Genomic DNA, 72,089 nt, shown 5'->3' with positions numbered 1-72,089 from the left:
GAGCAGGATGGACATGCGTGGGAGGAATTAAGCTGACTGCAGCACTGAAGTATCCCCCCCTTCTCATTGAAGTGCAGGCACAGAAGTTTCTCACTCAAACCCCCACCCACCTCTGCTGGGCACCGAGCTGCGCGTGCCTGCCCTCCCCTACAACACCATGCCCTGGCTTATGCCAGGTACAAAGCGGAGAAAAAATACTTAGAGTGGGCTTTGGTTTCCTTAGTCTGTAGCTTCTGGATTGGGTGAGCTTTTCTGCTTGCAGTTGAGCTGACTTTCACAGCAAATAGCATAGATTAAGCTCTGTGCTCTGAGCAGGGATTTCTCATTTCATACATCATTTATAACTTTCTGCAGTGATTCCATAAAGTCAGTATCTCTCCATAACACAAAGATGAGAAGGATGGAAAATATAGCTGAAAAAGTGACAAACCTGCAAATTGCATTTATGTAGAGTTCCAGTGCCACAAAGCTTCTACAGCAATTTTATGGAAACCTAGCAAATTCAGTATAAATAAATTTGCAGTTTAGGAAAGTTATGCATTTATGGATTTCAGCACAGTGCCATATTACAGCTTAGCAAAGATGCTAAATGTCTCTCACACAAAATGGAAATTAAATCTGCTCTTCTATTTTGTCAGATCAGGTCTTTGCCTATGGCACGCTGGGCACAGATTTCACCACTTTTCCCTCACAGAAGTTGCAGTAGCAGTGAAAAATCACACAAACAAAACCCACTTTTGCAAAAGTTGCAAACACTAAGTACATCAGATTGCTCTATAACTGGCAAGAGATGTCTTTTTTCATTTTCTGTTTCTCTGTGATACTCCATCAATCACTGGTTACAAGAAAGCATACCGAGCTTACTATGGAAGAACCTCAGCACATTTTGATGACATCCTGATTCCAGTGAAGCAAAAAATAAATAAAAAATAAAAAAAAAATAAATCCCACAGTTTTTATCAGAGCCACAAACTGCTCCTTTGCACTGAGTTCTTGTTTTCACAGTCAGAACTAGCTGCCAAAATGCTGGTCCTGATCATGCTTTCATAGCTGGATAATCAGGCTTTACTATGATCTGAACTAACAAAGTCAGAATGGTGCAAATGAGAGGAGAACTGGGGCAATCTGCTGTGAATTTCCAGACACCAAATAGGAACTGAAGAAGTGAGAGATTTTCTTTCCAGCCTTCAATTTCTAATGGGCAAATATTTACAAAGAAGTATCCTATCATGCCTGTCACACATAATAATACCCATAAATATGGGTACATTTAACTGTATTTTAAGTCAATCAGAAATAACACCAGTAGTATGCACACACTCACAAATACACATATGAAAACATAAAATTGAATTCAGGTTGAAATGCCTTTCATTTCAGCACAGTGTATTGCCATCAGATAAAGAAAAAATATATATTATTCTCTGTCTAGTTCTTCCAAAGGAAATAATACCAAAGGTTTAAGAACACGCATTGGCTTCCTTCCTGATAGGATTTAAAATGTTCTTTTCCAATGTAAGTGCAAAACCAAACATTAAGTTTGAAAATCAAGCACACCAGTCACGCACATTCAAAACTGACGTGAAAAATCTGGACCTGCTGAAGCCAGTGGCACAACTCCCATTGACTGCAGTGGGGCCAAGATTCCACCCAGTGCTCCTATGAGAACATTAAATTGGCCCCATCGTGTATCTCACTTGATGGACTACAGCAACGTACATGATTTATTAAGATCTATATTCAACAGGGAAATCAATTGAATTGTGGAGAGTATTTATATGAGTGTATCTGTAACAACAGGACCTCTAAGTTAAGGTAGTATTCAAAATCTTATTTTTGGTGCTGCCTGACTTCTTGCTTTCCAAAGACGTACTGCAGTAAGGGAATTTTAAACTCCATTTCCCACTTTATCTACACTAGAACAGTACAGGTATTACCTAACATCGGAGTTTTATCAAAAGCCTCCTTAAAATAAACAAATAAATAAGCCTTCAAATCTGAACGTATTACAGCACAAAATGTACAGAGACGTGAGTAAATGACTCTGTTCTTATTTTTCTCAAACCAATTCCCTGTTTATTTTTAACCCAATTACAAGTGTACTGGCTGCCAGTAAAATTTGGATCCAGATCTTTCTGCTAACTAAATGAAAATGTTTGAATAGTAAAATCAGAATTTCTAACATCTCAATCATGTTGCTTTCTGACTTTTTTAATAACAAAAGTAATTGGGTACATTAAAACTGCAATTCTTCATAGTCTAAGGCAAACATTGTGATAAAATGCCTGTTTCTTTAGGGAAAACTCCAGTATAGGAGGATGAAACCAATAGGATTTTATTGAAATTATTTCAAAAACCTACAGCAGTTAACAGATTAATCTACTTTCTATAAGTTCTTTGGCATTTTAAGTAATTTTATAGAAGAACTGGAGTTCTGTATTCCATTACGCAGTTGCTATACCTCTAATAAGGTTATAACTTTCTTGTCACTTCAAAGAGTTGTGGCCAATGCAGACAAAGCAGATCTTTTAATTTGCTTTCCTATGTCAAAAAGCTGTAGCATTTTACTTATTGTGCTTTTCCCCATACCTTCAGTCACCCTCAAGTGTCTCACTAAGGGGGAGACAGCTGTTGTGCCCCATTGGGGTGGCCTCATTCTCCTGCAACCCTGCAAGGGCAGCGTATGACTGGCAAAGGGTGGGCAGAAGATACCAGCACCCTTCGTATTATCAATGGTGGGAGAAAACAGCCGAACCACAACACAAATCTGCAGATATCCCCTTGGGTGTCCTTCCGAGGTCCCAATCCATGACTGTGCATCACCAGGAGGTGCAGGAGACCACCAGTGGCCATGAGGAGCTGGGATCAGCAGCCAGGGCCGCCTGCACTTCTGAGGCTTCCCTTCCCTAGAAGGGAGCATGGAAACCCTCCTAGCATGGGATAAGGCTGCTCCAAGGTGGCTCCAGGCATGTGCCACGCTCAGGTCTGGGGGTGATGCTTCAGGGTGCACCCAGGATCTCGTACAGGAGGGGACCAGCCATGACCAGCAAAGCATGGTGCATGAAGAGCCACAGTGGTGCACCACAACTCTCCGGAAGGCAGGACCTCCTTTCTGCCCCCCAAAGTGGCCGTCAGGCAGAGACAGAGTGTGTGGAAAGAATGCACAAAGCAAACACTGAGAAGGATTTCAACTTCTGAGAGCAAATACTTCTCTCTCCCACCCAGCCCCAAAACAGAATATTTCCAGGCAAATAGCTGCAGAAAGGGAATAAACTCTGACCACTGCAGGCAACTGTCAGAAATTCTAAGTAATGAGATTTGGTTATAGGCATTTCTTAATGTAGAACAGCAGTAGCAATGAATATGCTGGGACAATGCAGAGTTTTTTATTCTCTTTCTATGGAAGAAAATAAATGGGGAACTTCATATATTCACCAGCTCCAAAGCCAAGAAAAAATAATCATAACCACCCAGCACAACCCCTTGCACAAGCAAGTTGTATAACTTCTTCTGAGTGCTTGATTAAATATTCTTCTAAAAGATGTGCTTTACTTTTGCCATAAACACATCAAGAGATGCTGAATTTACCACATTCCTTGATAAATTATTCCTTTTCTCCCTGCTAAGAAACTGCATCTTCTTTCAGGATTCATTTTATCTAACTTCAATTTGCAGCCATCTTGTTATGCCTTTCTCAGCAAGATTGAAAAATCCCCAGCAAGACTCTTGCTGAAGAGCCGAGCTGCGGTTTTGTTATGCATTAAGCACCCCTACTCCAAGCCATCGCTCAACTTTCCCTTTGATAAGGATTTCAATTTGTTCGCAGCTCCTCACATCATGGCGCTTCACATTCGTGCCACGGCATCTTCTTTGCTGCCCCTCTTCACTGCCTAGCCCTTTCTGTCCTGCCCTTTAAACAATATTCCTGTTTTGCCTAGCGTGCGCTCCCTCGTTTGTGCTGCCGTCCTCCCAAACACCCCATCAGTATAATTTCTCAAGCAAAACTCACATGAAAACTCAGCTGTTAGCTGCTGAAATATGACCTTCTTCTGCGTCTTCCCTGCCTTCAGTAATGGCATTACAGCAATAAACTTTTATAGCAATTTCAGTACTGAGGCCTATTTTAAAAAGCATCAACTTGTTTTAAATCTCACTGATGACTACGCTGTGCACTGGATCACCCCTTGAGGTACCACAGGAAATGCAGACCATCGCCATAATCACTTAGATTCCTATTCCCTTCCCCTCTCCTCGCTGTTACTTTTCCCAGCCGTGGCACCTTCCCACCAGTAAAGGGAAAGTTTTATCCATGGGGTGAACAAGTGCTGCCCTCCCTTCCTCACCCACTTTCTCCCACCTCCATCCGCCTCACCTGGCGACAAATATTTAATGTGATGCCTCGCTCTGTAATATTTTTTCACCTGTGATTTTTTTTTCCGCAGTGGAAAGAAAATAAAGTTTACTAGTTGGATCCTGTGCGTTTTTCTCAACATTACTAGAAGAAGCCAATATTTTACTGACTAAAGGAAATTTATAAACAGCCAATTTCTAAATGAAGCAGATGGCTTATTAAAAATGAGCAGTCATTTCCTTGGCACACAACAACAGTTTTAACTTTTTGTATTATAATATTACTGGCTTTGTGTACGTTACGAGTGAGAAGAGTGACAGTTATCATAGACCCACCATGCTAAGCAACAAAGAGAAAATATCAGTTCTATGGTTCTGTTACAAAATGCAAAGATCCTATTACCCTCACATGCATGCATGTTACAGAAATAAGAAAAAGTTCAAGCTAGTATTGAATTCACAAACAAAAGTGGTTTCAATTACTGCCATACATTTGCAAAACTGGCCCAGACCTTCTGGACAGGAAAATCACACCCCTGGACTTCTAAAAGCATCTGCTGCAGCCCCGGTGCCCCTTCTTCAGCTAACTCAGGGTGAGAACCCTCACCCGGGATGTGGGAAACCTGACTTAGCCTGGGACACAGAAACTTTTTTTATGACTATAATTATGGCTTAGCAAGTGAACAAAAACCTCAGTAATTCTGACAGCCGAAACATGCAGCCTAAACATGCAATCACGAATGAGACAGTCTTAACTTCATAATTGCAAAAATGAATAAAGACACATTTTCTTTTGTGAGGGACAAAAATCTGGAGGACTTTCTTTCACTTTTCATCAAAATGTTCCAAGAAAAGCCTTTTTTCTTCTCCTCGCAAATGTATACATACATATATATTTTTACATATACAGTTTAGAATGCTGTAGATATGACATCAGAATACAGCTTTCATTTCTAAAAGGGTGGGAGATTTGGTTTCTCTCCATTTATCACAACATCTTATCAAAATAATGGAAATGACACTGTAGTCTGTGTCAAAACTTCGCATGGCCAATATTTCCGATGAGATTAAAACAAATTAGAAAACAAGCTTGCCTATTACTCATCCAAGGACCGTAGCTGTTTGTTTAAACCAAACTCCTTTGCTCAATCCTGAAACTTTTGAGATTTTCTTTTCTTCATCAGTGCACAGTATGAAACAAGCAGCTTTGAATACATTTGTTTTAAACTGCCACATAGAGAATATTAATACATCTATATCTAGATTAAAGGTATGATAATTCATCATCTGTAATCACTATTTGGATCTTCACAATTACAGAACAAGCAAGCATTAGCCTCTAGAAGTACATTTGGCAACAAGGTGATCATTGCAAAAACTACATGCACGCCAGCAAGCTAGCAGTGTTTTATGGCCAAGTATTTCCGTGTTTGTTGATTATCTAGCATTTAAAGCTTCCAGAGACTTTAATCAGCAACTTGCCACGGCAGAGGAAAGAAGTATCACCTTAGTCACAAATCTATTTCTGTAATGGATAGCATACCCAATCTTCTCAGGTCATCCTACACCATACTTTTCTAGAACTACATTGCTGACACTATCATAAGATACTGGTATATTTAAGCTAAATCTGAGGATTTCAAAAGACTTGCAGAGAAAGAAACCCCAGGACTTTCTACAACTGGGTCTCTGCCTTGACACTATGAATAATGAATTTGCAGTAATTTCATTTAGAGAGAAACAGAGAAAAAGGTCACTTCAAACATGGGAAATTAGGCTACGTGATTCTATGAGAAATTGTGTTGAAAGGATTTGTTTCTTCAAAAAATAAAATAAAAGAGCAGCCAAAATATTAATCTTGTTCCACAGATGTTTGATAAAGCAGAAGACATGAAAGGAGCAGCCGGCCTGTAATAGATACACTGCCACATCCAGCCCGTGATTCAGCTAGACAAAGACAACACATACACGCAGACTGCACTTTTCTTCAGCTGTTGCCTCCCTTCCGCAGGACGTTTCAGGCTGGCAAACACTGCAGCTCTCCAGTGCCACACCAAAGGAAACAGTGTGGGCTCCCACTGCTGTCAGATTGTGCCAAAAATAGCTGAAGACACTGTGGCATTAAATTGCCATGTTTTCCAGCAGAACAGCACGGGGCAACAGAGTACCAGGAGCTCCTGACACATCACACATACCGGGATTTTATTTTTGGAGTGCCTTTAGCCAGCAGGACAGCACCTAAGGACATTTCTAACATCCACATTTTCCCAGATCATCCTCTTTAACCAACAGTATTTTTAGAGGCTGATTTGTGCCTGCACATCCTTTAGTAGCTAGCCTCTCCTGTGATAAAACATCATATTTTCTGTCTGCTAGCTACTCTCCGCTCTAAATGTTGTGCATTGAACATGCTGGACAACATTTGTCCACAGTAACAGCTATTGTCTTAAAATATTAGCAATGTAGCAAGCACCTAATTGCTGTACTTGGTCTAAAAGCAGAAATAATATCCCATCTGAGCTGAATTAGATGGCAGACAGTGACAAAACCAAGAGGGTCGGTGTGTGTGACAGTGCACTTGATTTATTGCCTCAGATTGTACTCAGTAAAAGGCAGTGTCAGTATTCATTTTCAGGTGACAAAACGTATAAAGAGGTTATTATAAGGACTCCAACAAGCTTCTACATGCCTGATCTGTGAGAAGATAGCACTGTGAGGTGTCACATAGGAGCAGGGCAGACACACAGGAGATGGAGAATAACTGCCCACTGAGGAGCTTCCCAGCATGCAGCTGAGAGCTGCATCCCCCGAGAGCTGTGTACACCCAAAACGCAGACTTTCAAAGCTATTATCTAGTCCTGAGGCACTTCAACTGTTGAGAATGAAGTCCCCAAGGCATGCAATATTTCGCTTCTAGGCAAAAAAAAATAAAATAAAATAAAATAAAACCATGTTCAGAAATGAAGAGCTCAGCACTGAGCAGATGCCTGATTCCCATCAGGACCAGCACGTTGCGCTCCCTTGTCTCCCCCTGTGAAGCCTGACAAGGTCACGCACGCCCCAAGCACAGCACAACGTGTACCGATCAGTTCATTCACGCGGGCTGTCAAGGAAAGCACGCTCAGATCCCTGCCACTTACAGCAGCCATTGCTCAGAGCACGATCCCCAGCATCCCACTCCAGGATCCTCAGAGGTGAGCCACGAGCAATAAAAGTCAACGGCAAAATCTCAGCAGAGTCACAGAGCTTCACATTTGTCTCTTTTATTCTCTCGGTGGGCCACTAAAAAAACACAGTTAGTCAGTGAGGTTGGGTTTCACCCTGCCTAATTTCATCTGCCTGAAGGTTAAGCACCTGTTCAAGGGGATGCTGTCAACACAAGGAGAGAGGTGCTTCCAGGGGATGACTTATCCCATGCAGGCAGCATCAGACAACTCATCGTCTCCTTCTCTGAGTGATTTGGGCTATGTCTGTACTGCAGGACAGCCCCTGGGAAGTGCTGAGGCACCTGAGGCTCCCTCCTAGCCCACGGGCTCAGGTCGTCCTGCAGAAGCAGCCAGGGCACACAGAGGGACAGCAAAAAGCCCGGCTTCACCCGGAGATGCACTTGGGTTGCAGCTGGTGGAGACGTGAGGATCGGGACCGCAGAGTGTACTGCACTGTTGTATATTGTAACATAAACACAGACTGGATTAATAGCTTGCACGAGGACCCTTTCAGACAGATAATTAGGGGACATGAATCCAGAATTTAATGATACATAACTTCATGATACTTTTAATGGCAATTATGAAACAATACCCCCAAATTGCACCTGAATAAACCTTGAGCAAATCTATCCTCATCTTTCAGACTGAACTCATGCTAATGACAAAGAAATGTTTGATTATGATGACATGTATACTTACTTTGCCTTTTAATTTAGTATACTACAATAGCTTCTACACAAATATAGCACTTAAAATAGCTATGTTACAAAGTTAAAAATAAAGATATACAGGAGTGTGTGAAAGTGTGACTACTACTGTAAATATTTCCCAGCTTCCAAATTGTTCCTCAGATTTCACCATATTTCTTGTTACAAGATATTTATCTTTTTTAATTCAAGGTCCTAATTCATCTTCACTGAAATTTTTCTTAATGGGAACTTAACATAAATAAGAAGAAAGCTAGTCATAGTTGTCTTTTTTTTTTTTAATCTAGATTTGGCCAAATTAGAGATGAAAAGAAGCAAAGAAGCTTCCTTACCATTCTGTTTTACTCTCTTTTCTAAAACTTTGGTCTTAAATGTCATTACTTTTCAGAACTGCTATATGAAACTATGTCAGAACTAGGAGCAAGCAAACGTTGCCTTCAGATTCATAGCATGAAAATAGTGGCATTTAATGTTACAGCGTTGAGTTACCTTTGTTAGTGCTTTGTTGCCAGGATTAGGTCTTTAACACTATGCCACCCTAACATTTTGAGAACTCTTCACAAAATGAATGGTATTTTGCATATTACAGACTTTACTGAGGATCACAAAGAGGTCTTGCTGTTTCTGCACTTGTCTCAAGTTTCTTATTTATGAGGTTAAGCATGGAGCTATCTGCATGATGTAAGGTAGGTTAGAGAGGAGATGTGCACCATCAAAAAGTGTATATTCAGTTGTAAATACTTGCTAAAGAAAAGACTTCAGATTGTACTAGAATAGCTACTCTATCGTAAAATGGGAATTTAACTAATGTGCTTTGTTTTATAAAAACACAAGATAAACCTAATAGATGTCTAACATACAACAAACAATGAAATATGGGCTGAAAACCAACTATTCTAAGCAAATACAAAATATTCTCCCAGAGCTCTCTTCTGTAATGCCAGTTTAGCTAACCAATTTATCTTAGTAAAGAGTGTTGGGACCTTCATGGCCTCTGAGAGAACAAAAGTATTTGTTCAGCTCCCTCATCCACCCCATTTACCAGGTACAGCCCTGTCACTGAGCTCCTGGTCCCAGATAACCCATGTCTGTACCACTGAAACGCTGTCCTAACAGTCTTACCTAACCCTTTCCTGATATGAAACTCCTACAGGAGTGAGCCAAGAGAAATAGTGAGTTTCAAGATTCTTCTCTTACTACCAAAGTTTGCCTTTTGAGGAAAGTTGGGCAGCAACGGGAGACTCTTCCCTTTATTTCTGCCCATCCCTTGCTTATTTGGAGGCTGGATGACTCCTTGATGAGCCTCTTCTCCAGGTCAGGTCCATTTCAGAGCTGTCAGTCTGGTGGCACCTTTGGACTGTATGGTCTCCTCCTCCCCAGAGATGCCTGCTCCCCAATAAATAGGACGGCCTTGGCAGAAAAAAGATAGTTTGACAAAGTGCCTGACCAGTTCTGTCAGTAGTGGCAGTGGTGGCTAATCCTGAACAAGTGCAAATTTCTGGTACATGGATTGACTCCACAGAAAGGTAACACTCTTTGGCTTTGTTGCTTATGTCCACTGTCTTCACCACATTGAACTTGATGAACAAGTGCTATACATACCTGGATTACGGTATTGCTGTCCTCAGCACATCAGCAGATGTAAAAATCTCTCTCATTTGCTACTATCACTGTGTGTGTGCTGCATCACACATACACACATGCTCTTGCCCAGAAGAAAAGCAGAAGCCCAACTGCTGTGGAGCTGAGCCCCTTATAAAACTTTGCCTATGAAACAATCCAAGTAGGAAGGCAATCGGTTCTAGCACCTAGGGAAATAAGGAAAATAGCTGCATATATTGCCTTTATAGCTTGAAGAGGATGTTTCCTCTTTGGGGGATGTAACCAGTACGGAGCCATGCAGGGCTGCCCCTGGACTGGACCCACTATCAGTTAATCTCTTTGAACCTTTGTCTAGCAGATGCTGTATGAAAAAAAAAAAAAATCTACCTACAGCATGTACCATCTTGGGTTCACTGGAGTGGTGCTGATTTACTGTGTCTGGCCAGTGAATGGTACATGGAGCCAGGCAAGCTTTTGCAGCCACGCAAGAAGCAGGACAGACAGGAACCCGGTGAGGCAGATCACTCTCAACAATAGCCTCTAATGCAGAATGAAGTGGCAGAAACAGTACATTATGGATATTATTGTCATTATCTCTTGCTACCTCTAATAGGTTTTTATATCATTTTGCTCATTTTTATGGCTTGCTGGCTCAGAACAGAAATTCTTCGTAATTCACTGGAAGAAATGCTTGGTTTCAGCTCCCCTTGTTCTAACCGTCCCCTGAATGGATGAAACAGGGCTGTGACCGCTGGGGTAGAACAACACTTCCTTGCATGGGTCACACTAAGACATTTCTAAAGCATGATATTTTTTATACACATAGGTATAAAGGAAGCTTCTTTTTACATTTCTTTTGGGCTACATTTTTTTTTCATTTCTTTATGCTGATAAAAAAAAATACAGGAAGGCATAAACTGGGCAAAGCCTGCTCCTCATGAAGCTGCAAGGAGAGATTCAGCAGTGAAAAATCTCAAAAGACTGTGTAAAATGGTTACACAAACCCCTGGACCAATACCTGTAGGGTTTTCCCAGAAGAGAGTTGATAATATGCCTCTTGCAAACTGCCTCGGGAAGTGGAACAGAATGGTACCTCATTATAGAAATATTATAAATTGTTCCAGCATTTTTTATCATCTGAAAGTGAATCTTCTTCTATGCAAAGGCTCACAACAGGTTAGCAATCTGCATTATGATAGAAAACCCACTGTAAATAGAAAATAATTTAGCTATCAGCGAAATCACCACTGCACTGGGGGGTGTGCCAGGAGCTGCATAGGGGCAGCTCCAAGGAGCAAGTAATGTGTGCTGCTTTCTAACATTTCCCTCGGTAGTTTATTGTTCTTCTCATGTATTTGCTGATACAAGCAATGTCCTGTGTTCCTGTGTGCTCTGCTGAGACACACACCCTGAGAAGGGTGCACAGAGTCGGGGGAAAAGTAAGAGGGCTCCACTCTAGGGATGCAGAAGGCCAAAGGGAGCGTATCCTGGGCTGCACCAAAAGCTGTGTGGCCAGCAGGTCAAGAGGTGATTCTACCCCTCTGCTCTGCTCTCAAGAGAGCCCACCTGAGTGCCGTGTTCAGCTTTAGGGTCCCCAGCACAAGGACATGGAAATATTAGAACAGGTCCAGAAGAGGACCATGAGGATGACCAAGGGGCTGGAGCACCTCTCCTATGAAGACAGCCTGAGGGAGTTGGGGTTGTTCAGCCTGGAGAAAAGAAGGCTCTGGGGAGACCTGGGAGGGAGGTCTGAGATGAGAGGGAAGCAGCCTGCCACAGGTACGGGAGAGAGCAGGATTACAGCTGCCAGCATGTTAATGGACACCTGTAGTGCGGGACACTAATGAATATTGCTTGCTAAATAAAATAAAATTTAGCTATTGAGTGCCATAACAGAAAGAGACAATTCCAGGTGCCACACCAACTGCTGTTTCAAACTGTTAAGTCCTTGTTAACCTGCCCACACATTTGTCTTGCCTACCCCACTCATACCTTTATTTCTCAGTATTCTGCTGGCCCTGTTTTTATTACATCCAATAAGTATTTTTCAAAATGGTGTGTGTTTTGTTTGTTGTGGGAAGGAAACAAGAATCACTGGGGAATGCAGGTGAATTTTCCACATCACCTGCTCTGGGTTCTTTTCTAGATCATTCATTATTTTCCTAATGTCTTTTCTTAATTTTTAAGATAAGTACAGTCAATTCCTCACAATCTCTCTCCTTTAGAGATTTGTTTTATGCCGTCTATTACTCACATTGTCCCTTGCTAACCCCTGTAGTCCCGCTTCCAGCTGGGCTGGGCTGGGATCGCTCCAGATGTTCCTGATGAGGTCCAAGCAGAAGTGTCCTGGGTGACTTGACAGACGGCAGTCACACACCGTTTGCTCTCTCACTCCATCCCCTAAAGGACCGTATACGTGGACATGTGTATGTGTTCAGTGTTAAGCTTTTCTAGGAGTTTATACATCATCTCTAAATGTTATTATGCCACTTAGACAAGTACAAAGGCTTGTACTCGAGAAGGAAGATAGTAGGCTTGGGATTATCCTCATTTCCTGTGGGTGTTCAGTCTAATCTTAGACAGGCTGTCAAGAAATCTCTATTTCCAACACAGTCAAACGTAACCTTTTTCTGTAGGAAGTTCTGTTATGCCAGAGACACAGAATCCTTGAGCACAGCCTTTATCACGAAGCCTTAGCTAACACCATGTACAGGATGAATCCCAGCCATCGGAAGCCTGGAGGTCCAAAGCCTTGAATTTTATTTGGATTTCTACAGATTGGTTTGTGGAAAAGAAAAGCTATAGGTCATGCAGGTTCGTGTTGCTGTGGCAGACCGCTGTTTTCTGTGCTTGCTGGGGCATCCAGAGTGCCAAGCCTTCCCACGCAGGTTTACTCATGTCACTGCCTGCATGAAAACTGATTCACAGGGAATGGGTTTTGAGGCAGAGGCAGCATCCTCGGGATAACTGGAGATGGTAGAAAGCATTATATACTGCTTTGCTGCTATGCAAGAGCTTGTTTGAAGTATCTATTATCTGTTGTCTAACCAGCCTCAATGGCTGCAAATGTAAGTTAAATAAGGCAGAAAAGAGAATTGATCCTTCAGGGACTCTACAAGGGTGCCATGGGGAACACTGGCAGCTCCTTGATATACTCCTCAGGGCTTATGCTGTTAAATACTGCACACAATACAGGCTCACACTCTGCTGCTTTTTAAGGAGGACCAAAAGGTACACAGTTTGTTATCCCTCTTTGGCAATTGGTGTCACTATAATGCTTCCTACCCATTTCTCAGAGACAACATCCTGCTACACAGCGCTGCATTTATTCTGGACTGACTGTACGTAAGTGAAACCATCAGCACCAAAGAAGTAACAGATATATCAGTCAAATGCTGTTTTCTTCTCCGAGTTCTAGAAATTTGGTGGGCATATACCTATACGATTATTACTTTGGGATCTTTTATTTATTTCAAGAACTGTAAGCTTATGTGAGAGTTTGTTTCTCAGATCCATATTTGAATGTTTTGCTTTTTGTGTTGTTGTTGTTGTTGTTTTTCTATATATATTCATGTTTTGCAAAAAGAGATAGTGAAGAACCTCATTTTTTTTCTTTCACGCTCCCCCTACCAGAGTGGATGCTGAAAGTTTGATTTCATCTGTTGAGACTGCTATTAACAATACATCAAGGCCACACACCACTGGTAGCTTGCTCATGAATACCACAAAAACAGTAGAAGCACATTTTTAGACTGTTGGTTTCTCATACCACTGTTTTTCTCTTCTAAAACTGAGACTAAATTCTGATGAAAGGGATGTACATATGTAATTGCTAGACAACAGCTCACACGTACAAAGCAATGGATCTGTGCCCATAGATTTCTTCCAAATGTCAGTAAATGTACCAGCCTATGTGCATCTTTCTTAGACTTAGTGCTATAGTATTTTTCAGAAGTGAAAATACCCGTCAATGCTGTTCATAAATCAACCAGCTATAATTTTCAGCCTCAACAGTGGTACAGAGTGATAGATACAATACGTTGCCAATCTAGTTTCTTGATCACAGTTGACTGTCTTGGACAATGCTGTGAGTACTAAGAAAACAAAGCATTTCCGTTTCATAGTAATGCCATGGTACTTTAATGACAGTGAGGGTTGTTGCTGAGAATCCTGCTTATAAAACTGACTTCATACAGTTTCATCCTAGGATACATTTTTCACATTATAATTATCTAATCATACATTCATTCAACATGAACTTTGCCTTCACATGAAAAGATACAATATTATACGGTTTAAAATAAAGGGTGGAACTGCAACCATATATATTATTTTTGCTTGCAATACTAGAATACATACAGTCATGCCAGCTTTTGAGAGGAAGCAAGAATTAAAAATGTGTGTTATGAAATGCATTTCATGTGAATAAATGTCAGAACGGCATACAATTTCACCCCTTGACTAAGCTAAAGAACTCATTTAATACAGTAAAATGAAGCTATATATATTACAATAGGGAAAATATTAGGAAAGTATCAAATTCTGATTATTATTACCTGCTATCCTACAGAGACTGTCTAAAAATGAAGGCTTCCATTTTCTTGTTTTCCTATTTCAACCAACTATCCATTCAGTTCACTTTTAGAAATCATATAGTTTGAGAAAGCTATACTGGGGTGGCAGATATAGCTCACGGATGCCTATGGGTGAGCTTGTAATGCAGAGTTGTTAAATCAAGAGAGCAGATTTTAGGAGCAACACTGCGCATTACAACCTCTGCATCACACAGCCCCGTGCCGTGACTGCAGAGATACTGCAGGGTGAGAGCATACCAAAGGTACAGCCCTGTTTACAAGCCCTTCACAGTACTTTGCTAGTAAAAATTATGGCTAGATGGCAAGGAAAATATATATATATATATTATGTTGTACCATATTAACAAAATTTCCTGCAGCAGTGTATTTTTCCAAGGATTAGCAGACTCTGAAATCTGCTGTGCATTTTAAAGGTAAGGAGAATAAGCTAAGGCATCTGAAGATGTACAGCAGGTAGCTAATTTGGGGGTCCTTTCCCTGCGTATATCTGGGAAAGCCAAACATAAGTGCTCACAGTAGAAGCCCCATTTTGGAAGCTTTTTTCCACCAAAAGGAGGCATGTGACAAGACTATCTATGGACACTAAATGCATTTATGAGATGTGAAGAAGCTAGAGAAAATCGTTTGATTAGATAGGAAAGCACTCTGAGTTTAGCTGTTCCCTGCATGACCCTGAATCCTGTTAAATCTGCTAGGTAAGAGCACAAAGAGTTAAATAATCTCATTTACTGAAGCCTCAGGTGCTCAACTTGCTCAAGGGTGATACAAGAGAGACTACCTAGCCAACGGCTATTTATGCCTTCCTCCTCATCCACTTGCACTGAAATGTTTTTTCCCCACTGCTGAAGGCAGTTAGGCATGATTTTCCCTGCACCTGCTTTGGGGACTTGCACAGCTCTGTCACCAGTCCAGCTGCACAGGGGGAACGCTTTAAGAAACTTGGGTTTCATTGTTTAAATATTTTAAAGTGTTCATTGGGGTAGGTGAGATCAGATCTCGTCCTCAGAGCGAGTGAGACCAAACAATGGCTGATAAAAGATATGAGCGTGTAGGAAGGAATGGACTTCTTCCTTACAAAGAGGAAACAATATAGACAGACACCGCTTTCTGCTGGAAAGAAAAAAAAAAAAAGCGCCACATATGCAAAATTGGAAGATGCCTAGGGGAAAAGACAAAGTTGATATCAGTGCGAGTGGCATCTTGGGGAAAACCCCAGCTGACAGAAGGAGGCTGCATAGAGGGACAAGCGCTGGGAACTACTAGACAACTGACTGGCACATATGTGGTTTCTGGTGATTAAAATGAGCCATTTAAAAACAGACCTGCTTGAAAAGCAAAAAAAAAAAAAAAGTAAATGACATTGTACTGGATGGAACAGCTACCAGATGGTCCAGTTACCAGCAGCCACTAGATTTTGTTTTTGTCTTTTTAAATACACACATACACTCACATGAGCAAACGCTCATGGGCCAAACCGGACTGTAAAAGCCATCTGGCACTGCCTGTGCAAGTTTACTACACTGCAAAACCTCATTCTCTCTGGCATTATTTGTGGTTAGAGGACTAATTCTAGTTTCAGCCAGGCAACTAGGCTGCAGTCTGGAACAGGAGAATCAGAGGGCATGGAAAAAAAGCAGGGAGCCATGCTCATCTGTGAAGAGGCAACTTCCAAAAGGAAAATGAACTTTACTTTCTCTGTTCCTAAAGTCAGCAATGGGATGGTAAAAAGAATATTCCCCTTATTCTTCACTTCAATTTAAGACCCATAAAAGCTCCCACCTTCTATATAAGGCAGAGCTCCACGATCCTTTTCCAGATAGGATTTTTTTTTTCAGTTACCCACTACTATCTTCTGTCTTCTCCAACTCCTATCCATTAGGACAGACATCACAGCACTTAATGAGTTTCTATTCTCCAGTCACTCATCTACCCCTAATTCAATTCCACTTCCCTGCTCTGGCACCTTAAGCAATGTGTGAGCATCTTCTGGTATACCCTAAAACAAAGGAGACAGTATCTGCCACCCTGCAAAAATAGCATTTGATCCATCATCACAAAGCATTAATAAAACATGCTTTTACTACAACATTTCCTCTATATCTTTTTTCTCTGATTTTTAAGGAAGATGTTTAATGATGTGCATTTCTAAAGGAGCTCTTTCTGGTAGTAACTGGGCATAATTTTTATAAAACAATCAAAGTGGTAAAAAAGATGTTGAAAATCTTGTACATATCGTTGTACTAGAGAACATATCTTTGCCATGGGGTCTAATCAGGCAAATGACTCAACATTGTCAGAATTCCATTTCATGAAATAATTTCCTTAGCTGCAATGCAGAATTCTGGTATGGGCAGGTGTTGTTTTTTTTGGTGGTGGTGATGGGGTTTTTTTGGTGGGTGGTTGTTTGTTTGGTTTTTTTTTTGATTTTGGAGTAAATAAAAAAAAAGAAAAAAAAAAGAAAAAAAAGAAAAAAAACAAGCAAACAACAAACTTCAAGTCTATAAGTGTGCATCAACAATCAGTAGAGAACTAGTTTTCCATCATGCTGTATGTCTGCATGATGTTAGGTGCCTCTTCCCTCACAGATGAGACCTGTATCTGAGGATGCAATAACTGTGCTCCAACACTGTTGCTAGAGCAATGCCCTGGGCTCAAATCGAGGCTTAACACACAGTACAAACACAGCCCAAAATAAATGCTTGGCCCACTTTACCTTACAGTCCCAGAAATTCACTGGCGAAGCTTTGAACTGCATGAGCATGATATAGGTCTGAGGTACAGAGTGTACTGACAAAGCCTGGAGTACTGCAATCAATGTCTAAGGTACTGACGTTGCCATACAACCCACTTGTGAGGGCAGAGAGCCTCGGTTTTATTGAATTTATCTATATAGACTTGCCCTTCCTGTACTTCAAGAAATCTGAAGTCACTTAAAACTGTGGCTGAGGCCGTTTACACAGGGGCTGCATGTGGTTCAGTTTGTTTTCAATATTCTGAGGTGGCAATGTAGAACTCTGAATTAGGAGGTTATAAAATTTATGAGTCTTCAATATAAGAAGAAAAAACTCGTGAAGTAGATAGTGGAAGCTGCAAATTCCCTTTTAAAAGGCTGCTAACAATTTGTAACCAATTCAACCCAAAATGTTCCTGGGAGAATACCACATCAGGTGAAGTGTTATGGAGGACCACTTATTGCTACATAAACCATTGTAAAATTAATTCAGGTTACAAAAAAAACCACAGAAATGCTCTGATCACAAAAGATGACACCTGTAATGTATTTTAGCCATTTTCCCCACAAAAACACTCAGGAAAAGTAAACAAAGCTTATATGCTAAACTACTCTAAGCTTTTATTATGATAATTCTTTGGGATTTGCAGAGACAGATCCATCTCCAAAGGTCTGGGTATCACTTCACCAAATTTTAGAGCAAAGCTACGAATTCTACAGGACGATCTGAAACCCACAAAGCCTTCACACTTATTTACAATGCCTTTGATGGAATTTCACTCATGGAAGATAGCTCTTCAAAACTTCTTGCTATAAGACTAGAGGATGACAAATGTATTTCTCTGCCTTAGTTCCCAAGAAGCTGCACACAAAAACGTTCATGAGTCAGACTGGAATTTTTCAGCCCTTTCACAACACAATTGCAATCAAAAAGCGGGCTGGACATCTCAGTTCTTGAACTTGTAATAACCATTCTGCTTAAAAACAGTACCACTAAAAATACACCTTGTATCAGATTTGATGTATTTTAATGATTTCTGGTTCACTGGGACTCAAACAGATGGAAAACACAAATTTGCTGACAGTACTGTTGCATATAGCTGGTCATAAGAATTAACAGACACTCCTTTTGATTTGTAAATTTTGGACAAAACTATCCATTGGGGTGTATTGTTAGACACCCCAATTATTAGCAAGCCCTACCAAAAATATGAAGTCTCTCTTCCTAAGGAGGATACAGTCAGACACACCATAGCACTGCATGTGTTCTTTTGCTCCTGAATTTCAGGTTACCCCATATGCCACCTCCCACTAAAGCACCAAGTAGTGCTCCCCCTAAAAAACAAAAATAAATAAATAAAAGACATTCATATCCACAGTAACCCCCACAGTTCTGCAGTCATCTGTCTTGCCTTTTCTGCTTACAGTGATGGGGCATTTTGTGGAGAGGGAGGAAAGGGTTAAAAGAAAAACTACCTAATCTTCACTCACACATTTGTCACCTTCCCCAAAATAGCTGTAGAATTTGAGCATAGTATGCCATTTGCTTCCCTGACAGGTTAATCCATTTATTATTCATCCGTTCAATGAAAATACTGAGTCTCCATGCTAAGAACAAAACAAAACCTCCAACAACACTGGTTCTCTTTAAATCATATTCATAATCTTGCACAATTTGTCTTCAAATTCAGGTTTATTTTTGAAACCTAAGTCAGAAGCAGGACACCTATTTCTTCAGATTTCGCATTGTTGCCTCTAGCCACATTTATGGAATGTTTTCTGGGTTTTGCAAAATTATTAGCATTTCATTACCTGCTTCTGCAACAGCGACGTATCTACTGTGAAAAGGTCACCCAAAAGTTAATGAACCTGATGCTTAGCCAAACTGCTTCTCTCCTGTGGGACAAGAATTTTCACAAAAGTCTGCAAGGCTCATCTTGAAATGTTTCCTGAGCATGCTCCAAAACAAGAATGGATAGTAAGTCACCGAGCAAATCTGTTTCCTTTTCCCAGGCAACTGGCTCTGCTGAGCCTTCTGCAAAAACATGGAGCTCAATTCTCAATGGCAGCATTTCTAAAGGAAAACCACAGCAGTGTTTCAAACCAGCCACAGAAGTATTATGACCACACAGCTATTCAGAACAGTTACATTCCCTTCCTGTCTTCATTTCTTCTGGAGAATTCACTGTCTACATTAGAAACACCTCTCTTGATGCACAACATATTCTTTTCCTCACATATTCATCATGTTAGAAGACTGGATTCATGATCCATTCCGGTAGTACGCCTAGATCTTTCTCTTCCTCGGGCATTTCCCAATGATAACAACCTTAGGTACAGGAGAATTGTACAATATCACAGTTGGAACTATTGAATTTCATCCCGTTCCTCTTATTCAGTCATCATTTCCATATTATATCCCAGCCTTTTTCTCTGTGAATGGCGTCTCCCAACTCTGGCTTATTAACAGAAAGTATTAATGAAGGCATGAAATGGGAAACGCTCCATGAATAATATTTGATTCTCTCTCCTGATACTTCCTTTACCAGCACTGATGACTGTTGCCATGTTTACAGTATTGCAGGTCCCTCGGGTAGCCTCTACTCCACTGCTTTGCACTTTGGTACCATGCTGAATGTTTGCTTTTATCAAGGGATGACATCAGAGAAGACCAGAAGAATCTACTGTTAGTGAGCCTTTTTGTGTTATACCACACTTGGCCATTCTTAGGTCCAAATATCAGAGAAAAATTTGTGGCCATTTATTGCACAGTTAGTTGTAGCTCACAATAACCTTTGTGGAACCTGACAGTGACTCAAATGTAAAACACTGCAGGTAGATTGTGAATCTGATATACTACCAAGACAGAATAACTGCATCAACAAAATGGTGGAGAAGGGTCACTAGATGATTGGTTTTTGTTTGTTTGTTTGTTTTCTTTTTTGTTGGTTGTTTGGTTGTCTTTTAACAATTTGTTGTTGCACAAAGGAATACATTCAAAAGGAAAGAAAAAAGCACGTGAAAGATGAGGGCAGTTGTTTGGGTGTTGTTCGGCTTTGCATTATAGGAAAATCACTCCAACTAGAAAAGGGGTGTTTTGTCTTTTACTCTTAGAGGAAGTGATTACAGCATTAAATGTCTGTAGGCTAGAAACTAGAAATAGTGCAAGAGACTTGAGTTTAAGGGATGTTAATTCAACTGAATGCAAAATCTGCTAGACTGTGGTGTCTGGATTTCATTTACTGATAACCAGTTGCTAGTTCAAGTGAGCTGTGATTCCCATCTACATCAGGCACTCAGTTCAAACAACGTCATTCTTAAAAGAGAGACTATGTTCTCTGATGCTCTCACCTCATGATTAGGAGTTGATGTTGCCCATGTAAATGAGGTATGGAATTTAATAAAAGGTATTTTTCTGACAAAAAGCCAGATTAACAACAAGGGAAAATTGTAATGGGACTATTGTTTTGCGGGGAAGAAACCCAAACAAGTTTGTAGGAACATCTGGTCACCACCAGGAGAAGACTAGGCAGCTCCAGAAAACCCCAAAGTCAAAAGATCTGTGGTGTGCCTTACTGGTCCAGAGATGTTAGTCTTGTCTCTTATATACTCCACAACTGTCCTTCCAAGTTGGTTATTGGTTATTTGGGGCTCAGGAAAAAGTCTTTCTCTTTCCTTTGAAACATCCTGGTACCAACACAGGCCAATATAGGAAAGGAAATTGGGGTGGTAAAAAGCTTCCTCCATCTGCATTACCAAATCCTGATCTCTGCCCTCGTAGAGGCCTACCTGGGCCTACCTACAGCTGGGGTAATCTTTTCCATGGTTTCCACAACATCAGTATGGGATAACAGCTCACAGAACTGCTGAAGGTTAATTGGTGTTTGAAATGCACCTTGGAAATGTATTATATTTGTGGAGGTGTTGCTTTTAGGGCCAGGAATTGCAGAGGCCCTACAGGGCTTGATCAGGTTCAAGCCTTGAGGGACTGCATGGGCAACAGTCAATTTGTAGGATCACAACTATTCAGGCTCCTCCAGAGTGCTGTGATCCAACCTCTTCATCAAAGCAGGGTCAGCTGTGAGATCAGACCAGGTTGCTCAGGGTCTTATTTTCTTGGGTCCTGAAAACCTCTGAGGATGGAGGCTGCACAAGATGTCTGGCCAAAATGAGTGTTTTAAAACATCTGTTGTCTTGCCACAGAAGAGCAGTTTTCCTAGGCCTGAATATCGCACTGTTTTTAAGTCAGCAGGCATTCCTACTTATCTGTCTTGACAGAAGTCATCACCATGGCATCCAAGCACCTGGAACAATTACCTAAGGGACAATATGGAAATTGCAAGGCAGCTCCCAGCACAGCTGAGAGGATTCAAGGGCAATGTAATGCCCAGTGCATCTGCAGGCTTGCAGGGCGTCCCTGGCTAGCAGCATGCTATTATTTCACCGTGAGTCAGGGTGATGCCACTGTGGTGTGAAACCTCCAGCTGTCCACCTGCCGTGCATGCAGACTGCACTTCCCAAGCTACACTTTTCTCTGTATCCGTCACTATAACTACACCAACTCCACAAGACCCTTACTGGACTTCCTTACCTGAGCAAAATTAATGTTTCATATTCTGCTTTCAACCAATAGGCGTAATGAATCTATGCAGGTTCATTTATCCTGGTGGACTGCATGCCCTTAGCGTAATTGTTTAACTTAGCTGTAACTTAACTTAATTTCCTAATAATCCTCATCAAATTTCCTCAAGCTGTCAGAAAATGGACCATACTTAAACAGCAGATTCTAGGTATTAATACTCCAGAGCAAATGGCAGTTAAACAATGAAAAAAATATATTATTTTCTTGCCACTGCCAACAGACAAGCAAGAAATGAGGTATTTTAGCTTCTTTGTGTCCCTCAGACTGCAAGGCTAAAATCTAAATACCTGTTGGGAGAAGACTTACTTACGTCTCTCACAATTTCAAAGAGAAATTCAAATTTCCCACAGAGCTTAGGCACAAGAATTCATTCATTTCATATGAAACCATGCTCTGCTGTACATTTTGGTATGCAAAAGAGGTCTCAGAATGGGGCAGGAGAAGGCGATGTTGATACTGAAATAATTTAGACAGAGCTGCTTTGCAAGACTGGCACTTACACAGCAGAGAGCTCAAGGACTTACTGACCTTGGGTATGTTGTTGGCCAATTGTTCCACAAGGAAGGGACATTAGATTGCTTGGACATAACAAGCGAGGCAGAGACTTAACCACAGGCATGCAAATACCTGTATTTTTTCTTGTTCGTATCATCTGTTTACAAGATTCATTTGAAATGTTAATGTCACATTCACTCCGGGTGCTAGAGCACAGAAATTTATGAGGTCTGAGCACTGGCATATTAAGTAACGTGTAAGGTTCACAATAAAAAAAACTAATATACAGAACTCAAATCACGTTTTGATTTTGAGGCTTGGGAGTTCCTGCATGTAATTGAGAGCTAGGGATGAGAAAGGAACAACGATGGCTTGTGGAGCGATAGACTTCCTAAGCTGTGCTCTTAAAAATACTTTGATGACTAAGGAAGCACTTAAATGTTAGGGGAGATTTGGAAGGAGATCTTACCTAGCTCCCACTCAGAACACCCGACGCAAAGCCGTAACAGCTTTCTGAATAAAGAGAGTTTATGTTTGCCCACAGAACTTTTCTGAAGTTCAGACGAAAAGTAGATATTGCCACCTGCTGACAAAACGGAGGGTAGCAACGCGGGTGTGGAAAAGAAGCGTTTGCGGTGAAATTCAGGCTCTGCTGAAATCAACGGGAATTTTGCCATTGACTGCACGAGAGTCCGGACACCACCTGTGCTCTTAATTTGCCTGGCCAGCCAAACTAAGAAGTGCATTCATCAAAGCCCAAAGCCGAACACCTTTTCTGTGGAAGAAAACAGCTGGCAGAACAAGAAACATATTCAGCCAGCAGGTCTCAAGTTCTGTCAGCTTCAGCTCATGAGCTCACCTTGATCAAGTGATGGGGAGCACCTGATAAATGGGGCCCCACAGCAGTGTGAGGACCCGTTCGAGGTCACCGTGCAGACACCTTGCAGCTCTGCACCGCAGCCGGATCTCTGATGAGCAGGGAGGCTCCTCTACAAGCTCAGAGAAGGTGCAAATGCATCCAGTGTGGCCATAGCTGCTCGCACACGCAAGGCCTGAACTACAGCACACCTGTTTCACTAGGCACAGAGGGCAAGAGCAGGGATTCAAGGACCCCATTCAGCTCTAAGAGGGGCTGCAGCATGGCGCAGCTCATTAGCTGCCAGAGGATCCACAGGGAAGGGGATTTATAAATGCCTCCACCACTGAAGCAGCTTCAAAATTCAGCTAACATCTTCTTAAACACCAAAGCTAACCATTTCTGTGTACACTTAAGGAAAGCAGACTATATCCAAGTAGACAACAATGTCTTATTTTACCAGGGCTATCAGGCAATCATTACTTTATGCTGCTAATATCTTTCCATAATGACAATTGAGAAAAAATAAGCAAGGAAATATTTGCTTTGTTTTCACAAGACTGGAAGTCCAGCCTGATGTACTCAGCGGTTATTGCAAGAGTCCACTGGACACAGTGTCAGGACTATAGGAGTTTGCCTGGCTCCTAGCTCACAATCAGACCCAACTACTACAAAAAGAAAATTAGAGTCTGTCTGGGGAGAGGTGCCTTTTGTACAGCCCCACAAGCTCTTCCATGGTCTCATACCAAGCCGTTAGCACCTAATTCCTGCATTAAACCATGCCACAGGAGCTATGGCCAACCCCTACCTGTCCTAAGGTGTCCCTTCTGCTCTCCTGCCTCTCAGCCTTTTGTTCCTACCTCTGTGCCTGCAGCACAATGTAGTCTTTCCTTCTGGAGGTCCACAATGTAAACTGAATCAATAAACTGATCTGGGCTTCTTTTCTGCAGAGAGTTCTGATCTGGTTTCTTTTCTGCTTCTTTTCTGCAGACTTCTTTAACCCGGCTCTGTTCAGTGATTAGGCGCACACCAGCAACCATCAGAAGATAGGATTGCAGATAAAGTAGTGAAGCAGATGGAGGGACAGGCAACCTGAATTGGCAGGAACTCTATAAATCCCTTAGGTCAGCTTTAGTGCCAAAGCTAGAATATCATGAAACTATGGGATCAAATATCTGGGGCTGTCTAATAGTCTAAAGCAATGCCATCAGATATGTCCCACATTACTATTGGGAGTGCAGAGAGGTAGAGGCTACTAATAAACTCTTTCAGCAAAAATGTTTTTAGACTGCATATGAGGTAAATTGGAACAAATCCATATCAGTTATATTACAATGTACATCTCAAATCCAAAGGGAAGTGAATGAGGCATTGCAATGCCATGAGCTTCACACACATTAAGCAAAACCAGGAGTACCAAATTATCAGAAAACAATTTATTCTTGTGAGAAAAATGTTAATGCAATAATGCTCCAAGCAAAAGGAACTGTGCTCCAGGCACAAGTGTATGTACTGTACCTGAAGGCTTTCCAACACTGACTTTTGTTCATGACATTTTTGCAAGTTATTTATTTTGGTTGGGTATATATTAGTCATTCATTCATCTGCTCTCTTGCTTCCTCCTGCCCTCCCAGCCAGTGGACTTATCACTCACTGGACAAGCTGCTGATGCTTGTGTCAGAATTGCCATTTTGCAGCAAGTGGCACACAAATCCCGAATTGGCCGTTGCATGTGTTTTTGATGATAGCCTAAAACCTCTGCCCACTTCAGAGAATCTAGCCAAAATGCACAAGTCACACATCACTGCACAAAGAGAGCACTTTGTCACGTAGGTGAATTTTGGGCTGAGGAAGGTTGGATGAGCTCTGGATTACTGCCTGCCTCATGTTGCAGGGAATATGGGAACACTTTCCTCAACAGTAAATTTTTCTGGCTCAAAAAACATTCAGGCTACAGAAGTAAATGTGTTCTTTCATATAAATACAGGAGAGACTCTTCCTCTGAAGACCTGAAAAATAAGGTTAAAATATGCTTAGCTATTGAGTTATACAAGTATCCCAAAGGGAAGACTTCAATACAGCATCCTGGAGAAGTAAGGAAAACAACCACAAGGGAGCTGTCATCCAGGGGGAGGAAAAAAAAAAAAAAAAAAACATGATGACCATTGTTACAAACCTGGAAGGAATGAAATTACATGGTCCTTGTTTGGAAAATTAAGGTCTTAGATTGAAAAATATATACACCACATCTAAGCATATATAATGCAACAAGAAATAAACAGGAGTATAATAAACAGACATGTAAATGCTGTCAGTATAGGCAGTAGCATATCTGAACTGCTTAAACTTCACTCCTTTATGTCAAGCTGAAGGAACTGTGAAAGGAAGGTTAAATGAGAAAGCACAAGGAAATAAACAATTGCAAAGTTTTAATGAGTTTTGTGGTCCTTTAAAAAACATGAAAGACCACTGGAGATTTAAAAACGAACAAAGGCAAATAGAAAAGGAAATCAGGTGCATGTTAGTGGAGATAAGAGCAGCATGCAGCCAAATAGCACATACTTAACGAAAAAAATCACTTCATTATATTTAAACCTTGAAGACAAACTTTGCTCTTTTGCACTATCACAATATGAAGCCTAAAAGTAAAAATGTGCTTTGAGACTTTAAATAGATTGTGTCTCCCTGGCAATTTTAATTAGCATGCTTCTGTTTATACAAATGTGTCTGTGGGGAGCTGGTTTGAAGAATGAAAGAACAAGCCTGGATGAATATATTGAATAATTTTAGCATCCATAATTTTAGTTTCCTTTGTCTGCCTACGAGCAAAATGATCCAAAAATGCATTAAATTAATATTTTAAAATTATCCAAAATCCCTGTTCATTTAATGTACTATTTACGTATTCCTAGTTTGCTCATATGCTAGTGCAAATAGCCAGCTCAAATAGCATGGCAGTTGCACAGAGCAGTATTTCAATAAAATGTAATTGTAAGAAGCAAGTTCTAAGTGCAGCTAAACTAGAGTTAAAAAAGGGGGGGAGAGAAAAAGAAAAGGGGAAAGGGAAAGGGAAAGGGAAAGGGAAAGGGAAAGGGAAAGGGAAAGGGAAAGGGAAAGGGAAAGGGAAAGGGAAGAGGAAAGAAAGAGAAAAAGAAAGAAAAAGAAAAAGAAAAAGAAAGAGAAAAAGAAAAAGAAAGAAAATTGAAAAGAAAAAAAGAAAGGAAAAGGAAAAGGAAAAGGAAAAGGAAAAGGAAAAGGAAAAGGAAAAGGAAAAGGAAAAGGAAAAGGAAAAGGAAAAGGAAAAGGAAAAGGAAAAGGAAAAGGAAAAGGAAAAGGAAAAGGAAAAGGAAAAGGAAAAGGAAAAGGAAAAGGAAAAGGAAAAGGAAAAGGAAAAGGAAACGGAAACGGAAACGGGAAAGGAAACGGGAAAGGAAACGGGAAAGGAAACGGGAAAGGAAACGGGAAAGGGAAGCAGGAAGTAAGCAGGGCAGGAAGGAAGGAAGCCTGGGGAAAAAGAAGGGAGGGAGGAAGGCTCTTTGAAATACCTAGTCAGAAGACTCTGCTGGTTTGTGGCAGGAAGAGAATTTGAGAATAGTTCTGTAGAAGAAACAGCTGTGGGAGCTCCCTCCCTCCCCTCATTTACTCTGTTTTAATATCAGAGGAGTAATCTATAATATACGTCCCAGGAGAATCTAGAAATTCTTTCACCTACCCTGGAGGTTTGGATTACTTGTCTAATAAATTATTTTAATCTGTCCCCTAGGCAAAGTGAGAAATTTGGCATATGGCAATTCTGTCCTTCCCTCTTCTGCTATATGTTAAGGTAAAGTCCCACTCTGATTTACATGTCATACTATACTGCTACAATTAATCGAACTGCAGCAGTCAAGGCATAATGTAGTGCTATATATATTTTTCAGGAATGGTTGATTTCACAAAGTTTCAGTATTAACAGCTTTGATTGAGTTCTGCAAGTTCATGTATTTTTCTCCTTACTTCCTGCCTCTCTTGAGATATTTTATTGCAGGCTTTCTTATAAGGAAAGTTCTGCTATGTTGTATAGGATTTTAGTTTATGCAGAGTGTGCGTACAACTTATTTGCAATAATCTTGTCTCTTCAGACTCTTTTCAACAAGCAGTAAATCATGAAACTGTATCTCAAGACTACTCAGAATTTTGGCTGAAATCAGGAGGTACAGAAGGATACTCTTACTGAATGCCAAAAAAAAAAAAAAAAAAAAAATCCAGATCTTTCCGGGGAGATCTTTGCGCTAGCTTTTAAAAAAAAGTTGACTTTAACAATCCCTCATTATACAAAGATGAAATATCCCAGGCTCATGCCATGAGAGGCACATGAACCAGGACACAGAGATGTTCTGCTGACATGAGCAGACCCTGTGGGACAATCTAACAGATTTGCTTGGAGGCAGAGGCTCTGCGGTACCAGTCCTGAGAAGCACTCTCAATGGCTACACAGCTTCATGGTCTTCCTCCTTTTTACTTTAGAAAGCAAGAGAAAGGTGACTAGAGTATTCTTGTCCAATGTGGGCAATTATTCATCCTGTCCCAGCAGAGGGACGGAAGCGGGTGCTTTTTACATTAATGTACAGAAGCAGATACAATCAAAACTCTGGAAAACCTCAGACTTCTATTTCTCACACACAAAAACAAACAGAGCTGGGAAAGGACTTAAGACTTGCAGAGAGTCAAGGAAATAAATTTCCATCCATGCTTCATGTTCAGACTGGGAAAACCATAATCATTTTAGATCATTTTCTTTGATACCAGCATCAAAGATGGAAGATGGAGAGTGGGCTCTTGCTCAACAGTCCTTAGGACACAGGAGCAAGGAGAACTCAAGCTGTAGAGGAGAGCAGAGGGTTAGTGGCATATGGTTTCTATTTAAATTCTCTAAACCTTTAGTTGTTTTTCTAAACCTGCCTTTCTTGAAGTTTGAACTTCTAAGAGGTTTTGGAGAAGTCTGAGCAAGCAGGTGCTTCAGCTGATCAGGTTTCCTCTCATTGATCCACTGCCACATAACACCATAGAGGAGAGGGGGGCCTTGCCCAAAATTATCCCAGCACCTTACTGATAAAAACCTGAAGAATATGCCTTTTAAGCCAATATATAATGAATAAGAAATTTAAACTGTCTTTATGTAAAACATACCATATAGCTGGTTAAAAGAGCCTGTGGCAAATGAAGATAACTTTTAAGACATTTCTAGCTACAAAATAAATCAGCTGCAGTGCAACACTGCTCTCTTAAGAATTACTCTTACAAAACAAGCTGTGTGGTTGGCGTTAACAAAGCCAGCCAAATGATGACGAACACGCAGCAACAAAGACCATGGGGTAAAACAAAACCAGACCAGGTCAGTGATACCTGAGGAAACACCTGCAGAGGAGGCTGCAGATGAAGCAGCCTAGCTCTGTGTGCTTGGAAGGGGCTGCAGACAAGCCAGCTGGGTGAGAATAAACTTTAAAAATATTCACTGCCTATTCTAGGATTGAACTTGGAACACTTGAATATTTGGGACTGCCATTCATAACACTATTAATACTTTTCCCTGACTTTCTATTTCCCTGCAGTTAAGTGAATGAAATAGAAAACCTTGCATTTCTCCCATGCCTTAGCATCACTGAGCGGGTGCACTAGTCTGGGATTGTTTCCCCTTGTCTGCCTTCTACATCAGTACCTATTCAGAAAGCACCTGGTCTCTGAATGTATTCAAAGCCAGTTATCTCCATATACTATATATCCTAGCAGACCCAGGATTTCATTCTTTTTTTTTTTTTCTTTTTTTTTTCTTTTCTACTCAGGAAACAATTATTTGACTATTTGTCTGTCTTTCTCCACTCCCTGCCCCATAACTTTTGAAACTATTGGCCAATTTTAATGAAATCTGGAAGAAAAGCCCATATCTTAAAGACATTAAATTCCTATCACCTTTGTCAATAGGTGAGAAGGAAAGATTTTGAACTAGTGCCTCTGGTGAAGGAAAGGTACCAGCCTCAGCAACAGCAGTCAGCCGGTCAGGATGTATGCCAGCACACAGATCCTTCCTAGACCCTTGCTCCAAGGAAAATCAAGTTCTTATCTCCTGATAAAAGAGTACTTTAGGGCAGTATGAAGCTGGGAGTATCGGAGACAAGGGGATGGAGCATTTAGGACTTAAACAATGTAAAAGAAGAATTATTATTTCTGCTGTTTCACTGCAGATTGTTTTTCCCCATGTCCCACCTGCTTCAGAACAAGTCCTGAGGGCTGCACGTAGCCTTAAGGGTGACACCTAAGGGTACTTCTCTGAGCAGGCAGGTAATACCTGGCCCCCTGTCCAGGCACACTACCTGGGGGGACCAGCCTCAAATGGACAACTCGCCTCCCTCTCCCTGCTTGATGGAGAGCAAGGCAAGGATCCCAGGTTAAGGTACCCAGCAGGGTCTGTACACCCAGTGGCTGGCAGGCTGGGAATGGGGACACACCACCCACTGCACCTGACCCACAGTCCCCACTGGCTGCCAGACCCAGTGTGTGTTCTACCTAACGCCTCGCTTCCTACCAGCCCTTTCTCTACAGGCTCCCATCTTACCAGCAGTTCCTGCTGGAGCTCTCTTATTTGCACAGCTGCATAGTGAACCAAGCACAGAAAGTAGGTCAACAGCAACAAAACGACCTGACTTATTCCTCCCCTCCAGCCCCACCTCTCCTAGCAGAATGCAGTTTGAAGATGACTCACAGTCCCTTTCCATCTGAACCCCAACACAAAAGAGCAAGTCAGAAGTCAAAACTTCCATTTCCCATTTTTTTTCCTTTTTTTAAATTATTTTTCTAAGCATTTTCAATTTTCCACGGAAAATACTATTTTTGTACTAGATACGGTAACTCTAATTTTCCCTTGAGGATTACAACTAAGGTTGCAAAAAAGATGGCATGACCAATTTTGAGCACCCTATTATTTAGCAGCAAAGTCCTGCTTTGATCCATCTCCCTGCTGACTTCAATGGAGCAGCACTAGGTATAAATTAAAGCAAAATTCAGTCCATCAGCTCTACTTTAGGCTTCATGCATCCCATTTAAGCAGTGCCTCCACCTTGATTTCACCTTGCTGCAGTCAGCAAAGAATGCTGATATAAAAGGTGCCATGCCTTTGTGTATCCACTCACTATGCTTTCATGTTTCAGCTGTACCATTTTACCTTACCATTAAAATTACATTTGGGCAAAAGTGAAAGAGTGTATAATCTCTTGCGCTCTCTCTGGAGAAAAAGCCTCCATTAACTTTTTCTTTGTCTCCCTGTACACAAATAGCAAAAACACGTATTTTCCAGTCAAAAACAAGCAGCAAAGTAAAAAATCCATTACAGGGAGCGCAGTCATTCAATCTAACATTTTTCATGTGAATGGAGAAATAAAGTGGGATTTCTTCAACAGGCAGGAAAAAAAAAAAAAAGATATATCAAGATCATCAATCAAGCTAGCAGAAGTTAGACGTCCGGTCCCCTAGATGCCAATAACAATCCCAACCATGTTGCATCAATTAGTTGCTGATTGCTTGTGAAGAAGTAAGAAAGCTTTAGTGCTTCTCTCCCTTCCCTCATTACCATGGAAGAGTGCACCACAAAGAGCCATATCACAAGTCGCAGCCACAGCCACGTGGATGTGTGCTCCCCTCACGGTCAGGTCAAGACTCCATCTGCCATTGAAGAGCTCTTTCATGTTACAAAAAAAAAAAATCAAATAACTCTGTGGGCTAAAGCTATTTGTGACAGTAATCTTTTTTTGCTCTCAAATGTCACCCACTAAGCATGCTTTATTCATCTCGTCACAAAACTTGGTGGCGCAGGAACTCATTCTTTGGCCTTAGCAGAGACATAAAATGAGAACAAATGGAAAAGAGGCCTAGCTGTACCTGCAAAATAATGTACTTTAAAAGCATCATGTGCAAACTGGATGTCACATTGAAGTTTTGAAATTGGAAAAAAATAATCCTAACCTTTCAGATAAAGTTACAGTCAGAAGTGTAAATCATTTTTACGTGTTAGAGCCAGATAAAGATGAGCTCATTTCTCTGCACGTCAATGGAGAAGTATTAGAAAATATAGTTCCCTGAAATGTGACTTGGAATTTCTTTTCAAACTTTAACCAGGCAACCTTCCCAGCAAACACAACCAAAAAGTACGTTACTGTACATGAAAGCCTTAGTATTTTTATAGGACATTTCAGCTTATCTATTTGAGTAGCCATGCTGAGGAGCTACAACGTGCTGTCTCTGTTGAGCTGTCATTGACCTCCGTCGATCTGCTCAGCTCCAGCGTGAGGGCCAGGATTTCACTGTAGTTTTAGTTTTGTTCTAGGAATCCTTCACAAGTTACTGAAAAGTATGAAAGGTGTCATCATCAAGGTCACAACAGGCTAGTTTAAATAAAAGCTTTTCTTTCATTATTTTAACACTTGTCACTGTTTTCATTATTGCGAAGTATTTAGATTACCAAAGGCTTGCCTTCGGAAACCACGTAGGACAGGCAGCCTCCTACTGTATCAAAATACTTTTGCCATTCCACTAGATAATACACTTACGTCACCAAGCTTCACATTTTACAGAGGACCTACTTGTCAGTGCCACATGAAAAAGATATAAATATGTGTATATACGTGCTTGAACAAACACTAATAACACCTGGGAAGAAACACGATTGTAAAGCAGGAAAGAGCATTTCAGTTATGCTTTCTTAAACAACAGAGTTTATCCGAATGTATATTATTTATGCAGAAAAGATGACAAAATCATATCCTCCAGTCTTGGAGGTCCAAGAGCACTTCACACACCAAAACTACTGCTGTATTAGAGGAAGGACTTCTACCTGATCACATCACAGCTAGAGGTACAGAGCGTGTCTTGGCTGCATTTTAGGCTTACAAGCAGAGCACTTCACGCTGCAGCTCAGCTGAGGCCACATTTGCTGTTATGTATCAAGCATAAAACCTCAGCAACGCTGGCAGCATTTCTCTGCTGTTTCAAAATAGGTCGGACTAGACTGTGATTACTAGTGTTGCTCGCAGGCATAATAATTTTGACTTTTTGGATAAAGTTCCCCATCAGCAAGCATCAGAAAATGAGATTTTCTTTAACTAGAGAAAATCATGAAATACACTGTTTATGCACAGGGAGAAGTAAATGTGAAATCTGCATCGGGAGTAATTTATCACTGTAGGTTCAGGGTTCTACTGTACCACAATAAACAATACATAAATTACACAGCAAAAGAAAATAAGCCTCCCAAAATGGAGCAACAGTGGTAACACAGATGGTGCAAGGCACAGACGTTACCACATACATATAAGATGAACTGGGCAATTCAGCCAGGCCAGACCTCTGGTTGGTGTTAGACTGCTTTACAGGTTTGACTATCCAAGAACCTCTCAGGTATTTCAGTCATTCCTGATGAAAAAAGTCTTTACTTTTTCATAGAAAATCTGAATTCCTCTAAACAGCTCCCCTTTCTGCATACCCTCATTTACACTACAGAGATTTAACAGGAACATTATTATCCTTTTAAGATTTTCAGCCTCATAATTCAACACTGCCACCAACTCTTTACAGAGTACAGAACTTCGCGACATAAAGTTCTTCACATAGGAACGGTGTATCTTTGCAAAACCAAACTTATTCGGATCAGTAGTTCGCTCCTATGTAAAGGAGAATTGTTACCGTAAGGATTTTTACCTTTGAAACTTAGATTCCTGTGCAGAGCCTTTACATGGACAGTTTAAGGTTATTTCTCCTGAGTTGAATTTCTGAGTCTTGGATAAAGTGTTTGGAAGGAAGGCTTTAAGATGCCCTCAGCTAATTACATCAGCAAAGAATTTTCTCATGTTAACAATTTATACAAGCAACCGCCACCTGGATTTCAGCTACTTCATAAAATTAGATTCATTATCAGCATATACTGCATAAGCAAAAATTTTTAGATGAACAAATTGCACAAAAAAAATGTTTTACTGAAAAAAAAAATACCATCTAGCCTGCCAAGTTCTCTTATCACTTTTATCAGATATGCTATGAACTGACTTCAATAGTTTAATTTTATTAACTCTTGAATCAGTTTGAGATGTTGGCCACTGAATGCTTGTTAAAGTAATTCACAGAATAACATTGTCGAAAAAAAAGATACCTGTTGCAGGCCTTCTATTTTGACTTATACTAGTATCAAAAACAGTACTTCCAAATGCAATGTATTATTTTATTACTATTTAAGAGCAGACTTTCTGCTTCAGAGGTTGCGTAACTATTCTATTACTCTACTCCATTATTCTGAGCTGGAAGTACTTTCCATGGATTTTGTGACTTTCTACAAGTGGCTTTCATGCACTTGTCCAGTCTCCTCTTGCAGCCATGTAAACTTTTTACTCCCACAATATCACACGCACCTCCTTGTCATTTTTCTTGAACTTCAGTATTTCTTCAACACTTAAATTTTGCCAGAACTTTATGAACCACAGCTGGAACTGAGAAATATTTGTTAAGTGGACTACTTTATTAAGTAAGGAGATTTAAGAAACTTGCTAGGACTTTTCATATGAAATTCATGTAAAAAACATTTTAAAATGAGACTGTATGAGAAAGCACTTGTAGCCATTGCTGCTTTGTAAATTCCCATAATGGGGTTTGCAGGTTGCAGGATATGTAAAAATGAGAAAGTAAGTGTTTTTTTCAAAGAAGAACAACAATTCTCTAAAACTTCCAAATAAAGTAAAATGTACTAGTCAGAACACAAAGCATAAAATGAAGATCTTCATTCTGTGATTAGCAATCACAGGTGTTAACATTATATATAATATTCCAAATTACTTTAGAAATAGACAAAAGTACAATTCAATGTACAGAAAAATTTACAGTGCAAGGCATAAGCCAAACACAACACTACATGTAATTAAACTTTTTAAACCAGTAAAAATGTGAGGAATGAGTGGAATATGGAAAAAAATCAAAAGTTAAGGAGACGTACTCTTAGGACTGTGCAGAAAAATAATTGTTCCAAGCATAAAGAAAGATATTAAGCATGTGGAAATTCATATGGTAACACAAACATATGTTAGGAACATTTGCTGGGACTTTGAAGGTAAACAAGATCACTCAACTCAGAACAACAAAATATTGGAAAAAAAAATCCTCTTTTATCTTTCAGTGTTTCAGTCCCAAACTGTTTTTGCTTAATTACCTGACATTACCTCATCTTTTCCAATCCATTTTCTCACAATTAAGAAAATTTTACTAGCACTGGATATCAGGCATCAGTAAGCGAGTAACCACAATAAACTACAAGGATAAACACAGAGTACAAAATAAACAACTACAAGTACTGGATAATACTGGAACAATTGAAGCAATTACACTTCAATACGTAAGTTCCTTTGTGAGTCCACTGAAAATGGCAAGATGGCTTAACATTTAGTCATGCATTCATAAATAATTGTATAGCTATATTATAGCGCAGACAACAAATAATGTATCTTTTTGTTAGCATACAAGACTTTATATAACCATTTTTCAGTTAAGGTAAGACCAAAAAGCATTATTAAAAGTAAGAGACAAACGAAGGCTAACTTCAGTTTAATTCAAATGATTGTTTTATTTTCCAGAAGCTTCCAGTTTCTTTTACAGCATCTGCTCATATGACAACATACAATTGGACCCATACAACAACAACAAAGCCATTTGCAGATAGTATTTAGGATTAAAGTTCCAGATTGCTGGATTACCGAGCTGGGTAAATAAGATATCTGAAAAGCCCGCAACAGCCAGTAAGTTGCGTGCAACCTGGGATGGTACTTAACTCATAGCACAGAACAATCTTTCACATTCAGCTGTTGAGTCAATTTGAGTACGGACTGCTTGTTGCAATAGTTTCAGACCACTGGGCATAACTGATCCCTGATAGCCCTTAAATTCCCAAATTTTATTAATGGATTCCTGCTCTCTAGTATTCTTCACAGCACATTCCTTGACATAGCTGGAGACAAAGGCCACAGGTACTCCAGGCTGCCTGTGATGTATGTGAATGGTATGCTGTTCTAGGAAGCAAGAATCTTACTTGTGCTGTTGAAAGGTTTGTTTGTTTTTTTTTAATTTTTCTGCATTATCCTTGAAAAATAAATAACTAAATTGAAGTTGCAGTGCTTTTTCCCAACAAAAAAAAAAATGAAGATGTTGCTAACTTCCCAGTGATGTCTGAATTTTTCATCTACTCTCATGGTCACACACAATTTCTAAAATCAGTAATGCATTTACAGAAATGATACCCCTGAGTTCTGCACTTTCTGGCTTACAGCTACATGGCCTTTAGTCACCATTTGTAAAACTTTTCTTTATTGAGAAAAGATGTAACAGAGCCAGCAGACCTCACGTTGGCATATGTGGGTAGGGGCTGTACCAGGCTCCAAGCTGCAGACTTTGCGATCCTCCTACATTTTGATGGTTTAATCCTTCATGAGGTCTATGTAGAAAGTATGAAACTAGAAAGAAAGGCCAGATTTTAATTACATATGCACCCACAGATCAACAACTCACAATACTCTTAAATATGCCAGATGTAGTTCGTTCTGTGGAGTTGCAAACCATCTAGAAGTACTTATTTCTCAGCAGGAAAACTAGGGGCAAGTTTTATACTTCTGCCATTTTCAAGTGTGCAATAACAACCCCGAGGCTCTTGCCTTTATAGTCAGATATATAATGATTACTAGAGATTGCAATTTCTAATGGCCGTAGCTGCACAAGACCTCCACTCCTCACACCACAAACCTTGTGTAACTGAAATATTAGTACTACCAAATCTCCTTTTTTAGGCTGCAAGCCGGTCTCTGGTGTACTTTTATGTATTTTTGTAATTTTCTTATGTATCGTGGGGAGGACAGATCAGCCTCTTATAGCAGGAACAGCGAAGAACCGAAGCACACCCGGCACTGTCCCCCCCGTTCCCATGCCAGATACGAGGACATTACCCTCCCCGTTTCTCCATATCTACCGTTCCCTCACAGAAAGCCGCTAAAACCGCGCATTTAAACCCCCAGGGCACAGCACGACGTCCTCACACGGCTCCCTCGGCCCCGCCCCCTCCCCAACGGCCGCCCCCGCCATGATGGCGGCCGGCGCAGGAAGGGGCGGGGCGGGGCGGGGCGCGGCCGGGAGCGCGCAGCGCGGCGCGGGGCGGGCGGCAGGGCCGGGGCGGGGGGGGGGGGGGCGGCGCGCGCCGCGCCCGCCCGGGAAGGGGGGGGGGGGGGGGGGGGGGGGGGGGGGCAGCGGCGACTGAGTGCCGCCGTTCCCCCTCCCCGCCCCGCCGCTGTCCGCCCGTGGCCCCGCCCCCTCCGAGGGCCCGGCGGCGGTCGCATGGCGCCGCCGCCGCTTCCCTTCCCTTCCCCTGCGGCCGCCTCTCGCTTCCTCCCTCCGTTCCCTTTCGCTTCCGGGGTCAGAGCCGCCGCGGCTGCCGCTCGGGAGCGAGCCCGGTCCCGCGGCCCGGCCGGCAGCGCCGGCAGCCGCCGCCATGGCCAGCAACCCGCAGCCGCAGCCCCCGCCGCCGCCGCCGCCCCCGCCGCCGCCGCCCCCTCAGCAGCCGCCGCCGCTGCCGGGGGCCGGGGCGGCGGCGGGGGGCGGCGCGGCGGAGCCCGAGCTGGTCTCCATGATCGTCAGCCACCTCAAGAGCCAGGGGCTCTTCGACCAGTTCCGCCGCGACTGCCTGGCCGACGTGGACACCAAGGTAACGGGGCGGGGAGGGCGGCGGGGACGCGGCTGAGGGGATCGCCGGCATTCGGGGCGGTCAGGGGGAGCGAGGGGCGCTGCCCCGCCGCCGGGCTGCCCCCTCTGACGATGTTCTCCTCAGCACACCGTGCTCTGGGGGTAGGCGTGTGCCACCTCTCAGCTTTGTCTCCCTCGTTTTCGGCCGCTTTCCCTCCTCAGCCCGCCTATCAGAATCTGAGGCAGCGCGTGGACAACTTTGTTTCCAACCATCTGGCCACGCACACCTGGAGCCCCCACCTCAACAAGAACCAGCTGAGGAATAACATCAGGCAGCAGGTGCTCAAGTAAGTGGTGCCACTCGCCGTGCTCCCTTCGGACACACCGGTGCTGCGTGGCGGGTGGCTGAGGCGCTAGGTCAGCTGTAAACTGTCCCCTTTCTTTAAAGAGACTCCTGAAGAAGGTTCTGTCGTTGTTTTTTAAAGCTGGTGGTATTTCCGTTAACGGTTCACCATCAGCACTAGCCAGAGTTAGGCTTCAAATGTTATTTTGTCTGATCCAAGTTGAGCCAAGGATGGAAAGCTTAGTTTTGACTTGGGGTATAACATTCTAGTTAAAGATTAACTTTCCTGTCTCTTTTCAGTCAGAAATTAGTAAAATTACTACTGTCATCAAGTTTTGAGCTGAGGAAGTTAATAGGGTTTGACAGATCAAGCTCTGCAGAGTGCAAAGTGAAATTCACAAAATAAGAAACTGGATGCAAATCTGTTATGAGAAGAGCTTTTGCAGAACCGCTGTCATGTCAAACTGATGTCAAACACTTACCTCATGTTTGATTATTTCATTAGCATCCCTTTAGTTTTACTTGTCAGAAAGTAGTCATAAGAATCATCGGAAAGTTTCTTCAAGGGAGCCTGAGTTTGGTCACTGAGCTGGGTCAAATAAGGTATTAGTGAGCAAATGTGTTCAGTTATGGTGTAGCGATACCTTTGGTGACTGGTACAGAGGATCTGGGGATTTTTAAATAAGCAATGGGGATAATAGGCAGCATAGTCTTCCCTGGAACATACGAGGTTCTAGAGAAAACCCTTAGCTAAAAAGTTCTCTGTCATTTATTTTATTTTTTTACTTAGCATTAAGGGTGTTCTGTAAAGCTGTAAAAACTCTGAGGTGTCACCCTGTATTGTGCAAAAGGTAAATTAGGGCAGTGATGACTGGTCTGGTATTCATCTGTCCCTCATGCCTTCTTGAGTGTGTTTGTTTTATGCTAAGGGAGTTGATAAGATCAGGTTTCTTTTTTTCCCACAAAAGTCACTTTTATAATTAGCTAATACTTGTAGGCATCACCACTAGTGATGTAACCACGGGCCATTTGTTATGTTAGTTCCATGTGATTGGATCACTTTATTTCTTTACTTTTTTTTTTTTTTTTTAGTTCATAAGGCGATAGAGAGAGCAGTGGAAATACAGGTAGCTGGCTAAGTGCACTCCTGCAGCGATATTCAAAAACATTGGTGCTTCACTTGAAGTGTTTAAGAGAGTTTACGTTATTTAAATGAGCATTTATCATGAAGATGTTCTCTAAAAAGTCATTTTTGATTAAGTATTAATGTAACTTTGTTCCAGGTCTGGAATGTTGGAATCTGGAATTGACAGAATTATTTCTCAGGTTGTGGACCCAAAGATCAACCATACATTCAGACCTCAGGTGGAAAAAGCTGTCCATGAATTTTTAGCTACACTGAATCACAAAGAGGAGGCAGGTCCCAGTACAACTCCAAGTGAGGACAAAACAGATGCTTCAGTTACAGTACAAGGTATTCTACCATTTCTCTTAGCAGTCTGTTACCAAAAGTTTATTTCTTTTTCTCAGGAGAAGAAGCGTTAGCTAGGTTTGCTGCTAGCACAGAATTGTTATCATCCATGCTAGTAAGCTGAGTGCCAGGCAGCATACCATAATATTTGTCTCTTGCTGTTTCTACAAAGTTAGAAGGCAAGAGAGGTGCCATGTACCACTCTGTCGCTTCTACCTGAGATTACAGTGGTTCAGTTTACTCTAAGGAGAAAAGTTGACTTCAGGGTTTAGCCCTGTATGTATTATATGATCTGATGAGACATAGGTGTAAAAGAAGAATGATTTATTTTTTTATGCATTGATAGATGAACAGAGCTTGTCTTTAAGACGTTTAATTGTCTTAATGCTGTTGCTGTGTACAGTAAAACTTTAATGGCTAAGATTCTCTCAGGAGCTTAAGTTCAGCTGTAAATCAGCCAATCCTTAGTTTGTTTAAAAATGCAGTACTTCCTTTATGATTTTCATTTATGTTGCCTGGTATCAGCTTCTAAACACTCCTGCAGGTAATTGTCCATTCTTTCCCTTCCTAAGAGACTCCACAGCAGTCCATCTATTTGTAACCAGAGCCTTTATTTAAATCCTAGCCCTTTTCCTGTGAGGCCCACTTCCTTTAATGTAAGTGGGTTAACAAGCCAGCTGCAGCTCCCAGTACTAGTCTGTTTAACCCTTTCTCATCCATCTTCAAAGATGCTTCTAAGAGGATGGGAAAGTAATAGAGGGCATTTTGATAGCTTTGTTATTACATAATCGATACGCTGAGTTCATTTCTGATGTCATTTATGAAGATACCAGGGGGTACAAATGTAGGCTTCTTGCTGCAGTATTCCGTTTTGTGCTTCTCCAAAGCCTATTGATAGTAAAGTTGAGCATCCTTCCCGTAAACGACCACTGCTTTCACTTGAGAAGTGTAACTGGTACTTTTTTTTCTGAACGACATTCTCCAGATGCAAAATTAGTCAACCGTTTTTGTTATTACTCTATTTCAAATAAATAAAAATCACTCTTTTTCCTTTTACTTGCTTAAAGTCATTCTATCTAAATGGCCACTTCCTTTCAAATATTTCAAAAGCTTCCTTCATGGAAAATCACAGAAACTGAGATGAACTAAAACTTTTCTTTCTTACTCTTCAAGGTGTCTCTACTACAACTCCTAGTGGCAATGTAGCTAGTGATGCAATGTCCATTTTGGAAACAATAACTTCTCTTAACCAAGAAGCAAGTGCTGCCAGGGCTTCAACAGAGAACTCAAATTCCAAGAACAATGACAAAGTTGCTAAAAGACTCTTATCTCAGCACAGTGTTGATGGTAGTGCTGAGAGAGAGAAAAACACGGAGGACTTGCAAGACAGAGAGAAAGCAACTTCTGATGTTTCTGGAGAAGGAGCTGAAACACTTGCAAAGTGTGAAGATTCAAATGAGCTTCCCAGTCAAAGTGAAGAAATAAAAAATTCAGCAAAGGATACCAATAGTTTGACTAATACAAGTAAAGAAATACAGCAGGAAAGTGAAGATCAAAAGAGTAAATTAATAGATAAATGTGACAAGAAACCAGACAGCAGTGAAAAAGGTGAAAGAAGAAAAGAAAAGAAAGAGAAACCCGACAAGAAGTCTGACCATTCAAAAAAAAGTGATGATACTACCAAGTCAAAAGAAGAAAAGCAAGGGAGAGAGCTGGAACCAGCGAAACAGTTAGTCCCAGAAAAAAATAGCAGTAAACATAAAACAACTGAAAGCACTAAAGAAGGTATGATGTGGGCAATGCTTATTCTTAAAATATGAAGTTGTTTTTGTTGTGTGTTGTTTTGTTCTTTTGAAATGTATTTGGGAACTGAATCAGAAGTGTGTGGGGAATGTATGTTCTCTGCTAGTTGTGGCAAACTTAACTAGCTAGCTACAGTTAGCTCTTGGTTCATCACCCTTAACCAAGGCGCCCAAATTAGGAATCTGATTGTCTTTGATCTTCAAGTGTGTGTGTTATTGGTCATCGGTGTTATTCCAGCAAGATCTCTCAAATTTCCCAGTCTGCATTTTAAGATGTTAATTTATTTATTTTTTTATTATTTCTTAAGACAACTTTGTTTTCAGTGGCAAAAAAAACTGTTTTGGTAAGAAAAGATTCTCAAATATAGTATGCTGTATTACAGCCTTTTCTCTCTATTCTTTCCTTTGCAAGAACATACATCAATAGATTCGGATTTGGATGTACTCAGTGACATCACTGTCAGCTCTGTCCATACCAGTGACCTTTCTTCCTTTGAAGAAGAGAGTGAAGAGGAAACTGTAATTTCTGACAGTACTGAAGAAGGGGAGATCACATCAGATGGTAAAACAATCAGAATGTTAATTTTGGTGGTAAAATGGCAAGAAAGAATATGCAACAATTCTGTTATTTGAGCGCATCCTATCCCAAATTTGACATTTTGCAATATTTTCTATTGTGTTTATTTTTGAGGAAGGGCTTTCAATGTGGAGTGGTAGTATTTGTGCAATCGTGAAAGATGAGCACTAGGCATATTTTGAGACCTTTTTTAACAGCATGATATATTCTAAGGATTGTAAGTATTACTTGTACTACAGTATTCCATAGGCGACAGAAACGCATAGTGTTTGGATATGGATGGATATGTGGCTTTGCCATGAGCTTTTTACCCTCCCTTCTGCCACAGATTTAGTATATCGTTGGAGTGTTTTGTTTATGATCCTGCAGTAGTGCATGTAGCAGACTTTGCCAATTTAGGTTGTTTTCAGAGCTTCAAGCATGCTGGGATTTCCAAATTCTACCTGGCTACAGTAGAAGGAACATGAATGGATTTAACTTTTAAGAGTTTGGGAACACCAAACCTGTTCACTGGCTGTGGTTCATTTTTGAATTCTCCTTGTCTTGAGCGGACCTCAGATTCTTTTGATTTCTACAGATATATGACTTCTGCGTATATTAAGATCTAACCGCTTCATAAGACAGTACCAGTTTCGTAGTACCTGAATGAGTTGTCTCATGTATATTCTGAGCTTCTCTTCTGCTCTAAGAATATTACTTAGAAGCACTGAACTACTTGCATATTCTCTGGCTTTGGTGTTACCTGTAAACATGACAGATTGCATGAAGTGAAATAAGCCTTAAGTATATTTCAAGCATACAAATACTTCGTATTATGTGAAGTACAAATATTTTTGCTCTATTGCAAATCATCATGATAAGAAAAAACTATTTCAATTTTACTTATATAATAATTACATATATAAACAAATGTGTTCTGTTTATATATTTCAATAAGCGTACTTAGTTTTTAAGGTCTTAAACATTGTACAATTTTTTGGTGTAAGAATGGAGCTTAGTTTAATATACAGAAGAAGGTATATTCTGACTTCTTATTTAGTATCTTGGGTTTTTTTGGCTGAATAGTGTACACAAATGGATGAATATTCGTTTCATGTTTTCATAATCTAGTGGTACTTCGCACAATATTTGATTATTTTTTTTTGACTGCTTCCATGTGTAAAGAAAATAAGTTATTAAATTTTGCGTGTCTTGGTTTTACAAAAACTATGTTGAAAGTACTGCTCTATTATATCAGTATATCTCTACATTTCACTAACTTTCCAGATGAAGAGGCGAAAAACAATCAAACTAAGACAAAGCCTCATTCTAATGAGATGAGTGATGGGAAAGCCAAGCCTGTTCGTCATGCTTACGTTCGAAAGCCTTTTTTGTACTCCAAGTACTTCAGTGACTCTGATGATGAGCGAACTGTAGAGCAACGCCGACAATCCATTGTAAGTGTGAGTTTTGTTACTGCTCGCTGTCTAAGCCCTTAAACCATTCAGCACAGAAATTTCACTTTTAACTAGTGGTGGTTTGTGAGGGGGAGTTTTCTGTTTCTTCTCATTTTGTTTTTGTTGCTTGTGTCCCTCCTTCATACTTCAATCAGTATTGTGTGATCTGGAACACCACATTGCAGGGAATTACTCTACTGGGTGAGCTTTGAAGGCTTCTAGCAGTTGGGGAAAAAAGCACGATGCGGTTTTGACATCTTCACAGAATAGGCAATAGGTAGATTTTTTCTTAATTGAGTCATTCAGTGTGGAGAGTAAGAAACTTCAGGTTTTAGATGTTCTTTTACTACAAATATACACTCTTTGCCCTAATGATAATTTGTTTTCTCTTGCTTGTGTATCTCTAGGCCAAAGAAAAAGAAGAGAGACTCCTAAGAAGACAAATCAACAGAGAGAGGCTTGAAGAAAAACGTAAACAGAAAGCTGCAGAAAAAACAAAGTCCCTAAAATGTGGAAGTCAGAATGCTAAAGGTATGGAAATTATACATTAGCCTTTTATTTCTTTTATTTTAAGGGAAAATAACTTTCGGAGTAAAATAATGTCAGTAGGTCTTTTGTCATCTCCCTTGAAAGCCCATTGTTTCAATAGTGATGTGACAGGAAAATGGATAATGCGAATTATTAATACAAATGTCTTCACTTTTTCATATATCCGTGATTATATTACTTGAATACCCATATACATTAGTATTCTCTTCTTTCCACTTTCAATCTCATTTATAGCTGAAACAGTGATATAAAGACATACTTACGCCTTTCACCATTTGTGTATTATTTTAGGAAAAAGTGGCTTGAACGTAGAAGAACCTTCAGCAAGAAGTCTCGAGACAAAAACTACTGGTACCAGCATTAAGGATGTGCTTAAAGAACAGAAATTCTTAGAAAAAAAAGTAGCCTTGAGCAGAAAAAGAAAAAGAGATTCAAGGTATTCATGTATTTGCTCAAAAGGAATGAAGTTTTTAAAACTTCATTTCTGCAGATTCTAAAGGTTCTCTTCAACTTTGCAGTTAGCCTTACCTATTTTAACAATTTTGTCCTAAGGCATCCAGAGAACTTTGTTACTAATACTCACCAAGTTGAGGTATAAAATGAAGTTATGTCTCCTTAATGTAGTACAGCTCAGACAGGCAGGCTGCAGTAGCAGCCTTTGTGTGGCTTTTCATCCACACAATGATAATAAAGATGTGAGAATGGAAAGCTGTTAGATGTTTGTGCATCTAATATAAAAAACAAGTGTAATGTATTTCCATTAACTTTTATTTTTGTGATCTGGCTGAGTTCCTAGTATATATTTATTATTTTGTATTCTGTCATAATTTTTTGCTAACTTTCCATTACTACATTTTCATTCACTTATTACATCGTTTCTTGACTTCATAAATGAAATAAGATTAAAAAAAAAGAAACTTAAAAGATTGATAGTAATTAAGCTAAATTACTGCTTGTGTATGTATTTATGTTAATATATAAAAAAAACACAATTTGTGTATATATATTGTAGATATACAGAAATACATTATGCAGAGCAGCACGAGCTGGGATATACCCTGCAGTCCTTCAATATGAGTAACTTAAATAAATCATTCAGTCTTCAGCTTGCCCTGGTCTTTAATTTGGTGTTTTAAGTAGATACATACATATATATCTAGATACACATGTATTTATATTAAATAAGACAAGCTTCTGAAAGACAAAACCAGTATTTTTTTTAAAGTTCCCTTTCCTTTGATAAGGGGAGAATGTGTTTTTTCTCTGTGGTAAGATCTCTTATTCATTTTACAGGGACAACTGTAGTACTAATATTGTCATACTAACGTTTTCTGCTTTAAAGCACTGTTGTCCAGAGAGCATCTGTGAAGTTAGTACACATAGTTTTCCAAGAAGAAAAAAAGGCTTGGGCAAACTGTTTAGTCAAAAGTAGTGTGACCGTGTTCAGTGTTTTAGTGTGCGTTTGTCTCTCGCCTTCAGCTTTTAAAGCAGAAAATTTACAAACTAATGTTAGTCTGTTATTTTCTTTTTTTAATTGCTTATCCAAATTCCTGTTTCAGGCATGTTGAAGATAGTTGGAAAAAGAAATACGAGCCTACTGAAGAGGATTCTAAAGAAATTCAAAAAACAAATGAGGTATGTGTCTCCTAAGCTATTAAAATTCGTTTCAAGAAACTAATGTTACGATCTTTCTTTTTAATTGTAAAAGGACTTATTCATATGTCCATACCAAACTGTATACTACTCCATTCATTCTCTTGAATTACTTTTTCTCCTGCTACTTCTTTGAGTTGGGTTAATGATACTACATTACCGCGGTAGTGTTTTCTGAATTCTAGTAAATATTAGGTTACATCATGTATGTGTTTGGTGCTGGCCTATTTTGTAGTAGGAGAAAAGAGAAAGTTTGAGCTGTATTCTGTAAAACACGTTGGATTTGTAAAGGAGTGAAGTATGTAAAAGACTTCAGGAGTTTGATCTACATAAATTTCTCCTTGGGAACTTATAGAGAAACTAAATATAGTCTGAATAGTACAGGAAAGACAACTTTTAGGTTGAGAGGTTTTTATCAACAATGTTATTACCAAAAAAGTGATAGCTGGAAGTCAAACTGGTAATCTAAAACTATCTTTTGTGGGTTTTTGTTTTTCTTTTAAACAGCGTAAAGGCAGTTTGAAATAAATTGTAGAACATTTGAAAGGGTTATTGTCCATTTAAAAGTCTATTTAAATTGTTTTAGAAAGAAAGGTTACTTTATAAAGAAGTGATATTCAAAGTCAAGCAGACTGTTAACTTCTGTTGAAATAAATAAGGCAAATTTCCTTTTCTTGCCAACAATATTTTAAATTAATTTTTATTACAGAAAGTGGGTCCCCTGCTCTATTGCTTTTATGGATAGTTTGTCTTCTAGAATTCTGTCAGACGTATAGTGAAGGAACTGTGTAACATATTTAAATTTCTTTTACAGACTTGTGAAAAAAATTCTTCAAAAGAATTAAAGCATAATCATGGGAAAAGTGAAATCTCTAAACCACTTCGAAGACTTTCAGAATCTGTGCATTCAACTGAGGAAAGCAAAAATGATTCTAAAGTGGAAAAAGAACATAAAAGAAAAACCTCTACCTCTCTTCAGGCTGAAGGAACCCAGCAGGACAGTGAAACGAGGGATCCAAAAAAACTGGATAGAGCAGAAGTTAATACCGAAGAACCACAGAAGCAGAAAACCACATTTAAAAATGAAAAGCACCCCAAAAAAGATAGTGACACAGAAATTCAACATACAAGAAATTCTGCCAGAAAAGAAGCCAAGTCTTACAGAGATAAAAATGAAAAGGAAATAACTGCTGTAGAAGATAAAGTTTCTTTAAAGCACAAACATAAAGGAGACAATGCTCATAAGTCAGGTGAAGATGTTGAACTCCATTCTTCTGAGAGAAGTTTGAAAGGTGAGGATGGTGCTCAGAAACATAATCAACAAATAAAGGTTTCCACAGATGACAAACCTGAAAGAAAAAGTAAACACCGAAGTGAACGGAAAATATCAGTGGCTGGAAAAGATGGAAAAAATATTTCTGAACACACTTTAAAAACTGAAGAGTTGCTGCGTAAGGAAAATAAAAAAGACAAGCACCTCTCAACAGAAAAATCAAGAGCAGAATACAAGTCCAAAAGGTCTCTGAGTGATTCTAGGCCACAGAAGGATTCCCTAAGTGCCTCAAAGCAACTTGCTTCTGCTTCACAAAAAAGGAGTGAAAGTTACTCAGAAGATAAGCATGAAATAAAATCAACTAATTCTGAATGTAATTTGAAACAAGAAGATGGCATTCATAAAGATAGACGAAGATCTAAGAGCCTTGTAGAAGACAAAACTTTATTAAAGTCTAAGTCAAAGAGTCATAATAAACAACTCAAAGTATCTGAAATTGAATTACAGGAAAATTTAGCAAAACAAGAGACTATTCAGAAACAGGACAAAGATAAGAGCATGGAAGAGAATGATTCAGATAAGCAACACAAATCCAAGAATGAAAATAAAGTTTTTGAGGAGAGTGGTGCTGATATTGAAAATGAAAGTGGCATGCAATCAACTCAGGGATCACAAAAAGACTTCAGTCACAGAGTTAAGTTACATTCTGGAGAAAGAGGATCTGTTAAAGAGAAATGTAGAGGTGATAAAGATTTAAGTAACTCCAAACTAGAAAGAAGGTTCTCCGTTGAAGGTCACAAAAGCAGAAGCTTAAAGCACAGCAACAAGGAAATGAAGAAGAAGGAAGAGTGTGTCAAATCGGAGGATAAAGATATCAAAGAAGTGGACAGTGGGCATGAAAAAGTGTTGGGCATCACAGTAGCAATGGATAAAAAACAAAGTAAAAAGATACTCTGTGAAAACAGAAAAGGCAATGTATCAAACCAAGATTTGCTTGGAGAGGAAAAGCAGTCAGCTGGCACAACTGTAAGTAGCCATACTCCAGCCCCTCAAAAGTCAAGTGTGAATAGTGATGGTGTGTATTCTGGTCATGAGGGAGAGATGATGGAAGTTGATGTGGAAGAAGCAAAAGCACAAGAAGCATCTAAAATTGAAGGGAAAAGCATTCTAAATTCACTCCAAGCTGCAGATGCCAAGTACACAGCGAAAGAAAAAATTGCTCTCTCTGTTTCAAGTAAGGAATTAAAACACAGTGTGGCAGATCTTGAAGCTTGTGAACCGCAGTTTCTGGCTGCAGTTGAAAAAACTGTTAAACAAGATATCCCTAATAAGCAAGTTGGTGCCTTAGACGCTTTGTCCAAACAAGTTTCCGTGGATCAAGGACCCAATAAACAAGGGGCTTATAAAATGAGTGCTGTGCGTGAAACAAGTCGTAGAATCTCACTGAATGCTCCCAGTAAAGATGAAACTTCAGAAGACAGCAGAAAACCAAAGAATTTTAAAACTGTGATAAATTCTAATTCAGATAACGTTCCTTTAGCAGGTAATTGTTCCAGAGAAGATGCTGCTGATGCAAAGTCTATGGATATGGATATCTCAGATTTTACAGATTCCTTGGGTAGTACGTCTAAGGAGGAATGCCATAATACAGATGGGACTTCTTTGTCTGAAGATGCTTTCATTTTGAAGAATGATGCAGCACAGGTTGTATACATGGAACAACAAGATAGTGCAACGCTGAGTTCTGTCATGAAAGACGGTGATGGCAACAACGCTATGACAAACAATATAGAAAAAGATAATGAGGCACCACAGCACGATGAGCAGGCAATGGAAGACAGTACAACTGGCTTACCCATTAAAGAAGGTTATGACAAATCAGCAAAGTCAAAAAGCACTCAAAGAAGTGAGTTGAAAACAAAAGAGGAAAGCTTGGTGGCTGATGTGACTGAAGACCATAGAGACGTAAAAACAAAAGGGCATCTCCTAAAAAAAATAAAAAGAAAAGAAAGAGAGTGTTTGCAAACAGACCATTCCACAAAGGGGGAGAGGAGCACAATGGTGGATAACGTGAAAAAGAATGAGGTGCATGATGCTGATGATATGATACAATCTTCCTCTGTGTTAGTGCCTAAAAGAGTTCCTGAAGAAAAAGTCAAAGGCTCTGTTGTAGCCACTAGGCAAGAAGGGAATGGTGTGATTGTCACAGAAGATAAAAATGAAAGCAATGCAGTGGGTACCAGCGCAGGAAGCAGCAAACTTAGTTTGTTGTACAGCAGCCCGCAAACAACTCCAGCCACTGTGATAGGAACTAGCACAGAAAAGATTGAGAGCACTGTAATGGCCACTAGTACAGGAGAAGAAAGGACTGAGGGTGCATCACATTCTGAAAAGGAAAGTGATGCTACGACCACTTGCTCAGAAGAAGAAAGTGAGGTGGCATTAATCTGCACAAGCATAGAAGCTGATGAAGGTTTCACAACAGGCGTATGGGTAAAAAGTAGTGAGGGAGGCAGTTTCATCACAGGAGCAGATATCGGTGAGTGTACAGTTGCAGCAGCAGAAGAAGGCGGTGGCAGTGTTGTCACGGAAGGATTAGCAGAAAGTGAAAGTTTCCTAACAAGTACAAAAGAAAATGGTGACTGTACCATGGTTGATGCAGAAGAAAGTGGTAAGGATTCAGTCAATGCAAGTGGAGCAGAAATTGAAGATAGTGTGAATAGCGCTGGGACAGAAGAAAAAGATGATGCTGTGACTAGTGCGGGCTCTGAAGAGAAGCGAAAGACCTCAGCTTGTGGAGATGCAAGCAAATTTGAAAGTTCTGTGTCCTGCTTAGGTGAAGTGGAGAGCGATGGTGCTGTAACTAGTGCAGGGACAGAAACAGGTGAAGGATCAACAAGTGGTGACGGTTCAGCAGAATTTAGGGGCAGTAAGAGAGCTGGCCGAGTAAAAGAACACGAAGGTACTGTGACTTGCACAGGTGCAGAAGAAAGAGGTCATAACTTCATTGTGTGCTCAGTGACTGGTACAGATGCCCAAGGAGAAAGCACTGTAAGTGGGGCGTGTATTGCAGTGGTCACAAATAATGATGCTACAACTGGAACTAATGGTGACAAATCTGAGGATACTATAAATGGTGAAAGTGCAGTGACCAGCACAGGCATAACTCCAGAAGATGATGCTGAAATTTCAGTAGTCTGCACAGGACTGGAGGACAGCAATGAAGGGTGTGCAGTTTCTTTAGATGCTGAAAAATGTGAAAGTCTAATGGACAGCACAAGGACAAAAGAGGAAGCCAGTATTGCTATGGTTAGCATTGGTTCATGTGATGATGAAGGTTTTGTGACTAGTACAGGCTCAAAAGAAGAGGATGAAGAAGATGAGGGTATTGTGACCAGTACTGGAAGAGGAAATGAAGAAATTGAGCATGCTTCTACTTGCACGGGAATGGAAGGTGAAAATGCGCTGATCTGTATAGGTGCAGAAGAAGGTGAAAGTTCCATTATCTGCATAGTTGCTGAACAAATGGAAGCTGAGTCAGGAGTGGCTGGCACAAATGTAAATAAGCTTATGGTGGACAGTATGACGGGTGCTGAGAAAGAAGCTAGTCATGGCACAAACAGCAAAAATGCCAAAGGAATTGTTGAAAGTAGTGTAACCAGTGCAAGTGCTGCCGATGAGGGTGCCATGGCTGCACATATCGGAAAACATGAAGGTATCCTCATTCCCCTGGATGCTGAAGAGTGTGAGGGCCCCATGACTAGTGCTATGGCACTGCAGGATAAGGGTCAGCCTGGTGCTGAAGAAGGACATGAAATTGCCATGACTTCTTTCGGTAGCAGAGAACTTGATGGCTCTATAAGTAGTGCCATTCCAAAGGAAGATGACAACTCTCTTATTTCTCCTGACAGAGAGGAAAAAGTTAAAGGTGATATTATTTCCACCAGTACAGTGGAAGAAAGTGATGCTCCCTTACATTCAGCCATGGATGCTGAGGAAGGTCCGCTTGCTGTTACAAGAGCAAATGAAAGTGGGGAAAGCTCTATGGTCTTAGCAGACACCGAAGACACAGAGGTGCCCATGCCCAGTACAGCTACAGAATTTAAAGAGAGTGTGCATGCTTCTAGCAGCAAGCAGGAGAAAGATGAGTGCACGATGATTTCCACCAGTATTGTGGAAGAATTTGAGGCTCCTATGTCAAGTGCCACTATTGAATACGATGGTCAGCTCCCCTCTGTGAAAACGGAAGAAATAAGTGAGAATACTATGGTTTCTATAGATATGGAGGTATACGATGTTCCCATGCCCAGTGCATCCAGTGTGGGAGGAGATGATGATGATGAAAGTCGACCAACTGCTAGCAGTAAAGAAGAAAAGGATGAGTGTGCTATGATCTCCACAAGCGTTGTAGAAGAACAAGTAATCCTAATGTCAGGTGAGGTTACAGAAGAGGCAGTTCAGCATGTCTCAGACACAGAGTCAAAAAATGAAACAGTAATGATCTCCACAAGTACAGCAGAATGTTTTGAAGCTCCTATGTCTAGTGTAGCTGTGCAAGATGAAAATAAACTCACTGCTTCAGAAACAGAAGGAAGATACGAAGCTGCTATGATCACAACAAGTATGACAGAAGAATGTGAGATAGTCCTGATCAGTGCAGCACCACAAGCTGAAAGTCAGCTTCTTGTGGCAGAAGGAGATGAAGAGACCATTCTCTCTCCAAATGCATCAGAGGAATGCAAGATCGTGGAGACCACTGCAACTGTAGATGAAGAGTTTGGACTAGCTGCTTTCAATACAGATGCAAAGAGCGACGGTTCTGTGATTTTTGTGGGAGAATGTGGAGCTCCTGTGCTGAGGGTTACCACCAACAGTGAAGATCAACATGCTGCTTCAAGTATGGGAGATAAAGAGGAAGGGGCAGTAATCACCCTGAGCACAATGGAAGAATGTGATAGTCTCTTCACCTTTACAGTCATAGAAGAAAGTCAACTTGCTGCTGAGAGTACAGAAGTAAAAGACAAAAGTGAGGACATTTTTAATACTGCTAGCCAAATTGAATGCATCCTAACAACCACAGGCCCAGAAAAAAGCAATAATTCTTTGCTTGTCATTGGTAGAGAGAATGAGGCCAGTGAGAGTGTTGTGCAGGACGAATCAGCAGCATCTCAGACTGCTGTAGACAGTGAAGTCACAGAAACGGATGAAAATTCAGTGAACCTCATGAGTGTAGATGAAGCTCTTTGTGTGGAGATTAGTACAGAGGCTGTTGCAAGTGCAAGTCCGTCCTCAGAGGCAAATGAGGATGACGAGCAAGCTGAAGATGTGTTGCAGGAGGATGTTACATCAGAACTCTCTTGTATGATTTCGGAAGCAGCAGTAGAGAGTGAAACTCTACAGAATGTAAACTGTAAATTTAACTCAAACTTGCTTTTAGAAAGCGACTTTTCTGAAAGAAGGACTCCACTGCCTAGGGCACAATCTCATTCCTTAGCTTCTGCAAGTGAAGTAACTGTAAATAACAACCATGGTGAAGTGATTGCAGGAGCAGAATTAGGGGAAAAAAAAGACTTGCCTGTGTTGCATGTGGAAGAACTATATGGCAGTGATGACAAAATGAACTTGGTCAAAATAGATGATATTGGAAATGAAGTTACTTTTCAGAAAAGTAATACAACATTTAATTCAGGTGAGGATTTCTGTGCTTTTTTCCTCTCTTGAGTTTATAGCTGTCATTAATAAATGCTGAATTACCAATAACTTATGCTGTTCAAATATACCAGACTTCTGTGTAGTTTGCAAAATTCTAATGTATTTAAGAATTGGTGGCAAATACTTAACTAAACATGTAATTCTGAGTGTTGGCGTGACTGAACAAAATTAGTATCTTAGGTATGTTAAAAAAGTGCACAAAGAAAATATATTGAGTTAAAATCATGATCTAATTTATGATGTTTGCAAGGGATAATTATCATGGAGCTACAAATAGGTTTTGTTACTAACATGTTCTGAAATTCAAAAGTACTTTTATAGGAAAGAGAATGTATTTCATTTAGATGTACGTTCAACATTTTAAAAATGGTAACTTAGTGAGTTTTGAAGATTAAGAGTGACCATCCTTAGTCGTAACCGCAGATTTTCTCAGGATAGTTTTTTAATGGTAATACTTAAATTCACTGTCTTATGCTGAATTTTGTCTTGTCTCTACTAATAGACTTGAAATTATCATCCTTCGTGTTGCTGGAGGAGTTAGGTAGTGATCCTAAATAAACAAATGTTTTAGGAAAGCAGTGATTTTAGGTGTCTATTTTTAATACAGAACTTAAGATATGGTAGTATATGACACTAAGAATATCATGTCTTATTTTCAAGATCCATTTTTCTGGGATTTAATGTTTGAAATGAACTTGCATGGTTGCTAGTTCCTTAAAATACCACATTGTGAACATCCTGCTATTTTTAGCCTTTCTCCTTTTTGACCCTCCAGAATAGTTGAAGCACTAAGTTTATGAAATAATAAGTTCTGTAAATGCCATAATGAATTCAAAGTTTTGAGTTCATTAAAATTTTGGAGGAATTAAACTGTAGAAAAAAGTAGAGAAGTCTGCCTGTCCTCAGTTATGCCAAGGTACATGGAATGATGCTGGTGAAACACTTCTTTTAAAACCTTTTCCTTCTCATGTATGTCTCGAAGGTTAGTTTTTCTATTTTGGTGTTTCACTCAATACTTGTCATGGGCTGATGCAGGCTTTGTAAGTACCAGGGGTAACAGTAGTTTGTATTTAATACAAACGTAACTTGCTGTTTGGAATTTTGTCAGAAAATCTGTTGATGTTTTCAAAGGAAAAGCAAGAAAAAAAGCTGAAGTCAGAAATCCATAAATAAGCTGTGGTAAATTCTGATAACTTCTATTCTCCAATCTTTTTGTATTTAAGGAAAACAGAGAAGTACTTGTGTTCTTGCAGATGTCAAGGTTTTTTTTTAAGCTGGTTTGCTACAGACAGACAACTATTGTTTTCATTGCCAGGAAGAGGTTGAATTCATGTGGTGGTTCATGAGGGGATAGCATCCTACTGTAGCATGGGCTAACTATGGCATAATGTAATTAATAATTTTAACATACTTGTATTTCATTAGGCAATAATGCAGCTTTACCAAAGTTGGCAGAAGAAGTAGAACTTGAAACTAACTTGAAAATTGAAGAGGTATGTGTTAATTTTTTTTTGACTGTTTCTTGTATGATTAAATACGTTTTCTAGGGTTTCCTTACTAAATATTTGATTTTTGTGCAGCAAGGACTGTATTTGAACCTCAAAACATTTAGAGGGTCATTTTTTTCGGAATATTTAGCCGTATTCTTCTAAGCAGTTGGCATTTAGATTGTGTGATGTCCATGTTACTCTGTGGTAGAACCAATTCCCTTCCTCAGCTGTGTTCCTTCCATGACAGTGACATCTGAGTTTGCTTTTCTTCAGAACTAGTTATACTGTACATTGTTGTTTCTGATATTACTTGTAAAGTAGTCATATATGCCTTAACACTTACAGGTGGCAGTCAATTAGTGTTTTAAAATAGTAAGCATACACTGCTGTTCATTTTATTGTATCCCTCGGTTCAGAGCATGGTTCAGAGACTCACAAGCACCTCTGGAAGGGCCACCAGGCACAGGGCAGACCAGTTAAGTGTTTCTGAGCAACGGTTTCAATGCATTGAAATGCATTTTGGGAAAATCCACGTCAGCTTCAGTCTGGTGGGATTTACTGAGTTGAGTTCAGTACCACCTGCAAAGGGCTGTACTGTTTGCCAATGTAAGATAGTGGTCCTACAGTCAATGTGGTTGTGTTCACATGGCACTGTACCTGGGTTTACAGTGTTGGGATCTGACTTAATGCTACATGGAGCTAAGTGTACTTACCCATGCATTTGTAACATACAGCTGATCTGCAGCTTTTCTTAAAAAAGAAAAAGAAAGAAAGAAAATAGGCAAATATGTTGCAGATACATATACTGTGCAGATACATATTTTTCTGTATATAGGTATGTTTCTGGAATACTTGTTTTGACCAGAGCTCCTCTTAGAAGAAGAATTTGCACCTTCCTGAGATTTCTTTTGGGATCTCCTTGTTAAACTAATCCATTCTTATCATACCATTGTTAACTCTAAGGTCAAGCTCATGGCACCGCAGTGTTCAACAGTAATGTAACTAAGCTCTGGCAGTGTCTCCTATTAATATTTGTACTGCTGTCTTAGCTTTTGAAGGCTTATCAGTCAAAAGACAATAGTAATTACTACATGAGGGAAGGGAGCAAAACATAATTGTACTGGATGCCTGTAATAATTTGTTTTCTCTGATCTTGCGTTTAGCCACAACAGCCTGAAAGTCCAAGGAGTGAAGAAGTATGTGTGGATCTTCATATTAAAGAGCTACAAAAAGGTGATTTTTATGCTGATAGTACACTACTTTTCATACTGGTTTGGTATTACTCATAAGGGGAATTTTGTAGATTTGATATATACTTTGTCTAGAGGGACCGAAGCAAAGCCCGTGGAAATCTTCATGAAATGCTTCTTAGGAGCTCATGTGGTTTTGCATTTGGTTTACAGGAGAGAGTGGGAGGATCAGCCCTTTCTTCCAATATAATACATTAAAAGAAGGGTGGAAAGCACTTAGAATTAAAAAAAAATGTGGATTTCAAATAGAATGTTAGCACTCAATAAATAAATATAATAAATAATAAATATGGAATAATAATTAATAAATAAGTAAAATAATAAAATGTTTGATGCTCAGGCACAGAAACTTCCCCAATGAGTTGCTTTCTTCTTTCTGAAATTAGAACAACCTCGTTTCTGGTGTTGTGACAGGCCCTTGGGGATATAGCGACAGTTAAGTAATGTATGACTAAGCCACAGAGAGGTTACAGAGTGTTAAAAAATATATATAATAATAATAACAGGAATTATTTTTTTTTTAGTCTGTCTTGCCTTCCATCAGATTAAAGAGTTTCTGGCCAACCACTGAAATCTGGCCATCCAATGAAATTTGAATAGTATTTATAAGTAAGTAGTCATCTAGCTAGAAATTTCAGTCAACTCTAGATCTGTGCTCAGTAATTCCTTTTCAGTGTATTAAATCAGTCTTAAATGCAGGGGGAAAAAAATCCCTCATTCCTAGAAACACATTTTCAAATGTGTTGCAGTTGTTTGGCTTTCCTATTAAAGCAAAAACACACCCCAACTTTGTTCCCATCCTGATGGATTGCATGCTCCAGATGCTTTACAAAGATGTTTACAACACTACCAGATGAGAGTTAATCTTCTGTTAATGGAGTAACAAGCAAAACTAAAATGAATTCCGGGAGGTACCAATGATATAGCTGTGTAAAGTCCAGAGAGGTTAAAGATGCATTTCCTCTTATGGAAATTGCAGCTGAAAGCATAAACTGAAAGGACGCGCTGTAAAGCTCACTTGTAAATTTTTACGTGTATACCAAAATAACTTTACGAAATAGAGGACAAAATTAGGACCAAGGTGAGATGTGCCTTGTTGTAAAGCCTTAGATTCCTTTTTATTCTCGGGGTAGGTCAAATTCATATACCTACTTTAATGGTGTAGTATATTCATCCAGGTGACAAGAGACATGCTCAACTCACAAGAAAGGAAGTGTAAACCCCAAGAATGGCTTAGAAGAATGTGGTCTTCAGGACACCAGATCCAAAATGTGCCACTTCACATCACGCAGTCACCCAGACAGGCAGTACTTAAAATTTAAAATGTGCACATTGAACTGGCAGCGATAATCTTGTTCCATGTAAAATGTTTAACACAAATCCATTTGTTGTGTAAATCATGTTGGATATGACACACACTGAAGAAAGAATAATGCTTTGTAGCTCTTGGTAGAGATTTTTTTGCTTTTTCCCCACACACACAATAATCTCTCTTTTATGTATATATATATACATATAGCTCAACGTACGTAAAAGGAAGTTGTTTAAAAGACAAATGTGTGTCCTGTCATCAGTATGAACAGCAGACACAGTAGTTTAGTAGTCCAAGCTTCCTTGGAATGTAAACAAATCATTGCTGTTTGAGTGGGTAGGATCTAGCTCTTCATTTGACACTGCTTTAAAAATTGGAAGATATTGTGCAACTAAACAGTATAGCTGTGCATAAATTGTTCCTAAAACTTATAGGTTTAAGAAATCAGCTACAAATTGTATAGAGTTTTATGTGAAAACGGTTTTATTGGATTGTAGGTTTATGTTCTTACTGTAGCTGAAAGAAAAGCTGGTTGGAAAGTTTTAGCAGTTTTTTAAAATAAAAATACTAATTCAGTTGCCTATGTGAATCAGATCTAAAGTTTTTTTTGAACCCTTTCATAGAGCAGCTTTTTTAGGATTCTCTTCTTGTACCTATATGAAGTGACTTTGAAAGATATGGAATTTTACCAAATTGCAGAGGACTCATTAGTTTCCATAATATGTAATTATTTTCCACATTTTTGTGATATGTAAGGTTTGGCTCTACTTTGTCAGAGCCAAAGTTAGAGTACAGTAGAGTCTAGCAATCAAACAGCTTCCGTATGTGCACTGTCTCACTGCTACAATTGTGCAGACTTTAGTTCTCTGCCAAGCCTGATGTTACAGCTTAGTTTTCAGCATAATTTACTTCATCCCATGATCTAGCATCTAGGTCTGCGATGTTGGTGACTGACTCATTCAAATGCCAGAACTGTATTTGAAACTTATAGTTTCTTAACTTAAGGTTCCTGTGTGTTTCAAAGATCACAGCCTCCTGAATGCCTATATTTTAGTCTTAACATGATTCTCATCTATCTATGCTTTAGAAATCCATTTTTTTTATTTTTATTTGTTTGATGATACACTGTTAAAAGAAGGATAAGGTGCTTGGGTGAATGGTATTTTCAACACTGAAAGCAAGTTATGTAGTGCCAGGTACTTGCTTTAGAGCCCTTTCAGAGAGGTGAAATAGAAGATACGAAGATATTTTGCTGCTGAACTTTTTTCTAATTTTTTTATTATTTTTAGTAGATTTGCAGCAGAGGAATATTGCTCTAGGAAGAGAAACTATTCACGTAAGTTTTGTTTTGTTTTTTAAAGTTTACTATCAGTTTATGCTGCTTTTTTCTTGCTTGCATTTACTTCTATTTACATTAAAAGTTCTATTTACATTAAATATTCTCTAAACAAAAATATTATTTCTTGTATATGCAGAGCCTATATATGTGTATATATGGAGACTGTGCAGCTGTGTAGGTTGATGCCTAATTACTCTTTTGAATTTACCAGTAAATAAATCTTTTATTGTTGTTTAACATTTTATGACTATTTCAAGAGTGTTCTTAACTGTCAGAAGATAGAAGCTTGTTCCTCTCCTTGAGAAAAGAGGGCAAAATAGGGTTTATAGTGGGGCCTTTGATTGGGACTAGAAAGCTGCTCTTCTAGCGCAGTCCACTGCGATCTCACAAGAACGTGGAACCTGTAATTGTAATAAGGATGACTGAGAAGGTTATGAAGTGTTTCTTATGGAGCAGTAGCAAGACAGTTTATGTATGTGACAGGTTAAAAATGTGTGTCTGTAGTTTCTTGAACTTGAATAGTAACTTATCTTTTTAACTTTGTAATATATATATATATATATTGTAATATATATATATGACGATGTTGTTTGATCATGTTTTGGTTCTAATGAGATACTGATTTTGTTTCTGCATGTCGGAGAGTGTCCTTTCAAATCCAAATATATTTTGAGTAAATTGCTATGATACATTGCTTTTAAAACACATAGTAGAATGTCTAATTAAAACTAAGCGTTTTTTTCATTAAAAGTATCAATTAAAAAATGTGCAAATACGGCAAGTCAGAAGTTCTTTCGTAATAGTAGTAACTTTCTTTGAGCTGTAGAAACAGACTGCTTTTGTAATTCCACTACTTCCCATTTTAATGGATGTTGTATTTAAAAGTAGTGAGTGGGAATAACTTCCTCCCTTCTATGTTTATAAACTTTATGGAGGAGGAAAATAGAAGAAAAAGAAGGTAAAGAGTTATCTTTCTTTGTATTTTATGCATAGGTGGAAAACGTGGATACCAAGATAACTGAAGAACATAGATCTAAAGGAATACAATGTAAATCTTCAGGAACAGTAGATAAAGAAAAATGTAAGTGATACAGTGGAAAGCTTTTCTGTTGCAAAATAAAGTCCTGCTGTGATCAGGCCGTAAAATTCTCTTTTGAAGGAAAGACTGGAATGGGGAATTACAAAATCCAAAGTAATACATCTTTCCAAAACAGCTCAACATATTTGAAATAGCTTCATATACTTTATAATAATAGGGTAGCAAATTCAGTAGTATACAGAAGAGTATTGTAGCTTTTTTTGATCATAGGGGAACAAACTTTCTTTAATCTATAAAATAATTACTGACTTTATACTTAAAGAAGAAAAACGGAAGGAAAATAAAGCTGAGGAAAGCTGATCATCAAGGAAATACCTGGCCATTCACTGGACATTGTGAGGCTGGATGTTTCTTTCTGTTAGACTGGGAAAACCAAAGTTTTAGAGTAACCTTTTTGTCTGTCTAGAAGCAAAAGTTGAGAAGGAAATTAGTCCATTGAATGGCATAAATATTTCTAAGCTAATAGATTTGTTTAGGCATTTTGTTGACATAATCATGAGACTGTATAATAGCCATTTAAACTCTGCCTTCAACTGAAGCAAAAACTTACTTCAAAAAAAGCTTACTAAAAATTTTTGATTTTTTTTGCAATAACAAAACAATAAAAAAGGTACATTAGGCTAACTGATTATGTCATGTCTTTGATAACTGTTTTCCTTCCACTTCCAAGAATGTTGATTTGATGAAGTGAGTAATGTGAAGCCAGGCAGTATTTATGATAGTGTCCCACATTTCATTAACTGGTTTCTCTGGTTGGATTGAAGTTACAGTTGATGTTTAATTTCTTGGTATAGTATCTGTGAAATTTCAATTTTGAGCTCATATTTCAAAAAATAAGAAACATGGAATTCTTTTTTGTAATTATTTTGTGTTCCTATTCAAAGAGAGTTCAGCATAACTTCCTGTTCATAGTTCTGTAAATAAGATGCTGCTATTCAAAATCTTTCCAATAGCACTAATGGTATTGCTGGTATAAAAGCAACATCAAAATCTGACAAATACACAAGGCACTATTTTTTTTAACGCTTGAACTTTTGTTGGTTTTTCAGGCAACCAGCCGATTGCTCAGGATGTGAGAAAAGATGATGAACAAAGTCAGTGTTCCGAAACAAAACCTAATAACATCAAGGTATTTTGAAGAACACTTTTTTAATGTTCTATAATTGTAATGTAAATAAGACTTAAGTCTAAGTTTTTATTTCTATAGCAGATTACTTTAGGAGATATGTCTATTATTAACTGTTAATTAATTTGCATTGTGTTGAGTGCAAAATGAATATGGAATGGTAATAAGTTTCCATAGGGTAGTGAACTGGAAAAAAAAAAATTGCAGAGGTTTCTGTTGTTGTGCACAATGTCTGTGTAGTGACCAAATACTTTTGATCTGTGATGGACAATTTGCCCAATAGTTAAGAACTTAGGATCCCATGGAGCACTGTGGGAGCCCAGCTGTCCAGTCAGTTCAGCATCTTTATGTTTGTACTGATCTGAAATCAGCAAGAGGGTATCAGACTTGACCCAAGTCCTGGATTTGCACAGATCCCCTCCAGGTCAGAACCGGAACTTAAGAAAAAACAGATATTCATTGTAAAAGTACATGCAGAATATTTTGGATTATTTTACCCATTGATTTTGATGAAGGCTCTCAACATCAACATTTTTGAGAGATTACAAAATAACTGTTTTTTTGTTTGCTTTTAAATTCAGGTAACTGACAATTTCTTTAATTTGTAGTAAGTTGCTCTTTTCTGTGTTGTTTCCAAACAATGCAGGAAGTTACTTCAGGTGATACAGCAGAAATGTCCAAAGAAATTGATGCAACACATACGCTTCCTAGAAATGCTGTGGAAGTAAAAGGTAATGAAAATACACAATCTTTGCAATTTACTGAACCCGTACTGAGTGCTACTTTCATCTGAACGATTCTGGGAGCAATGAGAAATTCAGTCCCAGTCAAGTACTTGCATATATTCTCTAGTTGTTTTCTGTTCTGTTACTGCTATCAAATAATACATTATTCTCAGTTCTTTTAATGGCAAGTGCAAATCTCATGTTCCTGGTGGTGATAGTCTGACCCAGATAAGGAGTTACAGGGATATTGTGCATCCACTTCAGTATACAGCCTGAGTAGGGAAGCCAATTGCAAATACACAGTTGGACAGGGGGAACAGCATGTTCAGGACATGTGAGAAGAACTGTCCTATTTGTTTACATAGAAAAAACTACAAGGAAAGAGTTTACAAGTTACACTGTTGTAATCGACATATTAAATACACTTAAAAAAAAAAAGTAATAAAAATGATGTGTCCACAGGGCTAATAATGACTTTGATGTAGCTAGAGTCTGCCTTTGTGTGAACAGTGTACATTTCCTAATACCAGTTTGAGCTAATAGTTTTGTCTCTCCAGTGAGCATGTCTTAAAAAAAATCTGAAGCTGTTTTTGCAGTGAGCTTGTATGCTCACTGATTATATCCTCACTATACTGTCTACAGCTTTCTATTTCATGGAACGTGGGAGAAAATTATATAGTGGCTTGTTGAACTTTTTTCACCTTAAATTAAAAGTCACTTCTAACTCATCTAGTGTTAGGGAAGCATTTTGGCAGTCCAACATATTGTTGCTTTAAGGCAAAGTGTTAATTTCTGATGGGTGTTTATAGGGAAGCTGAACTTGGGGCAACAGAATGAAATGATGCTTTTAGTCCAGAAACTGTGGCTTGTACCTTTTTCTTCGTCTAACAAAACAAAAATGCACAGTTTCTCTTTTTTTCTTTCCTCTGTGTGTGTGAGAGAAGATGAATCCAGCATTGAGCAGGAAGTGTCTGAAAAAATGAAGCAGAGTCTAGAATCAAATGAAAATTCTGTAGAGGTGAGTGGTGTTATTCGTGATAACTAATTGGGATAATATAGGTTCACGCTGAAAACAAGTGGTTTGTATTTTGCTGACAGCAGTATTAAAATTTTGACTTCACCAACACCATAAATAGCTGTGAAAACAAAACAGGACACCTCTAGACTGAGGGACTTTACACTCTTTTTTTGTAAATAGAAGAGTCTGTTGGTAGAGATTTTCAGCCAGTATTTATTACTCGTAGGTGTCCTTCATAGTTTAAACTTAAAAGTTTTTGTTTTTTAACTAAAGACCTTCTGTATATAGGTATATAAAGAACTTTACCAGTCGGTATACTGGGATAATTAGGATACTGACTGTTAAATAGCACTTCCTTAGCTGTTACAAGATGTAGCCTATATTATGTGGGAAAAGGTGATCAGAAGATACCAGGTTTGGAGTTCTTGTAAGACTGAAAAAACATGGTGGGATAGGTGGGAGGTTGCAAAAGGCATTGTGTTCTCAAGCATGCATTGTGCCGGAGGCAAGCCACAGAAAATTTAATACAATCAGGAGTTGTCTTGTTTCTTTTCTGATACGGATTTTATAAACAGCAGCATCTCTTAACAGAATCTGGATCACCTATATTTTAAACAGACAAGCATTACTTCTGCTACTATCACACTGTGTTAGCAGCAGTCTTTATATTATATTGATCAAATGCTGAATGTCAGTTACAGTAACTAAAATACTTCTGTCCTTTATTTTTCATAGGAAAATCAACCTGTTGTAGTGAAACGGAAAAGAGGAAGGCCTCGTAAATACCCTCTTGAAGCTGCGCAGCCTGGTGGTAAGTAATTCATAACACCTGTGTGGGAAAATAATGAAAATAGTAACATTCAAGTTCTGAATTCATATTTCTTCCCTCAGGTGGGGAGTCAAAAGCTGATATGAGCAGTGGGAATGTAAGTGCCTTTATTTTGTTTGGGTGCAATTAAACATGTTAGCTCAAGAGCCGTTCTTCTGTTTAATAGTTAATGGTATTTCAGAAACATTTTATGGAAAGCTTGATAATTGATTTCAGCCTAAGCATACAAAAACTATGAAAAGTATATACTGATATAACTGAGTTCAGTAAGCAAAATATACTTTTACGTCTGAACGTGGCAAATAACAGGATCAAACAGTGCAATGTAAATAATACAGATGTGTTACACTGTCTAGCAGTATACATGTGCATGTGATCAGAATTTCATCATGCTTACATGCCTTTTGGTTTGTGCTGAGGGTTATTTTGGCCTAAAGAAAACTTGAGATTTTCTTCTCTACATAAGCCTGTTTTAATAATAGCATATATTAACTATTAAAATCTTAAAGTATTATGTAATCCAGTTGAGTTATCTACATTACAATATGTACAGTAAACTCAGAATACAGAGACACACTGATAGTAAGTTAAGAGCTCCTGAAACATCTCTCTGTCTACTAAAGCTCAGCAATATCTTGATTTCTAGACCTACGTGACGTGCAGTCACTGCCAACTTTTCTGTTGAAAGTGTTCCTGCAGTCCAGTTGGATTACAGCACTGGGTAGTAATGGATTGAGGATAGAAATATTGCTTGGAAAGAGATGATTAAAAAAAAAAAGAAACACTTACTGAAGCTGGTTCATTCTGCCTGCTGAGGCACACACTGGCATGGTTGTCAGAAGTCTGGGGAATTTAGCAGGTGTTCTCGTCCCTGCTTCATCTGTCCATGCATTTCAGGCAGCCCTTTCAGGGTCTGTCCCTTTTACAGGCCTGGTAAAACTTTGTTTCAAAATTCTAGTAAATCTTTTTCCTAATCATTATTTTTCAATATCAATTTAATGAAAAATAATTTGAAGTGTTGTTTTGGTTTCAAACGAGAATTAAAACTCATTTTAAATCCCCTTTGGGATATATATACGCTGGCACATTCAGCACTGGAACCGAGTTGTCTTTTTCTAGTTCAACCATTGAACTGTCTTGCACCTCCAAGTGATGACCCATAGGTGTGTCAGTCAGTTACAGGCTGGCTGCGGGAGGAACAGCTACTTGCCACCCATTTGAGATAATGGTTCTGTAAAGTGAATAACTGTCTTTGCAAGGCAGTTTTCCCAAAGTTGCATTGAGAATCTGTTGCTACTTCAAAGATGGTATAGACATCTTAGTGTAGTCGTGTAACGATGAAAGCAACTGGATTTTGTTGACATTCATTGTAGGAGATTATGTAATGTTATATAGCCTTTTCTGTATTCTGAGTACATATAAAATTCTGGTGACCACAACTTGCAAATCTGTGTGTGATTACATAAAGTGACTGCACTAAATTTTTCTTTTTATCTTTGAGAATTAAGTTTTCATAAATATATTTCACTGTAATGACTTCCAGTGTAAATTACCATATCAGGTTACTGAAACTACTGTCATTTCATTTGTTTATGGGCCATTAAGTACAAACTTTCTGCATATTGGTTAGAATCTTTGTGTTTTCTGGACTTGCAGTTATGTTCTACTAATGAATGGAAAGAAGTTTCTGTGTTTATGTAATACAAACCTGGATTTTCCTGTTTTTTGTGTGTGTGTTTTTGTGTGTTGTTGTTGTTTGTTCGTTATAAAATCTAGCTGCAGTCTCCAGCCTTTGCAAGTAAAGGGAAAAGTCCTCAAACAGGTAAGCAAATCATGGGAGAAATGCAAGGGGGTGCTCAAGACCATCAAATGGGTCCTTCTTAAACATCATCTCTGGCAGTCAGTATTATCAACTTGTGAAAATATCTGAGTAAACAGGACAGTGAAGACTTGTCCCTAATTCCTACTGAGGTTTTCATTTAAGAAAAGAGCAGCATGCCGAGAATTAATTTCAGGAGTGTGGCTACAGCTTAAAGGGTAGAGTAATGCATTGCTGAATATTACCCAAGCATTTGTGTGTGGCACATGGTGCCATTTCTACTTATTTTTTTTCATACAGTGAATATCAAAGTAACAGTTTTTACATTAACTGCTTTAAAATGCATGTAGGAAAAAAAATCTAATTATGTTCAGTTAATTACATTATCTGTCAATAAGAGTCTGAAAAGGTCAGTGGCAGCTTGAGGGAATATTTCTTTCCCTTTTCACAACTACTGTAAACATTTTCTAAGATTATCACTTAACTTTATTTGGAAATATACTGCTAGTGTTTCAAACTAAAGTCAAATAAAAAGTGAGATTTTTTATATTTTTATTGCCTATTCAAACACCTGTGATGTAAGAGGTCAACTGATGGTGATTTTTTAATTAAGTCTTTTAGTAACGGCCATTCATAAAATATTTTTTTAAAATCCATTCATGAAGCAGACAAACAAAGAAAAAGTTTATAGACAAATACAAACATTCATACAAGAAATCTGAGAAAACAAATCTTCAAAACAAACCTTCAGGAGTTTCCAAAAGCCTAGGTTTCTACAGAGACATTAATCTTGCTGCACTGTACATATGGACTATTTCCTATTTTCACTGCATTTTTTAAATGTCAGCTTTAATCTATATGCTTCAGAATTGTCTCTGGAGGGCTAGCTGGTTGTGTGGTACTTGGTTTCTGTCAACTGCAAAGAGAACAGACAAGAATGTGAGAAAGGTGTAAAACTACATTTTGGCTTGCTTTTTATTAAAAAGGACAGACGCTTGACTGTGTACTTAAAACTTAATTTAGTGTGTTAAGTAACATATCATTTTCCAGGTAAAAGGCTGTTGATGTCACAGGCAATATAAAGTGTATGAAGTGGGTGAAATATCTTGTGAAACTTTTCATCATATGTTAGCGTTCATGTGAGGATTGGAAAACCTCTGGCAGGGAAAGGAAAACAAAGTGGAATCCCTTTGTGCAGTCCATTTAGTCTGGTAATTTTGGGATGTTCTGTATAAGGGTTTATGACAGAGACAGATTCACGTACAGAATGGGAAGCAGAAAAGTCGTTTTCAGTCAGGGCAACTCATACAGTTGGAGACAACTGGTTTCTGAAGGAAACATCCTTCCTTAGCATGCTTCTCCTCTGTACATGCTCAGCAGTGGAGAAGGGCTTCTCTGGAAAACTCTTCCTGAATAAGTAGAAGTAACTGATGCTGAACTTGAAATTGAAATTATTTTGCACTAATTAGTGGTTGCTGCTGTAAAGTTGGTAGGATTTTTTGTTATTGCTAATTATTTTTATACTTTGAAGTAAAAGTACCACGTTTTGTCATCCTAAAGGGAAGATTGTTTCTGTTTTAAAAAAAAAAAAAAGCATCGTGTAGTTAAATGAAATCTTCTTCAATCACAAAATATTTTGCTATAAATTTGCCAAAACTTACCAGAATTTTAAGTATCTGTCTTCAGTACACAACAGAATTAAAAAAATGTTTTTTATGTATTGGACTTATTTTATGTAGAACACTTAATGCAGTGGACAGTCCTATGTTTTATTATGCTTCTTCATCAAGTAGTTACACATCTTTGCAATTCATTTCGTTTGCTTCTGTGTAAAAGCTTTTCCTCATAACTTTAACAGCACAACTCCAAAAAAACACTTGTGTGAATTTTAGAATATGTTTCTGCTTTGAGATCTGGTTTTGATCCACTGAGTTGACATTCTTCTGTTCTTACTCTACTGGTCTAATTAGTGATGGATTTAGAGTTTGTGGTCTCTTTTTTTTTAAGCTTTCTTGGAGGAAAAAAAAAAAAAGGCAATTTTATGGCAGAAAAAAGGTATAAAAACATGCTTTTGTTTAGGCTGCTACTCTCCTTCCACAGCTGGAGATTTTTACCCATGCAGTATTGCAGATAATTCCTTTTGGCAAACCTCAAAATTCATAAAATTATTTTTCTTACCACAGAGTTAGAGTAGAAGCAGTAGCCATCTACCATAGAGAGTGGCCAGGCTGGGACAACACGGTTCACAGGGTTGGTAGATGTATTTTAACATGCACAAGCCAGTCTGTAAGAAGCACTGAGTCGAAAAGCCGGGCCACTTCAACAGAGGAAGTCACCTAATTTGTATGCTAGGTATTAGGTATTATATATACAGGTTTTCAGTGTTGCCTTTTTGAGCTACAGCCATCTTGGTGCTTCACCATGGTTGTAGTTAAGCACTGGAACAGGTTGCCCAGAGGGACTACGTATGTAACCTGTGTTCTTAGAGACTTTCAGAATTGCATTGAACAAGATCTTGAGCGGTAAGATCAGATTTTGAGTTTAGCTGTGCGTTGAACAGGAGGCTGGACTTCCAGAGGACCTCCAGAGGCCCCTTCCAAGCTAAATTTTTCTGTGGTGCTGTAATTGATTGACAGTAATTAAAAGGGATAAGTAACTTCTGTTTTTCCATTAAAATAAAAAAAAAAAAAGCGTATGCAACAAAGTAATAAATATAGCATCAGTTTTATAAAAGCCTTACTGCTTAAAAAAAAAAATATTAATAAATCATTGTCCCAGTCTGTGTATAACAAAATACAACAAAGCCAAGCCAAATTCTAATTTAGAGACTTTAAATGTTTTCTGACATTGTGTTGTTTAAGCAAAGTTGACAGAGTTCAAAAGAAGTTTGTGGTTTTTAACTGAGTAGCAAAAGATCTGAAGTTCAGGATTCCATTTTGTTTTTTCTTTTTAGGTACAGACTTATCAAATAAGAAAGAAACAACAAATGTAAGTGTAAGCATTTTAATTTTGTACGCCTATAAGCAGTATGTAATGAAAAATGTCTGTCTTTTATTTAAATTAAATTGTTCTTGCCTTACTTGATTGTATTTTATTTCTTCAGGAAGATGAAGCTGGGAAAGCAGATATGGCTGTGCGTAAAAGAGGGAGAAAGCCCAGGCGTTCTCTGGTTCAGTCAGAGGAAACTGGTAAAAACATGAAACTGTGCTGTTCCTAGCAGAATGAGGAGATATTACTGTGCCTTTCTGTATACTGATAGCAACAAGATAAGCTTTATTCAATTTTCCTTTCTTGAGGAAAAATCATTGAGTTACAGCTAGTGTAAATATTATGTAAATATGTGTAAATTGCTGTAATCTCATGTCAGAATTGCTACATCCCAGATGCTTCTATAAAGCCTCATGAATTTTCTATGAATTCTGGCTATGAGCTGCATAAGTAAACTGTTGTGAATGTGTTAGCAAGATTAAGTCAAACAAGTGTGAATTAAAAATGTTGAAGCATAAAGGAAATGGAAAAATACTTACTTAAAATGGGATTTGTGAATAGAATACCTTTTCTAAACTAAGTGTCCATATCCTTTTGGAGGGCTTTTGGAAAATTATAGCACATGTGTAAAATTTTACATGGGCAGAAACGCTGGAGCCAGAAAGAAAACGTCGGAAATTAACATCTTCTGAAGAGGAAGTAAGAGAGCAGGAGGAAGGTGAGGAAGAAGATGAGGAGGACGATGATGAAACGCATTCTGGGTCCACAACTAGACCAGCCACAAGATTAGAGGCTCAAAGGTAACCATTTGTAGAGACACTGACAGCAGATTTTTTTCTACGTTGTTCTCAGTTGTAGGTTGCTTTGATTTTGTTTGTTTGTTTTTTAATTGATTTGAACTTACCAAATAATTCCATATCTAATTCCAGTACCATTTCTCTAGGGATGAAGAGGCAAAAGGGGAGGTTTCATAGTAAGGGGAAAGAGGTTATTGTTTCTTCCGATAATGAAGAATGGAAAGTCCTATTTGGAAGTGGAGTCAGGTCTTAGTATGGCAGAGGGTAGCTCTCGTTCTAATAGTGAATAACAAACCAGGAGGGGCAAAGCTTTTTGCCTTCAGTGTTACTAGGAGACGGGAAACTATTAGGGCCACAAAAGACACACTTGAATTTGCTAGATGAGAATTGATCCTGCTGGCAATCTTCATCCTAGCGATGTCTCAGAAGATTGGTCTGAAAGCACTTAACTCTGATGGGTAGAAAGGGACCTCTGATATGAATCTGCCATTTTTACTGTTTGGTATTCAGAGTTGGAACAAGGCAAAAATACATTTTTCAATGTCTATTTCTTTTTCCAAATGTTATCCAAGTTAAATACGTGAATCAGCAGTACCGTAGGATTTCATTTATCTATTAGTGATCTCCAAGCTCAGGAAAATAATCTTACCGCAAAAGATCAGCATACCAAGAATGCTTCCAAGAAGCCATTCTTTAGTATACGTACCTTTCTGTTGGCAAACTTAATTATGTAGAGGTCATCCTCTTGACTTTGCTATGTGGAACCACAGAAGAATACCAGTTTCGGGAAGTTCTAATCTGCATAGCTGCCTTCCAGAACAAATTGGATTCCAGGCTTTGTTTTATGCTCGTGGTGAGATTTCTGTAAATCCACCAGATTTACTTCTTTCCTAAGGATTTTGCATTAGGTGTTAGCCTTTGGGGCTTACGTGAAGCACTGCTCACAGAGTAAACTCTTGAATTTATAATTTTAGGTATTAGTTACGCAGTCTTTTTAATATAAACGTATGAAGATTTACTGCTTTGCAAACAGCAGTTCTGTTGTAGTAAAGGTAAAGGGGCTTCTTTTTATCTCACTTAACAGTTAACTCTAAAATTGTAATAAATGTTTAGATATCAGTGTTTTCATTCTGATTGCTTTTGGAAACACTTTCCATTTATTTATATTTTTGTTGTTTCAGTAACCACTTTTTCATGTTTCTGAACTGATGAATACCAAGGCTAATATGAGTTCTTTCTTTACACTGGATAAGATTATTACCTTTCCTTTCACAGCTTGTTCCCCTTGCTTCTTTTATTGTTATGCTGGTACTCAAAGATACTTTTTTTCAAACATGGGCATTTATGTACCAGAATTGCTGCAGATTTGAAACTAGGATTTTTACTTGGTTATTTGTTAAATATTGTCAGTAAAGCAGTCTTTTTGATTCTGTGTTTTGGTACAAAAGTACACGTCTCTGGTTGGTACTTTGTCTCAAAGCATGCAAATGTTTTTTCACAGTTTCTTTCAACAATTTTGATTTACTTGTTGCAAATACTGTGCGGTCTTAATTTTCCACACTTGGAATGCAAGAAGAAAGTGACTTGGTAAAAGTATTTTGTTATATATACATTCATCATTCTTTTGTATTACAGAAAGCAGCCCAGCAAGCCAACCACACGTGCAACTTCTAAAGGCAGCAGTCCAAGTTCAGTTTCTCCCAGAAAACAACAGAAGCTAGCAGTGAAAAAAAGATCTCCAAGTGATACAAAAATTAGTAAATCTCCTCCATTGACACAGTAAGTATGAAAGTTAAAGCCACTTTAGTTTGGGAGTCCACTACATCGATCCTTTCTTTGTATGTAACATACTGGTTCAAAATCTTAGCTGCCGTCTTAATGTTGCTCAGTTCTGGTCTTTTGTTTTATATAAAAGCTTTCAAAGGATTTTTTTTTTCTGTTTGTTTTTCCTTTTTTCTTCCTTTCTTTAACATTTGCAAGACTAGATTTTCTGTGTGTGTGTGTGTGTGTGTGTCCTTGGAAACCTCTTGGGAGAATTTGAAAATGCTGCTAAGCAATATTTTAACTTGAGCTCTAGTTCTTTCACGAATGGGGTGGGGGAGAGGGGAGGGCAGCTGTAGTTCAGGTTAAAGCAACATGCTATGTCATGGATCTAAAACTTTGAAGATATTTCTAAGATCAACTGGTAAGAAAGGAGAAACTTTGAGGCCTTATACCAAGTTCTGAAAATACTTTCTTTTCCCTCCTTCCCTGCTGTGCTTTTTTTGAAGTTGAGATCACTGTGTACAATCCAAAGAGAGCAACAAACGTTGCTATCCATCTTGTAGTTTACCTGTAGAACGGGCTATATGCCAAATGCATTCAGTTGTCTTCCACTATGAAGTGTATGAGTTACATTTTCAAACTGAATGTCGGGAACAGTGGCAGATGAGTATCGTGCACTGATCAGCTGTCACGGTTCACCTGATGGTTATGAATGGCCATGAGTTTAAGCTGCACTTATAATTGGTTGCAGCTGAAATGTGGTGGGCTTATATATAGATGCTTAAACAGAGATAAGGATACATGGTGTCTGCCCTTTATACCCTATTGTGTATGCAAGGCTTAATCCACTGTTACTATTCTATCCTTGTGAGATGGTAGCATATAACATAGTTTGTTATATTCTGTTCTTATCCACAAGTCATTCCAAAAGAGAAGAGGAAGGAGGAGTACTCTAGCCTCAGACTCTCCATTTGGAGCACCCTCCAACATACAGAACTAGCATGCAGTACCCTGCTAAGATGTGATGGGGCTGTGCAGGGACTCCCTCGGGTCCATGCAACTAAAACTATAATGTTATAGTAGTAAGCTTTTAAACAATATATCCTGATAATTCATCAGAGATGGGCAGTTAAGTTCCATCCTCTAAACAGGATTGTGCCTGACCACCCTTCTTGTTTTTCAGATCCTACCATTGTTAAAATAATTAATTATGATGTTTTTTAGGTTAAAGGTGCAGTCTACCAAGCGTAAAAGGGAAGGCAGCCCAACAGTAGTACGGAGAAAAGGCCAGCAGAAAACAGAGGAGACACCGGTAAAGAAAGCTAAACGATAATCTTTACCAACTAGTACTCTTCGTGGAAGAGTCAAAAGGAAGAAAAAAAAATCTGTGCTTCTATTTTTTTTAAAGCAAAGGGATTTGCACGTGCTTGTTTCAGAGCTCTAAGTTAATCGATGCAGTACTTCTAAGTTACATTTTAAACAGCTTTATAAACTATTGTTTATACAGAATATTATGTACATTTATTTCAGATGAAAAATAAGTTTACTTTGTATCTGAATGAAAAACAAAGTAGTTATATATTTTATCACTGACTTGGAAAGTTGGGGATACCCAATGTGACGTGCTAATGCAGATGCTTCCAACCCACGAGGCACCCTTGGCCTACTAATACACTTTGTACATAAACTTGTAAAAATAGGTTGTATTTTACTCTGTGTATGAATCTAATCAATGATGGACATTTTATTTATTATATGGAAAGCATTGGTCTGTAAACTTTAGTATATACCTTAGGTTTTTTTAATTATATATTTTACATTCTATGCAGATGTCAGTAGGAAACTTTCCCTCCACTCTCCTGGGGCTGTCTAAAACCTGAAGTTCTCTAAAATATGCTCAGACAGTTGGTAAAGTATTTTTCTCGCATGCATTAAAGTAGTTTAGCATAGTGAAAGGGACTTGGCTCCTTTCGGTTCACATTTGTGACGAAGTATAAAACTTAAAATGTAATCTTACTGGATTATATTTTCACTCGTGAATTTACTACCAACCTCAAGAAATAAATTGTACTAGGTTAGATTTATTCAGTCAGCCAACTCTACCCTGAAACGAAACAAACTTTTATTTTGCAACTAAACACCTGTTCTTTCAGTATTTGTCTCTTTCAACAAAGAAGAACCCATTGAAATCAAATGTCACTTCTCCTAACAATAGAGCTTCAGCATTTTATGTTACATTTTATACACAGGTATTAAAAATAGAACCTGGTATTGTTGCCAGAATCTTTTTTTAATGTATATTAACTCTGGTAAGAGCAAATGTTCAAGTGAAGTTGTATATAAAGTTAAACTTTTCTTATGATCAAATGTGTCTCTTGTAATGATGTGATGAGTTGCCAAACAATCTGAGATTATTTTAAGTGTTTTGTTCGTATTCTGGTTTATAATTACAGAGGATTCTGGGGGGTTGGAATCTTCCTTTATTTTTTTTCTCTTTTGTGGGTTGTTTTTTTTGAACTTGTTGTAAGGCAGATGTTTCCGTCAGATATTCTGCTTGGTTTCTTACTGAGATTTTTATATAAAAGTTATAAAATGTTTGCCAAAAACCTGAGTTGCCATATTTTATTATCTTTTAATCATATCACTCTGAAAACTTGCTTTTGCAAATGTATTTGGTTGGAGCCATGTCTGCAAGTAATGCTGTACCTGATTGGTGTCCTGCGGGTAGGACCTTCAGGTAGGGAGAGGACCTAACAGTTTACCAGCCCTAGTACACTATAGAGGCAGGTGCACACATTT

General features: G+C 39.0%; 1 protein-coding gene and 1 long non-coding RNA gene across 5 annotated transcripts; one reads left to right on the top strand and one right to left on the bottom strand.

Annotated features, from left to right (window-relative positions):
• Positions 1-35,297: 35,297 nt before the first annotated feature.
• LOC106033666 (uncharacterized) lies at positions 35,298-36,383 on the bottom strand. Its single transcript, XR_001205470.3, has 2 exons — positions 36,212-36,383; positions 35,298-35,702 (listed from the first exon to the last, which is right to left on the bottom strand). It is a non-coding gene; the product is annotated as an uncharacterized lncRNA (long non-coding RNA).
• A 113-nt stretch (positions 36,384-36,496) lies between these two features.
• BOD1L1 (biorientation of chromosomes in cell division 1 like 1) lies at positions 36,497-71,887 on the top strand. Of its 4 annotated transcripts, none has more exons than XM_048046655.2 (25): positions 36,497-36,940; positions 37,141-37,265; positions 38,545-38,735; positions 39,906-40,517; positions 40,947-41,096; positions 42,378-42,547; positions 42,955-43,078; positions 43,388-43,532; positions 44,656-44,731; positions 45,564-51,711; positions 53,160-53,227; positions 54,388-54,457; positions 57,079-57,122; positions 58,119-58,206; positions 59,274-59,353; positions 59,997-60,081; positions 61,020-61,093; positions 61,829-61,904; positions 61,985-62,019; positions 63,699-63,744; positions 66,695-66,729; positions 66,845-66,929; positions 67,376-67,529; positions 69,162-69,305; positions 70,515-71,887. In XM_048046655.2, exons 1-25 carry the CDS (start codon positions 36,728-36,730, stop codon positions 70,621-70,623), a joined length of 9,147 nt encoding a protein of 3,048 aa, XP_047902612.2. In that variant the 5' UTR covers positions 36,497-36,727; the 3' UTR covers positions 70,624-71,887. The 4 variants fall into 4 exon arrangements, with proteins under 4 accessions (XP_047902612.2, XP_066851759.1, XP_066851758.1 ...); XM_066995658.1 differs by having other exon boundaries at positions 61,017-61,093; XM_066995657.1 differs by having other exon boundaries at positions 57,076-57,122.
• Positions 71,888-72,089: the final 202 nt, after the last annotated feature.

The sequence above is a fragment of the Anser cygnoides genome, chromosome 4 (genome assembly GCF_040182565.1).
Source record: "Anser cygnoides isolate HZ-2024a breed goose chromosome 4, Taihu_goose_T2T_genome, whole genome shotgun sequence".
Taxonomy (NCBI): domain Eukaryota; kingdom Metazoa; phylum Chordata; class Aves; order Anseriformes; family Anatidae; genus Anser; species Anser cygnoides.
This window is presented reverse-complemented; position numbering and strand designations above follow the sequence as displayed.

Bases quoted from the DNA above. Each gene is read 5' to 3' on its own strand.
- BOD1L1 (XM_066995656.1), top strand. From the start codon at position 36,728: ATGGCCAGCAACCCGCAGCCGCAGCCCCCGCCGCCGCCGCCGCCCCCG. The intron at 57,123-58,118 runs GTAAGTTTTGTT...TTTTATGCATAG, and splicing joins TAGGAAGAGAAACTATTCAC to GTGGAAAACGTGGATACCAA. The intron at 67,530-69,161 runs GTAACCATTTGT...TTTGTATTACAG, and splicing joins ACAAGATTAGAGGCTCAAAG to AAAGCAGCCCAGCAAGCCAA.